Genomic DNA, 68,624 nt, shown 5'->3' with positions numbered 1-68,624 from the left:
ACCACCTGCTCCTATCAGTGCATCGCCACTTCAGAATTTTTGGGGTGGTCATTCAGGTCGTCAGGGCCAGCCATCTCAGCAGCCGAGGGCTTGTTACACTTGTGGTGATATGGGTCACATTGCCAGGTTTTTCCCTCGAGCACCGAGTAGCTCTCAACACCAGGGTTTTCGTGCTATGGTACAGGCACCAGGTGTTTCACAGCCCACCCATCTAGCTAGAGGTGGGGGTAGAGGTGCTAGGTGGAGGTAGAGGCACTAGAGGTGGAGCTCAGGCCACCAAGGGTGGAGGCCAGCCAGCAGCATACCATTCTAGAGAGGTAGTTCAGGGTGGTGGGGCCTAGCCCCAATGTTACGCCCTTCCAACTAGGCCCGAGGTTGAGGCTTCAGATACAGTCATTACAGGTACTATTCTGGTTTGTGATAAGGATGCTTCAGTGTTATTTGATCCAGGGTCTACCTATTCATATGTGTCATCTTATTTTGTACCGTATCTGGTCATGCCTAGTGATTCATTGAGTATTCCTGTTTATGTGTCTACACCAGTGGGTGATTCTATTGTGATAGATCGAGTCCATTGTTCTTGTATTGTGGTGATTGTGGGTCTTGAGACTCGTGTGGATTTGTTGCTTTTAGACATGGTCGATTTTGATGTTATATTAGGGATGGACTGGTTATCACCTTACCACGCTATCTTGGACTGTCATGCCAAGACTGTGACCTTAGCTTACCGAGTTTGCCTTGTTTAGAGTGGAGAGGGACTCCTGGTTATTCTACCCGCAATGTTATCTCGTATGTGAAGGCTCGACGTATGGTCGAGAAGGGGTGTTTGGCCTATTTGGCATATGTTCGTGATTCTAGTGTTGAGGTCCCTTCTATTGATTCTGTGCCCATTGTTCATGAGTTTCCTGATGTTTTCCCTTCAGACCTGTTGGGTATGCCACCCGATAGGGATATTGACTTTTGCATTGATTTGGATCCAGGTACTCAGCCCAATTCTATCCCGCCGTATCGTATGGCCCCAGTTGAAAGAGTTAAAGGAACAGTTGCAAAACTTGCTTGAGAAGGGTTTCATTAGACCTAGTGTTTCGTCGTGGGGTGCACCGGTGTTGTTTGTAAAGAAAAAGGATGGGTCGATGAGAATGTGTATTGATTACCGACAGTTGAACAATGTTACAATCAAGAATAAGTATCCATTGCTGAGGATTGATGATTTGTTCGATCAACTTTAGGGTGCTAAGTTATTTTCAAAGATTGATTTGAGATCTGGCTACCATCAGTTGAGGATTAGGGCATCCGATGTCCCAAAGATAGCATTCCGCACTCGGTACGAGCATTATGAGATCTTGGTTATGTCATTCGGGTTGACAAATTCCCCAGCATCTTTTATGGATTTGATGAACCGAGTGTTCAGGCCTTACTTGGATTCGTTCGTGATAGTCTTCATTGATGATATTTTGATATATTCCCGCAGTCGGGAGGAGCACGAGCAACATCACAGAGTGGTTCTTCAGACTTTGAGGGATAGTCAGTTGTATGCCAAATTTTTGAAGTGTGAGTTCTGGTTGAGTTCAGTTGCATTCTTGGGTCATGTCATATCAGCAGAGGGTATTCAGGTTGATCCAAAGAAGATTGAGGTAGTCAAGAACTGGCCTAGGCCAGCATCAACTACAAAGATTTGGAGTTTCTTGGGATTGGAAGGCTATTACCGTTGGTTCATGGATGGGTTCTCATCTATCGCAGCCCCGATGACCAGGTTGACCCAGAAGGGTGCCCAGTTCAGATGGTCGGATGAGTGTGAGGTGAGCTTTCAGAAGCTCAAGACAGCTTTGACTACGACACCAGTGTTGGTTTTGCCCACAGGTTCAGGGCCTTATACTATTTATTGTGATGCATCTCGTATTGGGCTTGGTACAGTGTTGATGCAGGATAGCAAGGTCATTGCCTATGCTTCGAGGCAGTTGAAGATTCATGAAAATAACTATCTGATTCATGATTTGGAGTTGGCAGCCATAGTTCACGCATTGAAGATTTGGAGGCATTATCTGTATGGCGTGGCATGTGAGGTATTCACTGATCACAAGAGTCTTCAGTATTTGTTCAAGCAAAAGGAGTTGAATTTGAGGCAGAGGAGGTGGTTGGAGTTGTTAAAAGATTATGATATCACTATCTTGTATCACCCGGGGAAGGCCAATGTGGTGGTCGATGCGTTGAGTAGGAAGTCAGCCAGTATGCGCAGTCTTGCTTATATCCTGATCGATGAGAGACCGCTTGCTTTGGATGTTCAGGATTTGGCTGATCGGTTTGTGAGGTTGGTTATTTCTGAGCCTAGTTGGGTATTAGCTTGCACGGTCGCTCGTTCTTCATTATTGGAGAGTATCAGTGATCAACAGTTTGATGATCCCCATTTGTGTGTCCTTAGAGACACGGTGTAGCGTGGAGTTTCCAAGTAGGTTACCTTAGATGATGATAGAGTTCTGAGGTCGCAGGGTCGGGTTTGTGTACCTAATGTGGATGGGCTCCAGGAGTTGATTTTAGAGAAGGCCTATAGTTCCCGGTACTCTATTCATCTGGGCGCTGCGAAGATGTATCAGGATTTGCGGCAGCATTATTGGTGGCATAGAATGAAGAAGGATATTGTTTCATATGTGGCTCGGTGTTTGAATTGTCAGTAGGTTAAGTATGAGCATCAGAGGCCTGGTGGTTTATTTCAGATGATTGAGCTTCCCAAGTGGAAGTGGGAGTGGATTACTATGGACTTCGTTATTGGACTCACGCAGACTCGGAAGAAGTTCGACGCAGTATGGGTCATTGTTGATAGGCTGACCAAGTCAGCACATTTCATTCCTGTGGCAGTCTCCTATTCATTCGAGAGGTTAGCTGAGATCTATATCCGGGAGATTGTTCCTCTACATGGTGTGCCTATGTCTATCATTTTGGACCGAGGTACGTAGTTTACCTCGCATTTTGGGAGAGCAGTTCAGCGAGAATTGGGCACTCAGGTTGAGTTGAGTACAACATTTCATCCTCAGACGGATGGGCAGTTCGAGCGGACTATTCAGATTTTGGAGGATATGCTCCGAGCTTGTGTCATTGACTTTGGAGGCTCGTGGGATCAGTTTTTGGCTTTAGCAGAGTTTGCCTACAACAACAGCTACCAGTCGAGGATCCAGATGGCTCCTTATGAGGCTTTATATGGTAGGTGGTGTCAATCTCCGATTGGATGGTTTGAGCCGGGAGAGGCTCGGTTGTTGGGTACGGATCTGGTTCAAGAGGCCTTGGACAAGGTCAGGATTATTCAGGATAGGCTTCGTACAACTCAGTCCAGGCAAAAGAGTTATGCAGATCGCAAGGTTCGAGATGTGGCTTTTATGGTCGGTGAGCGGGTATTGCTCCGAGTGTCACCTGTGAAGGGCGTGATGAGATTTGGGAAGAAGGGCAAGCTTAGCCATAGGTTCATTTGCCCGTTTGAAATTCTTGATCGAGTGGGAGAGATGGCTTATAGACTTGCATTGTCGCCGAGCTTATCAGCCGTGCATCCAGTGTTTCATGTGTCCATGCTTTGGAAGTATCACGACGATCCATCCCACGTGTTAAATTTCAGCACTGTCCAGTTGGACAACGATTATCTTATGAGGAGGAGCCGATGGCTATTCTAGACCGACAGGTTCGTCAGTTGAGGTCGAAGAGTTTTCCTTCTGTTTGTGTTCAGTGGAGAGGTCAGCCTCCTGAGGCATCGACCTGGGAGTCTGAGTCCGATATGCGGAGCCGTTATCCCTATCTTTTCCCTGACTAAGGTACTCCCTTCTTCTGTCCGTTCGAGGACGGACGGTTCTTTTAGAGGTGGAGAATGTGATGACCTTATCACTTTCTTTTAATTGAATTTTGTGTCGCCAAGGCCTTAAAAACCTCATTTAGAGTTGTCTCGATTTGCGTGCGCAGTCCGGGCGCTTAGCCGGTAAACTTAAATATGAAAATCTATGAAAAATGATAAAAATTTGGTTATAAAATGAGTAAATTTGACTTCAGGAAAATATGGTACTTGGGCATATGCCCGAAATCGAATTCCGAGATCCCGACCTCGAGAAATGAATTTTCAAAGAAAATTATTTTCTGAAATTGTTTAAGGAAATTTGAAATGAAATTTGATTAGAATATGTTAGTATCGGGCCGTATTTTGGTTCCGGCGCTCGGTAAAGGTCTTATATATGATTTGAGATGTTTTTGTGAAATGTTATGAAAAACGAATGTCATATGACGTGATTCGGACTTAAATTGCAAAGTTGATGTTTAAAGAAGTTTTTAGAAGATTTCATCGATCTCGAGATTTAATTTGATGTTTATGATGTTATTTGGACGATTTGATTACACGAATAAGTCCGTAGGATGTTTTTGAGGTTTGGTGTGTGCTTGGTTTGGAACCCCGATGGCTCGGGTGAGTTTCGGGTAGGTTCCGAGATGCTTTAGGCCTAAAAACACAGTTGTGGCAGGTTCAGAGAAGTTGCAGGTCTCTGAACCCGCCAGTGCGGTCCGCACAAAAGCGTGTGCGACCGCGGAAGGGGGGCCAGTGCGGTCCTTTGTCGGCTTTGTGCGGTGCGCGGTGGAGGCCTGTGCATCCGCAGTCCATTTCGTGCGGTCCGCACAGGGCACTGGACCGTAGTACCCTCAGGAAGGCCTGTGCGGCCGCAGTCCATTTTGTGCGGTTCGCACAGGGTGTCTAAGAGGGGTATAAATAAACGAGATTTTCAGTTATTTTTTTATTTTTCAAAACCCCAAAAACATAAGAGGTGATTTTTCAAACAACATTTCTTCTCCAAATCAATTGTAAGTCATTTTTAACTACTTTTCTTCAATTAGTAACATCTTTTAACATGATTTCAACTTCAAATCAATGATTTTCATGGGGGGAAATTGGGTGTTTTTGGTAGAACCTAGGTTTTTCAAAAATTGGGGATTTGGACCTCGATTTGAGGTCTGATTTCAAAACAAATTATATATTTGAGTTCGTGGGGGAATGGGTAATCGGGTTTTGGTTCGAACCTAAGGTTTTGACCACGTGGGCCCGGGGACGATTTATGACTTTTTGGGTAAAACTTTGGAAAACTCATTTTCATGCATTGGGGTTGATTAATTTAGCGTTTATTGATGTAATTAAGTAATTTGTGACTAGATACGAGCGAATTAGCTATGGAATCAAGGAGTAAAGCTATAATTGAACCTTGAGTTGTGTTCATGACATCGAGGTAAGTGTTTCGTCTAACCTTAGCTTGAGGGATTAGGAGTTGAGTCCTATTTGCTACGTGGTATTTGTTGAGTACGACATATAGGCATGGTGACGTGTATCTATGCGTTGGTGTCTAGCATGACTGTGAGTCTTTATATTGTGCATATTATGATTTTGTTTTATCTTCCATGCCTTGATGATGATTTCTATATGTTGTGAAAAGCTTGTGAAACGAATTGTGACTTTGAACATCGAAGAGCATTAGCTCAAGTTATATTACAAATTGTGAAAATATATAAGATGATTGAACCCTTTGGAGCATTGGCTCGAGTGGTAAAGTGAATTATGAAGTAAAAGTGAAAGAAAGAGAAAGATTTATTAAATTGTTCCCTTGCCGGGATGTTTGTTGCTTTATTGATTATCTCCCTTACTGGGATGCTAAGATTATTGATGTTGTTCCCTTGCCGGGATTTAATTGTTTAATTGTGTTCCCTTGCCGGGATTTCTGTTATTATTTGTTTACTCCCTTTCCCTTTGTTTGTAATTGTTGTTTGGGTGAGGAAGAGTGTTAAAGCACGAAGGGTGATGTCGTGCATTGTTTGCTATTGTAAGGAAAGAGTGTAAAGCACGAAGGGTGATGCCGTATCGTATGATGTACCATTCCGTACCGATTTTCATTGATTATATGGAGAGGAAAGAGAGTAAAAGCACGAAGGGTGATGTCGTGCATATTGTTATTATATGATTGATTTGGTGAGGACGAGAGTAAAAACACGAAGGGTGATGTCGTGCACACTCTTATTATAAAAATTGCTTTGGTAAGGAAGAGAGTAAAAGCACGAAGGGTGATGCCGTGCACACTTTTATTATAAAATTGCTTTGGTGAGGACGAGAGTAAAAGCACGAAGGGTGGTGCCGTGCAAATTACTGATTTCTGATTCTTGTAGATATTCTAGTTATGTTGTTTCTTTCCTTACTTGATGCTTTCTATTCGGAACTGTTATCTCCCCCTCAACATGTTTTCCCCTCCCACATTGACTGGTTATTTCCTGTATTTCTTTTCTGCTGTATATATATATTTGAACTGCACAGGTTTATTTGGTAGTCTGGTCCTAGCCCTGTCACTACTTCGCCGAGGTTAGGCTAGGCACTTACCAGCACATGGGGTAGGTTATGCTGATATTACACTCTGCACTGTGTGCAGATCCAGGAGCAGCTTTCGGACAATAGTTGGAGTGCTTCCTTTAATCCACCTGAAGACCCAAGGTAGCCCTGCAGGCGTCCGCTGACCCTGGCGTCTCCCTCTATCTCTATTCCTTGTTTAATTTTCTTTTGTTCAGAAACAGTGTATTGTATTTCTTCAGACCTTGTATGTAGTAACTCTTAGACAGTCTGTAACACTGTGACACCAGGTTTTGGGTATTGAGGTTTTTAAAAGTTGTAACGGACGTAGCCTTAAGATATATAATTGTTGACATCCGCTTATTTATTTAAAATTCTGCTATTATCTCACTATCACCTTGTTTAAGTTGGTACTTTGGTAGTATTGCGGCGCTTTCTTGTTAGATCGACTGCTGATATTCGAGCTTGCTTGGAGGCACATGGGAATTTGAGTATCTTTCTGGAATGATTGGGTATTTGAGGTGTGGTCTGTATTCCGGACGGCGGGATTTGGAATCAAGTATGGTGATTCGTGTGCTATATGGAGTTAGAGACGAGGAGTTCTCATGTTCAGGCTTTGTTATGGTTGTGGGTCTTATGTATCGGCACTGTTTAGTGACTATCAGGGTTTGGAGACCCAAGCAGATCTTTTGTGCTTGGTATGCTAGATTTTGGATGTGATATTGGGTTCAGACTGGTTGTCTCCGTGTTATGTCATTCTGGACTATTGCGCTAAGGCGGCGATGTCGTCCATGCCGGAAATGCCACGGATTGAGTGGCGATGTTCGACGGATTATGTCCTAGTGGAGTGGTTTTATATCTCGAAGACCCAGCGGACGGCTGGGAAGGATTGCCTTTCTTAGTTGGGGTTTCGTGATGGATGTCAAGGCAGAGGCTCCTCATATGGATTCAGTTCTGGTGGTGAGGGACTTTTTCGGATGTGTTTCCTGCTGTCGGGCATGTCGTCGGACAGAGTTGTTGACTTCAGTATTGATCTGGTACTGGGTACCGTATCGTATGGCACCGGCAGAGTTAAGGAGTTGAAGGAGCAGCTTCAGGTTTCCTTGATAAGGAGTTCGTTGGCAGGTCAATGTGGATGCGTGTTCTAACTGGAGTCGGCTTAGTTGGATCCGAATTGTATTGTTAAAGGATGTGTTGATTCGATTGTTATTGAGCTTATTAGTAATCCGGGGAGATCTATGAGCTACCTTTCTGTGTAGCGAGATGTATGACTTGTTGGTTATGGGCACATATGGTGCAGTTCTATTGGGGTTTTATAGTGGAAGTCGAGCGGGGAGAGTAATTAGGTGTTACTCGGTGAATGACGTATCAGTTATGTCCTATCGGGTTTGTGTGGTATATGTTATTTTTTTCATCGTGGGTGTAATGGTTTTCTTTGGTTCCAAACATCAAATTGTGCGTGGTTGTCGATTTCGAGCATAGTGACTTAAGGTGTTTCATGTGGAGCAGTGTTGGATAGGATCGCGCATTGTAGCGAAGCTATGTGGAGATATGACCTTGCTGGTCAGACTCGTGTGTTCTATTTCTATGATGTGAGACGGGTTCTCAGCCTTGTATGGTGGTGGTACTGATGAGCTTGAGGGACAACTCTTTCATTAGGGTCATTTTCATGATTTGAGTATGTTCGGACCGTTGCTTATTGGTGCACGTATTATTCAAGTTATGGCTTAGGCCTGTATTGATGTGTCATGTCATTGGAGTAGTGTGTTGGATTAGAGGAGATCGTTGGGATCATTAATGAATATGAACAGATTCGGTTTCAGCGTGTTGGGAGGATAATATCGAGGTTCGGCTCGGAAATTGCTATGGTAATTGCTAGGGAGAAGCGGCTTCATGAATGGTTGATGGAGAAATAGTTATGGCTTACTGCGTGTTTTAGTCATCATTGGCAGCATATAAAAGTGTTGGAATGAAACTTTAGTTCATAAGAGATTTTCTACCGGTATTCGGGGGTTGTGTGCAGCTGCTGGGAATGGAAGTTATCGCTACATGTGTTTGCGTTACGTGGTATATCATATAATTGCAACTGAGGTTGCAAGCATGGGTTATTACAGCTGGTTCGGTCAACGTTTTGGGTAAACGGACCCGGACCCGTGATTTGACGATCCCGGAGGGTCCGTAGGAAAATATGGGACTTGGGCGTACGCCCGGAATCGAATTCCGAGGTCCCGAGCCCGAGAAATGAATTTTCAAAGAAAATTATTTTCTGAAATTGTTTAAGGAAATTTGGAATGAAATTTGATTAGAACATGTTAGTATCGGGCCCATATTTTGGTTCCAGCGCCCGGTACAGGTCTTATATATGATTTAAGATGTTTCTGTGAAATTTTATGAAAAACGGATGTCATATGACGTGATTCGGACTTAAATCACAAAGTTGATGTTTAAAGAAGTTTTGAGAAAATTTCATTGATCTCGAGATTTAATTTGATGTTCATGATGTTATCTTGATGATTTGATTACACGAATAAGTCCGTAGGATGTTTTTAAGGTTTTGTGTGCACTTGGTTTGGAGTTCCGAGGGCTCGGGTGAGTTTTGGGTAGGATCCAGGATGTTTTAGGCTTAAAACCAGAAGTTGCAGGCCTCTGAACCCGGCAGTGCGGTCCGCGGTCGGCCTTGTGCAGTGCACGGTGTAGGGTTGTGCGGTGCGCGGTATAGGTCAGTGTGGCCGCAGTCGACTTTGTGCGATCCGCATAGGGGCGTTGTTGCGCGGCCGCAGTTCATTTTGTGCGGTTCGCACAAGGGGTCTGAGAGGGGTATAAATAGACGGGATTTCCAGTTATTTTCATTTTTTAAAACCCCCATAAACATAAGAGGCGATTTTTCAAACAACCTTTCTTCTCCAAATCAATTGTAAGTCGTTTTTAACTAGTTTTCTTCCATCATTAACATCTTTTAACATGATTTCAACTTCAAATCAATGATTTTCATGGGGGAAATTGGGTATTTTGGGTAGAACCTAGGTTTTTCAAAAATTGGAGATTTGGACCTCGATTTGAGGTCCGATTTCAAAATAAATTACATATTTGAGCTCGTGGGGGAATGGGTAATCGGGTTTTGGTTTGAACCTCAAGTTTTGACCACCTGGGCCCGAGGGCGATTTTGACTTTTTGGGTAAAACTTTGGAGAACTCATTTCGTGCATTCAAATTGATTCATTTAGCCTTTATTGATGTAATTAAGTAACTTGTGGATAGATACGAGCGAATTGGCGGAGGAATCAAGGGGTAAAGCTATAATTGAAACTTGAGTAGTGTTCGAGGCATCGAGGTAAGTGTTTGGTCTAACCTTAGCTTGAGGGATTAGGAGTTTTGTTCTATTTGCTATTTGTTTCTTGTTGAGTGCGATGTATAGGCATGGTAACGAGTATCTATACGTTGGTGTCAAGCATGACCGTGAGTCTTATATTGTGATTTTCATGATTTCGTTGTATTATTCATGCCTTGGTGAATATTTCTATTTGTTGTGTAAAGTTGTGGGAAGAATTGTGACCTATGAACATTGAGGAGCGTTGGCTCCAGTTGTATAACGAATTGTGAAAGTATAAGTGATAATCGAAACTCTAGAGCATTGGCTCGAGTTGTGAAGTGAATTGTGAAGTAAAAGTGAGAAAGAGAAGAGATCATTATGTTTCCCCCTTGTCGGGCTATTATTGAGTTGAGGTTCCCTTGCATTGTGTTCTTAATTGATATTAGGGATGATTAGGTTTATGATTCTTCGTGTTAGATGTTGATACTAGTTGAGTTATAGCTGAGGTGGTTAGGTGTCGGAACGAGGTTGGTTATAGCTGGGGTGGTTAGATGTCGTAACAAGTTTGGTTATAGATGTTTCTCCCTTGTCGGGATGTATTTACTTATGCTGTTGAATCCCTTATCGGGATAGTGTAGACCTTATTGATCCCTTGTCGGGACTCTCGTTATAATTGTAAATATTATATATGGATCAGGTTACACACCGCAACAATATTATATATAGATCGGGTTGAACGCCGCAACAATATTATGTATGGATCGGGTTGCACGCCGCAACAATATTATATACGGATCGGGTTGCACGCCACAATAATATTATATATAGATCGGGTTGCACGCTACAACAATATTATATGTGGATTGGGTTGCACACCGCAATAATATTATAAATGGGAGCGGGTGGTACGCCTACCACAAGAAATGATGAAATGGGAGCGGGTGGTACGCCTACCACAAGAAATGATGAAATGGGAGCGGGTGGTACGCCTACCACAAGATGTAACGAAATGAGAGTGGGTGGTACGCCTACCACAAGATGTGAAAAGAAAGTGAAATCTGTCTTTGTTTTCCTTACTCTTGTTAGTGGTTGGATTTTAATTCTTATAGTTCTTTTGATAATCTGTTCTTACCTGTTATTTCCCAAAGCATGTTTCCCCCTTCCATCTTTACTTGTTTATTTCTACTTTACTTTCTGTTGTATATCATATAACTGCACAGGTTTATTTGGTAGTCTGGTCCTAGCCTCGTCACTACTTCGCCGAGGTTAGGTTAGGCACTTATCAGCACATGGGGCCGGTTGTGCTGATACTACACTCTGCACTCTTTTGTGCAGACCCCAGTGTTGTGGATTTCGGACCACAGTGAGATTGCTGATTCTTGATAATCAGGCGACCCGCAATAGTCCTGCAGGCATCTGCAGGCCTTGGCGTCTCCTTCTATCTACTATTCCCATTTCTTTCTTGCATTTCTAGAGATAGTGTTGTATTTATTCCTTTCAGACCCTTTATTTGTAGTATTCTTAGACCGTCTGTGAAACTATGACACCGGTTCTGGGTAGTCGTGACTCAAACAGTTGTATTGGATATTCATGTTCAGATAGCTTATTGTTTCTTTCTTCCGATTGTGTTAAATTTCGCTGTTTAAATGTTATTATTTCAAAATTGTTAATGAATATAAAATGGGTAAAAAGGTAAATTGTGCAATTAATTGGCTTGCCTAGCTCGTACTAGTAGGTGCCATCACGACTCCCGAGGGTGGGAATCCGAGTCGTGACAAGGATAATATTAATTTAATTACTATTCGCAAGCTTATGAATTCTTTAAAGATTACCTCTTCATCTTGTAAAACCATCAGTTGATACTTTTTTGTTTTCTCTTTATTTTCTCTAGGTCAGCCTTTATCAACTACTTGAACCTTACAGGTCCATTATTCTGTTTCTGGAGTAATCGCATTGATGTTGAACCTTTCTGCCATCTAGATGTAATCTGCAAGTATAACACATCATAATATCATAATGAATATATGTAACATTGCCAGAATGACTATAATACAAAATGGAAGAATACAAAAAACGAACAAGTTGTACGTCAAACTTATTGTCAGGAATGATGGTCTAAGTTAAAGAAAGAGCTTTTTCAATAATTTCATCATAAACTATATTATATGTAGAATGATCATCATCATTGTCAATTTTAGTTGGTCTAATTAATACCTTTACACAGATAGAACTTTTAGCTCTTGATAAAGCAACGTATAACTGACCATGAGAAAATACAGGTTCTCGCAAATAAATGCCAATAAAATCTAATGTTTGGCCTTGAGCTTTATTTATAGTCATGGCGAAACATAACCGTATTGAAAATTGTGTTCTTTTAAATTGAAGGGGTAGTTTTTCGTCTTCTGATGTTAATAGTGGTATTCGCGGAATGAAAACATGTGTATTTTTAAAATCTCCATTGGATATTGTAGCACTAATAACATGAGGTTTGAAATCATTACATATTAATCGTGTCCCATTGCACAAACCTTTGCAAGGATTCAAATTTCTTAGTAATATAATTGGATAATTTTTCTTTAGATATAATTTTTAGGGAGGTAAACCAGGAGGACTTAAAATGTGCAAAAATCTTCATATTCACTTTGATCTTTTGGATCAATTGTTTCATCAGTAGCTAAATAGACGTTTTCATCAGTCGGGAATTGAGAAATTAGCATGTCATTTATTTCATCAACGAAGTCATTTTTTGTAATTAGAATTGCACGAGAAGCAATAAAGGAAATATTTGAATGAGTTAAATATAAATCAGGATAAGTAACTTTAAATAGATGATTCAAGGAATCTTTTTCAGTGGTGAAAGGTATGATCAGAGGACGGGGAATTTCTATTTTGCTCTTATCATTTTTTTCTTTCTTTTCCATTACCAATTCTCATTAAATATTCACAAAAAGCTCAGTTTGCTTTCGCACACATATTTTCAGATAATTGTATTTTTTCAAGTTGATGCCAAATTTCAGAACATAGTAAGCTTTTACGAACAAAATCTTCCCTTTGTCCACCACGAACAATGGGAAGAGTTTGTCTAAAATCGCCACTGAATACAACAACCTTTCCGTCGAATAACATAGTTGTTTCCGTTAAATCTCTAAGGAGCAAATCTAGTGCTTCAATCATTTCTTTTTTCGCCATTGAAATTTCGTCCCATACTATTAGTTTTGCATCTCGAATCAACGATGACAATGAACTTTGTTTGCTAATATTGCAACTAAAATTTCCATCAACATCAATAGGTATTTTAAATCGGGAATGAGCAGTTCGGCCTCCAGGAAGAAGTGAAGCAGCAACACCCGAACACGCAGTCGCTAATGCTATAAATCCTCTATGTATCACTGTAGCTAATAAGGCACGATATAAAAACTTTTTCCAGTTCCGCCCGGACAATCAATGAAGAATGCTCCGGGTTTATCTGAGAATATTGTATCAAGGATTATATTGTAAGATCTTTTTTGTTCAATATTTAGTTTATATGGTAATAGTAGATCTTGTTCATTAACTATAATATTCCTTTCAAAATGTACATCTTTAGCTTCTTTGGCTATTGCAGATGATTGAATTTTGTCCTGAGTTAGTTCAAATTCGTTGATATCACGGCCTATTGAATGAAGAATATCATTAATATGATTTAACACTTTGTAACGAATTTCTCTTGTATGTATGTTCGGGCAGTTTTTGAAATCTTCGGGCATTCAAATTGTTCCCACAACTCTCTTGGATTAACGGGATTGCAATAAACTAATAGTACAGCAAATGAGTTCCCTAAACTGTGTGGCATTTGGTAACTTACTGCTTCTAACATGCATTCTATTAAATTATTATCGCAAAGTAACAATCCTCTTTTTTCGGCGGCTTCTCTAAATGTGTCACAAGTTACTCCATTTACAGTTCGCAAATCTTTATACGATTTAGGTCCTCTTACGTTCATTAAGAGCAATCTAAGATAGTATCTTTCTCCTTCGGTTGGATGACATGTTACAACTCTACCAATAGCAAATCCTTGTTGGCAATGTGACCACATTTTATATGTTGTGGACCAAACAAAATGTTCTGGAAATTCTCGATATAATAAATTCAAATTCAAGGGCAGCATACTGTTGTGAAGCATTGCAAGAACCATCCTACAAATTATAACAGGAAAATACAACAAAAGTATATGAGACAAATCCTACACATAAACTCAAAATAACACAAAAATAAGTACTTATGCAGCAATTTGTCTCAAAACCATAAACAAAAAGATATTCCGGATGGAACTTGAGTACACCAATCTCTAGCCCAACCATTGTTATATAAATTACATGTATTAGCAACTTTCATCCACTCGTATTCAATGACTCTGAGAAGAGATCACAAAAGTGGAATCCGTTTGTTTGGATTTTATCATTAGTATGAGGAACGACTAATAAAATCTGTCAACTCGCAAAAAATCAGCTAGCCTGTTCTGGATTCAACCCCAAAGATTGAAATACATAACCAATCAATTGGCGAGGAACACAGTACGCAAAGGCTTGACTAAAATATTCGAAAATCATGCTAGAAAACTAAATTAATAGGAACCAAATACGTTAGCGACTTCCACATAAGATCACGTGCTCCCTTCTAATCTTTTCTAACATGCTTTTCATAACTCAAAGCAATGACTTCAAATAAAGATTTTCTAATTAGATCCGAACACCAACAAAAAATTTAAAAGCATATATGACTAATAATAAGACCAACATGGTGCATTAGAATATGAAAAATAGTCATATTTGGAGATGAGCTACTGATAGCTCAACTAAAACTAATGCACACAACCAGATAGTGTAAGGGATCTTCCACATTCAACCAGCAAGACTTCCTTCCAGCGATTTTTCAGCATAATCGATTAACCCATTCAAATAATTCAGTAAAAACTATTCCACCTTCAACTAATGATTTGTCTCCTTGACCAACAAATATACTTGCAATTGAAGTGTATCTTCAAACCGACCTTTGCAAACTCTAGGACACCCCAATAGTTTTTAGAACCAAGATATATTTTAATTGGATGCATGGAGTTTGCATGACCTCGATAATCAAGGTTGTGCAGGTAGAAGAAACCTTCAGCATCTTTCATTTTATGCACTACTGGAGAAGCAAACTTTAGAAGGAAAATCCAACATATACAAAAATGATATGATTTGTGATTACAATTCTGTCCCAATAAAATTTTATATATACTTTCAGATGTTATTGGAAGTATTAGTATCTTAAAAGACAATATAGAAAAGCAATTGGAACCTACTTTGAGCTTGACGTCACAGCGTTGTGAGAAGTTTATCTAGTCTCCTCTTGACAGATTTTGGTATCCAATTCCACTTCGCGGGTAGTGCATCATCTTCTATATCTGGTTCTTTTGGCAAAGAACTTGGAAATGACAGAAACTATGACAATTGTAATTTGTTGCTTGAACGATTACACAACTTATTAGATTCATTTACTTAGCAATGAAAAAGAAAGTACCTTTTGAATCTTAATAGGATAGTTAATGTGTAAAGTAACTAACATCATCATGGGCAACCAATCAGTAGACGACCACCACTATCCCATGTTCTATCAACAACAGAAACTACCCTTTTATTTATCCTCCATTTGCTACATCCCAGAGTATCAAGAGCCTAGATACGATAAGAAGAACAAATATCTCTATTTTCATGATGGGAACAAACAAAGCAAACACAATCTCTAGATTTAAGATTGAATTTAATCATTGATTCATGAACTTCAAAAACTGGTTGTAACCATTTTCTAGGGCCTTTTTTCACTGCTTTACGTTATTTTCTTTGCTCTCTGTGTCTGCAGCATATTGAAAGCAGATAGAGCTGTCCAACCTTGTTATGACAGAAAATAAAAAGAAAGGGTACCCATAACTATATGTAAGTAAAAGAAAGTGCATGATATTATTATATCTTGCGTCCTTGTCCATTTCAATGGAGGTACTAACATCACTATGTGTCTGGCCTGCTGGTGCCATAAAGGTGAACAAACCATTGAGGAATAGTTCTTAAATAAAGAAGTTCAATATTTCAAGCCTAGCTTGTCAACAAAAGAAGTTTTTAGATGAGTCATATAGCTCCTAAAGAAAAAACATTACTTACATTTTGTTGAACTCCGTTGAAAGTCAGTGCGACACCTTGGATAGTACCAAATCTTCTGCACGCACTTCCTGGAAAAAATCCTACGATTATCATCAACTCGTTGTCACAAAAAAAAAATGGCATGGACGAAAAGGAAATTAACCAGCACTTTATTTCTTTTGTTGAGTTCTAATGTTGTGTACAAAGATAGGTTGACTGTTAGATGGACAACATCACTTCAATCCACGTGTGTTTTAATGCAAAGGCCACAACATCACCTTCGAACTTACAGCAAAAAGCAGAGCTCCATCCTACCAGATCAAACCGCTCTGTTCTCCGTCCTAGCCTCTGCTCCTCGGTTAGTTTCTTCCCCTCGCTCTGAATTTTTTTATATCTTTCTTTCGATCTTCTTTCTATGTTCTCAGTTGGACTGTAAAACTACTTTGCCTTTTGTCAATTTTTATTGCACTTTACTGAGCTTTTGGTTTTTGCGCTTCTTTTTGTTTCTTATTTTTCACTACTTTTTGTCTGATGCGAATCATTTTTTCACCGGCTATTGACTTCATCTATTGTTACTCTGCTTGGTTGAGTTCTATTCTGATTTTTTTCTTTACTGTTACAAGATTCAGTATTTGCTAATTCAATGACATTCAGTAAATCCACAGTCCACAAAGACCCTTTACACACACAAGGAGAGAAGATAAAACTTGTAAAGAATCTGAAATGACACTTTGAAGAAAAATATGAATTGAATTTAAGAAAACTAATTGAAGAACCTAAAAAAGGATTCTGTCAAATAATAAGACTTGAACTTGCTTTTGGCTCAATTGGCTTCTTGATAACTTTATAAAATCTTAAAAGTTTTGAAAGTGAGATTCGGTATCTTTATGCTGATTCTCAATAATTAGACTGCTGAAAGCAAGAAATTTAACCATGTATTCGATAATTTCATGCTTTATGACATCACTTTTTGGTGCTGGTTTTTTAACATTAATAATACTTACATGTTCTCATATATATATATATATGTAAGCATATCTTGAACATGATAATCTTACATGTAATTGCCATAGAAAACATACCTGAAGCGGAATCCATTATCTTGAAGCGGAAGCGTTAGTTCAAAACTGGTTTCTCGCCCCTTGTCCTGGTTTCTCGCCCCTTGCCCTAACTTTATGTTACCGCCGCCTTTAGAGATGGAAGAGAGAATAAAAATACGGTAACCCTAATGGGTGGGGAGAGGACCAATTTATAGAGGTTCTCACTTAATCTGGTACGTCCATCAAGTAACCGATCGGACGGATGAGATTTGCTCATTAATTAAATATTAATTATGGGCTTAATCTTATTGGGCCACATACACGTAAGAAAATGGTTTACATTCTCCCACTTGGCCCAATAATCACATAATATTAATATTTAATATAGGAACATTAGTTGTGCATAAACAAATCTCTTCTATAATGTCCATCATAAATATCACAATACGATAAACTAGTAAATGTGAGTTATGGCGGTTATACATAATTTGTCTACATACTCCCTTCCATATACTACAACATTAGTAATTTATCATTTCAGGTTCATAAGCTATAAAATATTATGGTCCACAATAATGTCTCCTTGAGACTTATCCTGTAATATCTCAAAACAATAATGTGTACACCATTATGAGAAACATGAAATCATTAATGTATATCAGAAACATATAAATGAGCTCAGAGTGTCAAAACATCAGAAATACATCAATCATAAGTACAGCCAAGACCCATTCTATGTACATGTTCTTTAAATATCTTTGGCTGTAAACCTTTCGTTAACGGATCTGCAATCATGAGATCAGTTCTAATATGCTCAAGTGACACTCTTTGTTTCTGAACTTCCTCCTTGACGGTAAAGTATTTCAATTCCATATGTTTGGCACCTTTGGAGTACTTATCGTTCTTGGAGAAGAATACTGTTGCAGAATTATCACAGTAAATTTTCAGCGGCTTGGTAATGGTGTCGACAACCCCAAGTCCTGAAATAAAGTTTCGCATCCATAATGCATGAATTGTGGCTTCAAAACATGCCACAAATTCTGCTTCCATCGTGGATGTAGCAATAACAGACTGTTTGGCACTCTTCCACGAAATTGCTCCTTCAGCTAATTGGAACAAATAACCAAACGTGAATTTTCTAGTGTCAATACATCCAATGAAATTTGAATCCGAGTATCCAACAACTTCCAAATGCTTGGATCTCCTATACATGAGCATGTAATCCTTCGTTCCTTTCAGGTACCTCAAAACTTTCTTTGTAGCTTTCCAATGATCAATTCCTGGGTTACTCTGATATCTTCCTAGCATTCCGACCGCAAAACTAATATCCGGTCTTGTGCAAGTCTGAGCATACATCAGACTACCAACAATTGAAGAGTAAGGAATTGATTCCATTTTCCTTTCGTTCTACATCATTCTTAGGGCATTGCATGAGACTAAATTTGTCCCCTTTTTGAATTGGAACAATTCCTGCTGAACAATTATTCATGTTAAATCTCTCTAGAACTCTTTCGATATAGCCTTTCTGAGACAATCCCAATAATTCTTGTGATCTATCACGGAATATTTCTATTCCTATTACATAGGATGCCTCACTCATATCTTTCATTTCAAAATTCTTAGAGAGAAAATCTTTAGTCTCACGTAATATGCCTAAATCATTAACAGCAAGTAGAATATCATCAATATATAGGACTAAAAATATAAACTTGCTCCCACTGATCTTTTGGTATATACACCGATCAACGGTATTTTCCACAAATCCAAAAGATGTTATGGTATCATTAAACTTTATATACCATTGTCGTGAGGCTTGTTTAAGTCCATATATTGACTTCTTCAGTTTACACACCATTTGACCTTTTCCTTTAGTTTCGAAACCCTCTGGTTGGTCCATATAAATTTCTTCCTCGAGGTCTCCATTAAGAAAGGCAGTTTTCACATCCATTTGGTGTAACTCTAAATCATAATGAGTCACCAAAGCCATAATAATTCTTAACGAATCGTTCTTTGAGACCGGCGAAAAGGTCTCTTTATAATCAATGCCTCCTTTCTGAGTATAACCCTTGGCAACAAGTCTGGCTTTGTATCTCTCAATATTGCCATTTGAATCGCGTTTGGTCTTAAAGACCCATCTACACCCGATTCTTTTAGAACTTTTTGGTAATTCAACAAGATCCCAGACTTTATTGTATTCCATGGATTTTAACTCTTCCTTCATGGAATCAATCCATTTGTCAGACTCATTACTTTCTATGGCTTGTGAAAATGAAACCGGATCCTTATTAAGACCAATGTCAAAATCCGACTCTTGCAAATAAACCACGTAATCATCCGAAATAGCCGATTTTCTAACTCTTTGAGATTTTCTTAATGGCATTTCTTGTGGTTCATTTGTGTCAGATATTTGTGAGTTAGTTTCTTCATGAAGTATTTCATCCAAATGTTGCTCTGTGTTGTCAAAGCGTTCTTCAACAACTGGAACAATATTTGGTATTTGTGTGGAAGTAGGCACATTTCTGGGTAATAGAATATTGACCCTCACCTCTTTAATTTCCACACTTTGCTTTTCAACACTCCCACTAACTTCACCATTCTCAATGAATCTTGCATTACCGGTTTCAACAATTCTCGAACTATGGTTTGGACAGTAAAACACATACCCTTTAGATTTCTCTGGGTAACCAATAAAGTAACCACTTACTGTTCGAGAATCTAATTTCTTTTCTTGTGGATTATAAACTCTAGCTTCCGCTGGGCAACCCCAAACATGCAGGTGCCTTAAACTAGGTTTCCTTTCTGTCCACAGTTCAAAAGGGGTCTTTGGAACTGCCTTACTAGGAACCCTATTTAATAAATATACAGCGGTTTTAAGAGAATACATCCACAATGATTTGGGTAATGAGGAATTACTTATCATGCTCCTAACCATATCCATAAGTGTTCGATTACGCCTTTCTGCAACACCATTTTGTTGAGGTGTTCCTGGCATAGTATACTGTGCACATATGCCACGTTCCTCGAGGAACTTTGCAAATGGACCTGGACATTGTCCTGATTCATTATATTTTCCATATTATTCACCACCTCTATCTGACCTAATGATTTTCACCTTTTTATCTAATTGCCTTTCAACCTCATTAACAAACACTTTGAGAGCATCTACTTCTTGAGATTTTTCTTTCAGCAAATAGATGTATCCATAACGTGAAAAATCATCGATAAAAGTGATAAAATATTTCTCTCCACCAAAAGATGGAACATCAAAGGGTCCACAAATATCGGTGTGTATAATTTCAAGAAGCTGGGTGCTTCTTGTGGCACCTTTCTTACTATGCTTGGTTTGCTTTCCCTTAATGCAATCCAAACACATAGTAAGATCAGTAAAATTTAGATTCGGAAGAATCTCATTTTTTACTAATCTTTCTAACCTTTCTTTGGATATATGACCCAAACGTCTATGCCACAAGTAAGCAGAACTTTCATCTAGTGAACTACGTTTAATTCCAACATTATGTTGAACAGTAAGAAGGGATTCAGAAAAACCAATATCAAGTTTCAATTTATATAAACCATCACTGAGAAAGCCAGAACCATAAAAAATAGCATTCTTATATAAATTGAAACATCCATTTCCAAACTTTAAATCAAATCCAGAAACATCAAGTCTTGAAAGAGAAATCAAATTCCTAGAAACTGAAGGTACATAAAGAGTCTGTAATAGATCAAGGTGACGTCCAGTCTCCATGATCAAACGATAAGTCCTTATGCCTTCAATTGGAGCCTTCATGCGATTTCCCATGAACAAGAAATCCTTATTTGGATTTGTAGTTTGGATCGTAAGGAATCCCTGCAACGTAGTAGATACATGAGAAGTTGCACCAGAATCAAGCCACCAAGTATTATTAGGAACTTCTACTAAATTTGATTAGAAACATACAAAAGCACTAATTGTACCTTTCTTTTCGAACCAAGCTTTACGTTTCAGGCAATCTTTCTGATAGTGTCCTTCCTTGTTACAGAAACGACACGTATCTGCCTTATGTTCCTTGTTAGCATCTTGTTGAGCTTTAGCAGGTGCTTTCTTCTTCTTGAACTTGTTGGCCTTCACTTTAAGTCCTTTACCAGCTCCTTGACCCATGAGGTTAATTGAATGATTACCTTGTTTCTTAAGTCTCGACTCCTCCTAAGTAAGCATACTGGACAATTCACTAACATTTCACTTATCCTTAATAGTGTTATAGTTAATTTAAAAAGGTCCATACTCAGGAGGTAACGAGTTCAGAATAAACTGAACCAAGAAGGAGTCATCCACTTTCATCCCCAAGGTCTGAAGTCTTGCTGCAATGTTAGTCATCTCGATGATATGGTTTTGCATACTACGCGACCCATCAAACTTCATGGTCGTGAGTTCAGCCATTAGTGTACCAGCGAGAGACTTATCTGCAGAACGAAAACGTTCTTCCACAAACGTCAGGTATTCCATGGCACTTTCTGTTTGTGGAATAGTACTCTTAATGTTGTTGGCAATATTCATTCGCATAAACATAAGGCTTAGCCTGTTAGAACGTTCCCATGCTTTATAGAAAGACTTCTCATCCGCACTGCTCGAATCAGTAATGGCAGCGGGCTTATCATTCAGCAGAGCCAAGTCAAGATCCATCACACCTAAGTAGAACTGGACTTGTTCACGCCATTCAGAGAAGTTCAATCCATTGAACATAGTAACAGACGAAGCAAGCGAATGAAAAGGAATAGCTGCAAAATAGATAATACATGCTCACAAATCAATATGGATTCAACAAAACAGTTAGAGCATATCGCAATTCTCCTTTGGGTAGATACTACGACACACTATCATAATTTAAATGACATTTAGTCTTTAATAGGTAAGTAAATATTTTTAACCAAATATATATGCCATCTTTGGACAGACAATATATATTTGACTAAGAATATTAATTTACCTCATCATATTCACTATTCATAGAATAATTGATTCACCTTTGGGTAAATCCTTAAGTTCTAGCAATAGTGGAAATTAATTTATCCACTAATTTTTATTATAGGCATTTCATTAATTTCATGGATAAACTACAATTTTATGTATGCGTATTTTCATAAACAAACTAGTTTGGTCACTTTGGTGACTAACAAACTATATAACATAAGTGCACACACAAAATAGAGATCATAAGTTTTTATGCATGTGAATACTTTAAACAATCTAGTTTGGTCACTTTGATGACTAACAAACTATATACATATTGATCACATACATAAAATAAACAATAAATAGTTTCACCAACCTAATAGCCCAAAACAGATTACTATATTGTCCAAGAATTTTTTAAAAAAAGTTTCAAATCAATTTATGGTATTAAGGCATCATTAACGTTACTCCCGTATCATCAAATTCTTGCATATCAGTATAATCGTTATCTTCTAATATCATAACCTATACAATACAAAATCTATTCAAGTACAGAGAAACAATTTTGTTTCTCTCGGTCAATAAAGAAGATGCTGCCCAAGGTCTTTAATGCCTCAGGCGTTGAAGAATTATTTGTTACAGAGTTCACAAGGTTTAAGGCATTGAAGAATCACTTCACTGGTTGCGCCGATGATTTAAAGCGTGTTCATAATTACCGTAGGTATACATAATTTCAAAACAGCAACTCATTCGCAAAGGTTTATTATTTTTAATGAAGATTATCAATTCAAGTAATTCAGGCTCTGATACCACATGTAAGCATAAACTTTAATTCATACCAGAATCTTGAACATGATAATCTTACATGTAATTGCCATAGAAAACATACCTGAAGCAGAATCCATTATCTTGAAGCGGAAGCGTTAGTTCAAAACTGGTTTCTCGCCCCTTGCCCTAACTTTATGTTATCGCCGCCTTTAGAGATGGAAGAGAGAATAAAAATACGGTAACCCTAATGGGTGGGGAGATGACCAATTTATAGAGGTTCTCACTTAATCCGGTACGCCCATCAAGTAACCGATCGGACGGATGAGATTTGCTCATTAATTAAATATTAATTATGGGCCTAATCTTATTAGACCACATACACGTAAGAAAATAGTTTACAATATATATATATATATAACATCCCCTATATGTATACTTTTTTTTTAGATGGAGTATCATATTCAAGAGTAATAGTTACCTAGTGTAGGGATGTAGTTAATGGGAAGAAAAATATGCACAAGCCAGATGCGAAATCCGGGGAAATGGCATGATCAAGAGCCCACTGAAAAACATGCAAGTCATTTTTGCTAACAGCTAAATGTTGAAGTATGATTTTGTGTTTGAACAAGAAGCTTCTCAAATGTTTTAGTATCAATCCTTCCTTTTTCATAATAATTGGCTGCAATTTCATTTTAATTTATACTAATACTTATGCCACTCAAAACAAAATAAAGCATTTAAGCAAACAAATTTTAAATGTAGAGATTGGAGAAACAACCTTAAACTAAACATGAAGTGCTTAAGAGTTATTACTTCCCCATAAAGAGTGATTTTCCCAACTTGTTTTTACCAGCTTTTTAACTGAGATCAGAGAGCAAATAAAATCTGCGGATAAAGAATCAAAATTAATTTTCAGTACTTTCACAGCATATATAATATGTTGTCAAACTCGAGAAATGCAAATTAAATTCCTGTTGAATAAATGGTTCCTTGATGCTAGGTAGCTCAGGAAAAATATTCTACGAGACGCAAATCTAACCCAAGTGCCCGTTTGAATGGACTAATTAAAATAAATTTAAGGGAATATTTTAGCTCAGTTCTTAATGCTTAGATTGGAAAGGAAAACAGTTAGAAATTAAAATCCATTATTTGGATAATGAAAGAATTTTTTGAAATGGCTTGAATTTTACAACTTTCGTCCCATGAACTCAAATACATTAAAATTGAAGACCTGCAAGCTGAATTGAATTGCTGGCAAGCTTACTCTTCCTCTTTTTGAATCTGTTGTATACACGTCGCAACTTTTCCAACGATTAAGCACCTCAAGGACATCAACTTAATCATATAGTTAAAACTGTCCATACACATAAAAATATGAAAAGTGATAAGGCCGAGAAATGCATACCTTTTTCAGCATTTTATCAAATCTTGACTTTAGTTGAACTGAGAAGGATGAATTAATTAATGCATCGCCGGAATTTTGTGTGCTTGCTAGAAAATCTTTAATGCTATAGAGTCAACAGAAACTTTATTTTTTCTTTAAGAGAATAGCTCAAATTAGTGAATAGTCATCTAGAGCTATAACATTGCATATCTAATTACTCAAATAGGCAGAGAAAATATGCTCAATATTCTAGCAAAAACCAGCAGAGTTCTAACCTGACCAGAATTATATCTATTTTTTCATGAAAGTGAAATATTTAAGTAAGGTTTATTTTTCAAGTATGTTGATTCTTGGTGGAAATAGTGCTACAAAGTAAAATCAACATGGATAACCACAATAAAAATAATTTTTGGTACACCATGGGCATAATATGAAACTTTTCTTTATAAAATATGTTTAGAAGAGGACACAAGGATTTTATATGGCTCTAAAACTACTTAGTCCAACCACAATTGACTATTACAGAAACAATACCCAAAGTCTCAAATACATAGGGATAGTTTGTATTTTCAAGCATAACATAAAGCACATCCTAAACATCAGCATGAGCAACTTGCAACAATGCCCAACTTAGTAGCCAACCTCTGTCACTCCAGCCTTAAGAGAAGACTATATTGCTATTTATATATCTTACTAAAAAATAAACACCAACCAACTATGAAAATATATATGTACAAGTAAATATATAAAATTAATAAAATTACTCGAATATGACTTATTGCGGCATTTTGTTGGTATTTTCATCATACACCAGGATGTACACTTGCTTGATCCACTGTAGATTTCTTACTATGGGAGAATTTAACAGATAGTAATCCATATTTGCATTTACCCCCTTTAAAAGGGCTATCGAGTTCAAATTTTTTCTTCTCTCTTGTTGATCATTTTTTTTCCAGTCTCATATATTAGACCTGTGGTATAAGAGCATCCTTTTTATCAGCATCACTCTATATAATTCGTGTTGCCTAGTCGTTTTACCGGTAGTATTTTCCAAAGGTTTGATCCTTTTTATACTTACTCGACAACAATGAAGTACATTTTATTCGTTGAAAAATAAGGCTTCAATACTAAAATCGTTAGGAACATGAATTCTTATATCGCACAATCTAAGACAAAAAGAGATGATAACATCTTATATGTCTTGTAGCCTCCTATTTATAAGTGTAATGCACAACACACCCATAAATAAGACTTTACTAGACACGGTATGTAGACAACCCTAGGACAGAACTACTCTGATACCACTTTCGTCACGACCCAAACCGATGGGTCGCGACGGGTGCCCGAGTCCTACCTGTCAAATACCCTTAAGCATCCGTCTAAGATATAAACTTGAATAACCCCTGCTGAATTACGAGAATAATATACATAAAGGAAACCTTCCCAAAAAGGCATACGTACATATATGTGCAACATACGAAGGGCGAACCGACAAGGCTGCTATAGATAACTATGTACCTCAAAATTGGAAGTCGGCAAGGCCACATACTATCCAACTAAACATACTGTTTACAGACCTCTAATAGAAATATAACTGTACAAAGACGGGACTGAGCCACGTCATACCCATATATATATACAAACATATTGTACCAAAATCAAAAGCAGCTCCGGATCAAGTGGAGCACGCCAACACTCGCTGATCAAGAATCCTAAGAAGGGGGACCGTCAGCTTGCCTACCTGCACCTGCGGGCATGAAACGCATGCCCCGTGAAATAGGGCGTCAGTACGAAAAATATATTGAGTATGTAAGACATGAAAATCTATACGTAAAAAGCATAGATGAAACATGGAATAAAGAAATCCATCTGTAAATCAGAATAACTTTGTAAATTCTGAAACATTTATAATATTATGCATGTGCATATAAATGTGTCATGCATGGGTATGTGTACATAACAGCATCAAGCCACTGAGGACATCCCATCATATCATCTCGAACACTGTGGGCAACATCATCAACATATACCAACTGATCAGGTGGTGATGCGTATATAACGTTGTAACCTTTTTCCTATATCCCACATACATACACACACACACACACACACACACATATATATATATATATATATAATGTCATCTGGTCATGGGTCAATGTACATGTATAAATGAATGAAATGCATGAAAAATATGTAATAATCTCAATATTCCTTCCGGATAAACTTTTTCAGCTACGTATTATTCTGGGATCCATGAACAGAAGATATAATAATACGTCACATGGGGAATCAAGAACACAGAGACCACTAGTATTTCTATGAATAGAGTCGTTTATGAAAACTTGCATTTGCTCGTTTCTTCTGTATAACTTGGACCATGCCAAAAAGAAAGAAGGGATAGCCTTAACATATCTGGAGTAGGTAAAACTCCGTATAATATTCTTGGCGAAGATTGCACCGTACTCTTTTAGAACCGTAAAATTTAGATGGAATTAAGCTTCTGCTCATTGAAGTGTTTGAACGAATTTTTGAGCTTCTGCTCATTGAAGTGTTTGAACGAATTTTTGAGCTTCTGCTCATTGAAGTGTTTGAACGAATTTTTGAGCTTCTGCTCGTTGAAATGTTTGAATGAAATTTGAGCATCTATTTTTGAAATATTCAAACCAAGAAAGGATAGGTTCTTGCTTTAGGATTTTTGGTCATTTTTTGGTTTCTTTTCTCTAAATGAAATGGAATCAGATTGTGAATCAATCTTTTCCTATAAAGCTCTAAGGTAGCCACCTAATACTTAGAATGACTAAGAGTCATTTTATGCTACCACATTACTTTTCTTAGGGGGGTTTAGTCTTATCTTATAATTCATTAATTAACTAGGTAATGTTCCGTTATCCGGTAATTAACCAATTACCCGTATAACTAAGAATTGTCTCAAATTACCTAAAAGTACTACTTATTTTTAATATACTTTATACATCATACTATCACGGCCATATGGTACCTTGTATGGTACTAGTCCATAATTATTGGGTATTATCGCTCGACCCGTATTTTATCCCAAATTGACCACTTTCAGCAAAACTCGTTTTCTTTAATTCGTGTACCCTTTATTTTTTATGACACTTATCGCTTGTTATAAATAGCATACACTATTACAGAAACAATACCCAAAGCCTCAAATACATAGGGATAATTTGTATTTTCAAGCATAACATAAAGCACATCCTAAACATCAGCATGAGCAACTTGCAATAATGCCCAACTTAGTAGCCAACCTCTGTCACTCCAGCCTTAAGAGAAGACTTATATTGCTATTTATATATCTTACTAAAACAAATAAACATCAACCAACTATGAATATATATATGTACGAGTGAATATATAAAATTAATAAAATTACTCGAATATGACTGATTGCGGCATTTTGTTGGTATTTTCATCATACACCAGGATGTACACTTGCTCGATCCACTGCAGATTTCTCACTATGGGAGAATTTAACAGATAGTAATCCATATTTGCATTTACCCCCTTAAAAGGGCTATCGAGTTCAAATTTTTTCTTCTCTCTTGTTGATCATTTTTTTTTCCAGTCTCATATATTAGACCAGTGGTGTAAGAGCATCTTTTTTATCAGCATCACTCTATATAATTCGTGTTGCCTAGTCGTTTTACCGGTAGTATTTTTCAAAGGTTTGATCCTTTTTATACTTACTCGACAACAATGAAGTCCATTTTATTCGTTGAAAAATAAGGCTTCAAATATACTAAATTAAAATTGAATCTAGATATATAGTAATATAAGTTGTGTCTTATTGACATACATTACAAACAAAAAATAACTCTAATAAACAGATAATATATATAAATAAATAATCTACTAAGAAGTTAAGGAAAAAAATCAATAGAAAGTGCAGTGCTTACAAGATGATGCAGAGGAGACGAGTACCACAACCCAGAGTATAAATTGAAACAAAGAAGATGAAATAAAGATAAATTAACAACATCAGTAATAAAAAAAGTTGGAGAAAGGCCCAAAATAACATAAATGGATAAAACAAAGAAAGCAACAAAGAGAGAAGAAAAAATCAGCTGCCAAATCACACGTACCTAAAACACAAAGAGGAAAATTGCAAAAACCAACACATATCTTCGAAATCCCATCACCAAGAAACTTAGCAAAACTTACAGGTAAAACAAACCCCAGAATCAAAGAGAAAAGGGAGATATGCAAAAAGAAAAAGAAGCTAATTTTCAGAGAGATGAGGAAACTAAGTAGAAAATTAGAAACATTAGCAATGATCGAGCAAAATAGTTTTAGATCAAAATCAAATTTTAACTTCTAAAAGGGATTATTACCTGGGTTCTATTTGCTTTCTCGGTGCTACGGTTTGATTATGTGGGTTACAGTAGATTGTTGTTGTATTACTCTTATTTGAGTTCTCTCAAGTAAAATCGTAGCTTTTGTTAGGGATTGGACACAGTACTTCTGATCTCGTTGCTATTATTGAGGCAAAGACGAAAGAAATCAGCAATGATTTACAGCGAGAGTTTCTTCTTCTTAATTAGGCTTATCAACCAGATCTGCTCGACTGTCGGACTGAGATAGAGAAGCATTTAGGCTCTCTAGAGAAGATAAACAATGGGAATGGCGGAAGCTTCTAGTTGGGAATTGACGCGAAATTACTAATATACCCTCTAGTTTTTTAAAAATGATATGAAACACACACGTGAAAACTCTTTCTCTTTTATATAATAGAAAAGTAGAAATAAAATATAATAGACCTGGCATTGCTAATAATACTTTACCCTCTAAATCTTGTAATCGAGTAGCTCGAAGGTAATTACAGGTAAATTCCTATAATAATAATTAGTACAACAATAATAACAGACTCAATGTAATCTCACAAGTAGGATCTTAGAAAGATAAGATGTACGCAAACCTTACGTTTATGTAAGAGATGTTATTTCTGGTAGACCCTCGGCTCAGGAAGGGTATAACAATAATTAGTAACTTGAAAAAATATTACTTATTTTATTGTATAAAAATTATATCGTTTATGTAAAAAATATTTACTGTCAATAACAATAACAAACTCAGTATAGTCTCGTAAGTAAAGTTTGAAGAAGATTATATGTACACAAATCTTACCTAAATATTTACCGTACATCTATAGATAATTTAAATTTCCTTCGATCTTTTCAAAGGTCTTCTTCTAATTAACCGCATTTTGATGGGTCAATAACAATGTCTGATCGACCCATCACAAGTATTAAGTGAACATGTACCAAATTAAAACTAACCATTCAAATAATTGTAGGTGCCGACTTCACCTAAATAGTTAATTTGTCCGCCATGTATATGTCTACTTGAGAACTGTTAAGATGAAAGTCACAATAAAGAAATTAGAAAGTACTATAGTATTCAAGTTCAAACATACAGGGACAACATGCAGACACATGTGAGAAAAAGGTAACAAAAAATGGTACTAGTATAATTGACAGATGGCTTTTTCTTCTTTAATAATTAACTGAGTACTTAAATGAGATTTTCGAGATGCGGCCAACAGGTAGCCATAGCAGTTAGCACATGCATAAGAGTGACAGTGACATGCATATTTTTTTGGAGCATAAAAGCGGGTCGACTCAGTTTTTAAATACTACCGTCCTTACTACCGTCTTCATTTCAGTTTACGTGAATCTATTTCCTTTACTATCTTCATTCCAGTTTACGTGAATTTATTTCCTTTTTAGTCTGTTTCAAAAAGAAAGTCATTTTTTAAATTTTGAAATAATTTAACTTAAATTTTCAATTTTGCCCTTAATAAGAAGCTTTTATAACCACACAAATACTCTAGGCCTTTTTGACTTGTTTAGGATTATAAATTTTAAAAATTTTAATTTTTTTAAAATTTCGTGCCCCAGTTAATAAATTGGAAGGGAGGGGTAGTACTTTTTAGCTTTGGTGTTAGCTTCATTATTTTTTCTTATTTTCTTTTCTGGTACTAGTAGTTGTATTTGGAAAAGACCAACTTGTGACCTCGTACCCTAGAATGGTCAATCTGATGTTTTTATTCAACCTGGCGAGATTCTCTATTAATTTTATTCTCTATTAATTTTATCGTACCCTAGAAAGGTCAGTCTGAGGGAGTACCCTAAAAAATATTTGTTATTATAACCATGATTAGATGCCTATTTCTCTCATCCTAAATTCCTAATCATGGTTATAATAACAAATATTTTTTTTATTTGTTCTCAAACATTTTAATTCCACAATTCTAGTTAAAATATTATCTAATCCATATATATTTAAATAAAAATATCTCCTTTTCTTACTTTATTACGAATTTCTTCTTCTCTTTTTTTGTTTGATTATTTTGACAATTTTTCCTTGTAGTACAGGCACGAGTTCTTTATTTTTTTCCAATTCTTCTTACATTCCCATCAAAGATGAGAGAAATAGGCATCTAATGCTTAGTGAGAACAATAAGACAAAATAGAATTAACATATAACATTAAAAATAAAAAAATAAAAAAATAAAAAAATATTTGTAAATTTAAAGTTTAAAAAATTTGTAGGATGTTAAAAGTTTAAAAACATTTTAATTCCACAATTCTAGTTAAAATATTATCTAATCCATATATATTTAAATAAAAATCTCTCCTTTTCTTACTTTATTACAAATTTCTTCTTCTCTTTTTTTGTTTGATTATTTTGACAATTTTTCCTTTTAGTATAGGCACGAGTTCTTTATTTTTTTCCAATTCTTCTTACATTCCCATCAAAGATGAGAGAAATAGACAAAATAGAATTAACATATAACATTAAAAATAAAAAAATAAAAAATATTTGCAAATTTAAAGTTTAAAAAATTTGCCCGCAGATAAGCAAATGACAAGGTCATCATGCCCAATCCTTGCCACAACCGCACTACGCCCGATGTCAAAGAGCCAGGCCCTAATAAACCACTCACACCCTTTGAAATCGACGTCCTCGTCGAGCCAACTCAATTAATCAGCCCCAAGGGCCCCTGGTGCTCCATTCACATCTGCCACAATAGCATTTGCCTCCGCCACTTATTCCTGTTTTTTCGCAGCCAGCATAGCATTCACCCTAGCCTGCACCTGACGGTCCTTCTTTAAGTGCGGTCCACCACAAGTAAAACAGCCTTTGAACTTGCCGCTTCTTTCTTTGCCATTGTGAATCTCCTGTCTCACATTCTTGGCAAATCCCTCATCTTCGGTAGCTTGGCCTTTCCGACTTTTCTTCCATTCCTTTGCTTTGTCTTTCCTTCCGTCGGACTTTGAATGCGAAGTTTCAGCAGGGTCATCACCTATGTTTAAGTCAGCCAATGCATCTACCGCCACAATAACAGTAGGAGGCTTTGAACATTCTGCCTTCTCAGCTCCAATTGCGCCCAACCCTTCAATCCGCTCATGAAGTAACGCAGCTTGTCTTCCTCTACAATATTACTTACATTTAGCATCAAGGACGAGAATTCCTTGACATACTCCCTCACCCTGCCATTTTGTTTCAAGCGACACAGTCCATCTTTTGCAACCCATGACGAGTTAATTGGAAGGAATTGAGATTTTAATTCCTTCTTCAGCATCTTCTAAGTTTCAATCTTGGGTAGTCCAGCACTTTCCACTTCTACCACTCGTATATGCCACCACACTTCCGCATCATCAGTCAAATACATAGGTGTGACGGTCACCTTTTCATCATCCGACACACAAGCAGCCTGGAAATACTGCTCCATATCCTACAAGAAATTTTCCAGTTCTTTGTCACTTCTCGCACCACTATAAGCCTTTGGCTCCGGAATCCTCAACTTGGTGCGATCATCACTTCTAGGGGCAGTAGTTTGCAATGCCCTTCGAAGTTGAACCACCTCATCGCGCAGTTCTTCCTTTTCTTGGCGTACCAATGCCATTTCTGTAGTTTCATGTCTCGCCGCATAATCTGCCTCTAAACGTGCCATTTTCGCAAGAACAAAAGAATCAATACCTATTTCAAGAGTCTGCCCAACGAGTGCCCCCAACTTCTCCACTCTTTGATGTAGTTCAGCATTTGTGCCACTAGTCATGTTCTCAAATAGCACCACGAAATCTGCCACTGGTCGTCTTGTCACTGCCACGAACCTTGCTCCGCTCTGATACCAGTTGTCACGAGGGCATTTTTGGTCAATCCAACATCACACCCAAGCGACAGTCAAGTTGCACACTTGACTCAGCCTTTCCTAACGCTTAGCCAATTTTCAACAAGTTTGGCCTTAATCGAATTTTAGGCAGCAAATCAGAAAGAACACAAGCAAATACGAGAAAATCCAACCCTTGTATTAATTTCGAAAATATACAAAGGAACGCTCACTTTGCTATGAACACAAGTCGTTCACAGCCCACTCTATCTAGATAAGATCACAAGTCGATCTTGCATACTAAGACCTGCCCAATGCCCAGCCTTAGCTCCTATTTGAAACACTTAGAAATCCTCACGTTTATCTCTTGTTTCCCACTAAAACTTCACATGAATTTGCACACACAAATCTAACTAAGTCCAAAGGCACCTATTTATAGCACATAGGCAGCCTTTAGGACTTGACATCACGTGGACACTTGTTGTCTACAGCTTTTGCCACTTGTCGGGCTAAGATTAAATTTGTTCCTAACTTGTAGTTGACATCCCCAACTACTTAGGCTATGTTATGCACGAAATTATAATGGATACATGCATGAATCAGTCATGGGTACTAGAGGTTATGAAAAGGTAACCGCCAACTGCTTTGGCATGTGCACTACATGTGCCATTTGACTTGGTCAGCTGATTCATGCCCAAGGCTAGCATTGCACCTAGACTTGGCTGATTTTGACATTTCTCTGCACCAATGCTTTGCCCGCAATCTGACGCCCATGATTTTTCCGCACACGCCCGATGCCACTGCCACCCGCATATGCCTTGGCCGAGTTTCTGCCTTGCCCATGTCAACCCTTGTTTCACCCATACCATTGCTTGTATTTTCCTTCACATAGACTTGTCTTAGTTATCGAAAGCCTTTGCCATCATTTCGCACTGTTGCATTTTAGCTTAGTCCACATTTGTTGCTACCACAACTCGAAGTGCCCGTACCACTGACTTTGGCACGCATGCCATGCCGCCCCAACATTGCCCACATTGCCTTGTCAAGCCTTTTCCAAGCATGTCCTGCCTGCCCAAGACCTTGGTCAATACTTGCCCACAACAACCCTCATGATAATGTCTTGTCCGTTGCCCGCATGATCGTTTTTTTCGCACATAGGCCAATGACAGGGCCATCACGCCCAATCCTTGCCACAGCCGCGCCACACTCGATGTCAAAGAGTCAGGCCCTAACAGTTAAGACCTTGCTTTGGTAATTAAATCTCAACCTTCAATTTTAACTATAACATGTGGCTCTCATCCAAATAAGAACTTGGAGAAATGGAGAGGAGTCTCATCCGTAAAAGTTTAACCGTACGTGATCAACTATACCTTTTGATACTTGATCATAATTAATTAATACTATATTTTATCACCTCAATTTATCACCAAATTAAACTATGCTAAATTAATTTACATCGTTTGGTGTAAACATTAGCATGGGTTAATAGTTGTACGCTCACAGTTATAACTCAGAATTTGCAAGATAGTTACAGATTTGAGATACATCTGTGTGTGTGTGTGTGTGTATATATATATATATATATATATAGTAGTTTTATATTTGTGCATCTGGAAAAGATCAAAGACAGAGCTTTTCAGCGGGAGGATAAGTGAAAGATGGGGCTGGGTATCCATTCCTATACAGTGTTAATTTAGAAGTAACCTTGCAAATTAGTGGAGGCATTTATTTTTGTTCCAAGAGAGAAAATTCTGAGTTTACATTTTGATTGAGGTTACTTGTGATGTAATATTCTTCCTTATGATATATTATCATGCATGCTTTTTTTTCTTTGCATGTAACATTCATAGAATTTAAGGGTCCACCAAACTATATAGAGAACTAGGTTCTCTATTAGTTCCCACAGAAACCACGCACACTGCAGTAAGTAAATGACAAGAGAAATTTTACGTGGAAAACTTTCAGCTCAACAGAATTAAAAATTACGACCTACCCTTGTAGGATTTCAACTTCACTACTGAGAAACTTTAGATTACAACCTATGTAACCTAGGAATTAATTTTTTAATCCCTCACTAGCTTATAACACTCTATTACAAGCCACTTTGTAATACCTCTATTACAAAGACTTTACAACTCGACTAACTCTACCCAAGATACAAACACAAGGGTTTATGATTTACAAAGGGTTTCCTACGCAATGCTTATAAATAAGCTAAGTAGGAATTACAAGTAAAGAACTATTATAAAGCTAAGTAGGAATCCACAGCAATTGAGTACAACAAGAAGCAGCTGCTATATATTCCGCTTCTGCAGTTGAGAGTGCCACCGAGTTTTGCTTCCTTGTACCCCATGCGATTAGACAGGAACCTAGAAAATGTGCCATTCTAGACGTGTTTTTCCTGTCTACCAGATATCCTGCATAATTAGCATCAACATACCCAACAAGATCAGAGTTGTCATCTGAGGGATAGTAGAGAACCAGGTCATGTGTTCCTTTGAGATATCTCAATATTCTCTTGGCAGCCTTCAGATGAGATTCCTTTGGATTAGATTAAAACCTTGCACAAAGACCCATGTTGAATATAATGTCTGGTCTGCTTGTAGTGAGATACAAGAGTGACACTATGATCTCTCTATACATAGTCTGATTTACAGGGAAACCAGGTTCATCTATTTCTAGACGAGTAGCTGTGGCAATATGAGTGTCAATAACTTTTGATGCTTCCACGTCAAGCCTTTTTAGCCGCTCCTTGATGTACTTCTGCTGACTTATCAATGTTCCCTTTTGAGATCTTTACTTGAAGTCACAGGAAGAAATTTAATTCTCCCATCATACTCATCTTGAACTTACTTCCCATGAGTTTTGCAAACTCTTCACAAAGAGAGTCAGTTGTGGCTCCAAAAATGATATAATCAACATATACTTGAACAATGAGCAGGTTCCTCCCTCGTTTCTTCAGAAAAAGAGTATTGTCAATTTTCCCTCTTGTAAAGCCATTTTCTAGAAAGAACTTTGATAACCTTTCATACCAAGCCCGGGGAGCCTATTTTAGCCCATACAGTGCCTTGTCCAATTTGAACACATGCTCAGGATGCTCATGACTCTCAAATCTAGGAGGTCGCTCGATTCACCAAGGAATATTTTGGTTGCTTTTGGCGGATTGCTTACTACTAGGTTGGATCGTATGTCAACCTATGGAGGCACCCTTTGTTTAGGAAGCCATTCAGAAATGTACTTTTGACATCCATTTGGAATAGTGTGAATTTCATATGTGATGCAAAGGCAATAAAGATTTTGATAGCTTCCATTCGAGCAATTGGAGCAAAAGTTTCATCATAATCAATCCTTTCTTCCTGATTGTAGCCTTGAACTACAAGCCTTGCCTTATTTCTTGTTGTGTTTCCAAACTCATCAAGTTTGTTCCTGAATACCTACCTGCTTCCTATAACGGTTCGATCTGCAGGTCGAGGAACCAGGTGCCATACTTTGTTCCTTTCAAATTGATGCAGCTCTTCTTGTATGACATTGATTCAGTCTGCATCTTTCAAAGCTTCTTTGATTTTTTGGGCTCTATTTGAGAAATAAAGGCTGAGAAGACAAGTGAATTTCTAGTTTTTGACCTGATTTGAACTCCTGAGTCGAGAGGAGTGATTATGTTGTCAAGGGGGTGTGAACTTCTGTGTTTCCAATTTGGTACCTGAATCTCATTAGTAGAAGACCTAGGTGCCTGACTAAGGTTCTTGGCCGCTTCCTGTTTCAGCAAGTGGAGTACCTTGGACTGCATCAAAAACTCTATTTTCAGCTGCAGTTGTTGTGATCGTGGGACCAGGTTCCTCTCCAATGAATGGAGATGTATTTTGCATCATCTTCACTGGATTCCTTGACATGACTCATCATGTCTGTCTTTACATTTGCCATGCCAATAACTTCACCTGGAATAGATAAAGGTACTCCATCTTGGTCAATATGTCTATTCTTCTCACAGGAGAGGTGAGATTCATCTAAGATCACATGTATACTCTCTTAAACACATTGAGTCCTTTTGTTGTATACTTTGTAAGCTTTGTTTGAGATGAGTATCACAGAAAGATTCCTTCATCACTTTTGGTATTTAATTTTTCAAGATCTTCCTTTCCATTGTTGAGGACAAAACATTTACACCTAAAAGTCCTTAGATGTGTCAGCTTGGGCTTCCTTCCATTCAGCAGTTCATATGGAGTCTTGTTCAGAAGGGACCTGATCATGCACCTGTTCACCAAGTAGCAGGCAGTATTGACAGCTTCTGCCCGTAAATTTTTTGCAATCCCACGGTCAATCAACATTGTCCTTGCCATGTATTCAAGAGTTCTATTCTTCCTCTCCACAATAACATTTTGTTGAGGTGTTCTTGGATCTGAAAAATTGCGAGTGATACCATTTTCAGTACAGAACTCATCAAACTTGACATTGTCGAACTTTGTCCCATGATCAGACCTGATGCAAGCTACATTATTACCCATCTTCACTTGAATCTTTTTTATGAAGGCAACAAACACTTCAAAAGTTTCATCCTTGGTTTTGAAAAATAGAGACCAGGTGAATCTGGAGTAATCGTCAACTATAACGAAGATATATTTCTTTCCTCCCATGCTTGCCACCCTCATAGGTCCACATAGATCCATGTGAAGAAGATCAAGTGGCCTTGAGGTACTAACTTCCTTTTTGGGCTTGAATGAGGATCTGACTTGCTTGCTTTTTACACATGCATCACACACTTTGTGATTCTTGAAGCTTGACTTGGGCAGACCACGAACCAGGTCCTTCTTGACTAATTTGTTCAGCAATGTGAAGCTTGCATGACCCAGCCTCCTATGCCATAATTCAACATCGTCATCAACAACACTTAGACAGTTGAGATCACCATTCTGCAGAGACTCAAATCAGCAACATAAATATTTTTCTATCTTTTTGCTACTAGCACCACCTCACCAGTTACTAGGTTTGTGACTGTACATATTTTTGAATAAATTCCACCTTGTTTCCCTTGTCACAAATCACGGAAACACTTAGCAAGTTGTACTTCAACCCGTTCACGTAGTACATATTTTCGGTTGAGTGTGAGAGAGACTTCCCAATCCTTCCAACTCCCAGAATGTATCCTTTCTTGTCATTTCCAAAGGATACCCTCCCTCCTTGCAGGGCCTTAAGTGAAAGAAAATCATTTGTACTTCCAGTCATATGCTTTGAGCAGCTGCTATCTATGTACCATTATAGGCTGCTCCCTTTCACTTTTCCTACACAAGAAAATCAGGAGTTAAACTTAGGAACCCAAACAAGTTTGAGTCCCTTGTAATGAGGAAAGGCGTGAATAAGGGATCTTGTGGTCCAAGCAGGCATCATGCATTTTTTATATGAAGGACCACGTTCTCTACTAGTAGTTACTTTTTCAGTACAAAATTTGTTTTGTGTTGTGACTGAAATCTGGCCTTACAGTTTTCTTTAAAGTGCCCAGTATTGCCACAGTGAGTGCAAAACCAATTATCGAGTACAGTAACGTACTTGCTATGAGGGTTGTAGGGAGTCTTTTCCCTTTGGAACCTAATTCATTGTCTGTTTCCCCCATTGTTGGTGTACATGGCAGTGATAGCATCAGAGGACCAAGTCCACTTGAGTGATTTTTCAAGATCACTTTTCACTCTTCCTAGTTCTTCCTGAAGTTGTTTGTTTTCCTCAAGCTCAGCACACAGACTGGACTTCACTGAATTTAACTCACTTTCAAGCTTAATGTGTGACTCACTTGCAACTTCCTTTCCCCTTTGAGAATTTTCAGGCCTACTCTCCATTTTAAGTTCCCCAATTGTTTCCTTTAGGTCCACTACCACTACTAATAGGTCATCTCTCTCATGCTCAATATTAGAAACTCTCTCAGTTAATACTTCTTTTTTCTTTCTTACACACTCAATGGTCTCTTTTAGGTCTACCACAACTACCATTAGATCATCTCTTTCATGTTCCACATTTGCAATTTTTTCTTCTAAGACATCATTCTGTTTCTTCAGGTTCTTAATTGTTTCCTTTAAATCAACCACAACGACTACTAGGTCATCTCTAGATTGTTCTGCTTCTCCTAATTCCACATTTAAAGCATCTTTATCATTAATAAGACTGTGATAAGCATCAATTAACACATTTGCCAAAGACATGAGTTTTTTAGGAGAATAAGATTTCAGATTTCTCTGAACATCTAGAAAATTTACCTCATCATCGTTGTCATCTTCATCATCATCAGACTAAGCCATCAAGGCAAAGATTAAGTGATACTCAGTTGCTTCACTTTCTATTACCATCATGGAACTATCACCATGATCATTTTCCTCTTCAGATTCGGTGGAGGAGTCTCCCCATGCAGCAAGAGCTTGCTTCACAACATTATCAGCGACATTCTTTCTCTTGAAGCGTTTATCAGGAACAAGATTCCTCTTGGCTACTTTGTCAAAGTTTTTTTGTACTGATCTTGCTTTAGGAGAGGGCAATCCTTGATAAAGTGTCCTAGCTTGCCACATTTACGACAGAGGTCATAATTTTTTGGCTTGCTAGAACTACCCCTTTTAGAATGTCTCCATTCCTGCTCACCATCTTCTGGAATCTTATTGTCAGGTAAGTCATATCACCATCCTCACCACTTGAATCATTGCTATCTGTCTTGAGGACCAGGTTCTTCTCCTTTTGGTCTCTCTTCTTTCATTATCCGTCTTCTTCTTCTTTCATATGTTTTCAGATTACTGACAAGCTCATCAATGGTTAGCTCCTGCAAGTCCTTCGCCTCTGTGATAGTGTTCACTTTGTTTTCCTAGGAGTTGGGCAGGATACTTAGAATTTTCCTGAAAAACTTATTTCTTGGAATGATTTCCCCAAGAGAGTGAAGCTCGTCGTTGATAATAGAGGTAAAACGAGTATGCATATCTTGAATGGATTCATCGTCCTTCATCTTGAAGAGCTCGTATTCAGTTGTAAGCATGTCAATCTTTGATTGCTTAACTTGTGTGTTCCTCCGTGAGCTGTTTGGAGGGCTTCCCACATTTCTTTAGCTGATTGGCATGTTGATATCGTGTTATATTCATCAAGACCAATGCCACAAACAAGAATTTTCTTTCCACGAAAATTCTTTTATATGGCCTTTCGGTCAACGTCGTAGAATTCCTTTCTTGTTTTGGGAACAGTTACAGTTGCAGTTAGGTCACCAACGATCTTGGTAGGAATGAAAGGTCCATCACAGATGACATCCCAAAGCCCGGAGTCTTCAGCCATGATGAAGTAGTGCATCATAGTCTTCCACCATCCATAATATTGGCCATTGAACATTGGTGGCCTGTACGTAGACTGACCTTCTTTAAAGTTTGGAGGAGCATCCATGAGGATCTTTTCTAGGTGTTAGCCTAATAGAAAGAACCTGCTCTAATACCAATTGATAGAATTTAAGGGTCCACCAAACTATATAGAGAATCAGGTTCTCTATTAGTTCTCACAGAAACCACGTTCATTGCAGTAAGTAAATGACAAGAGAAATTTTACGTAGAAAACTCCCAGCTCAATGGGATTAAAAACCATGACCTACCCTTGTAGGATTTCAACTTCACTACTAAGCAACTTTACATTACAACCTATGTAACCTAGGAATTAACCTCGTAATCTCTCACTAACTTGTAACACTCTATTACAAGCTACTTTGTAATAACTCTATTACAAAGACTTTACAACTCGACTAACTCTAGCCAAGACACAAACACAAGGGTTTATGATTTACAAAGGGTTTCCTACGCAGTGCTTCTAAATAAGCTAAGTAGGAATTACAAAGAACTATTACAAAGTTATAACTCAACTAAGGACATACAATGTAATACCCTATATTTTTAATAAGGGTGTATTGGTCATTAGCATCATCATCATCATCATCATCATCATCATAATAATAATAATAATAATAATAATAATAATAATAATAATAATAATAATAATAATAATAATAATAATAATAATAATAATAATAATAAGGAACTATCTATAAAAAAATAAAATAAGAACTAACTAAATAAAAAAAGGAAAAATCAAGGAATTTAAAACAAGGGCCGAAGCCCATTAGAAAACATTGAAAAGGGTTAAAACAAAGCTTTAGACCCCTTTTTGAAGCAAAAGAAACAGAAAGCAAACGGCACCAAGGAAAAAGAGACGAGCAGAGAAAAGAAAAAGGGGGAAAAGAGAGGAAAAGAAGAAGAAAGCTTTGGGCAAAGGCCTTAATAAGAATTGGGAGTTGAAATTGAAAGTATTAAAGCTCTCCTTCGACTTAAGAGGTTAAGCTTCTTCCCCTCATCTGTTGAATTATTTCACCGCATATATACAATTTTATGTAGTACAAAAGAATTCAATATCAACTTTCTCTTATAAAAGAAATATACAATTACTATGGAGATAATAAGGCTATAAAGGTTTGATTTAAGCACTGATAGGTCTAATTTTAGAGGAATAAATTATACTAAATAGTTTGAAATTGATAGAATTATGGACTAGTTCTAAGATTAAATGTAAATCCACAAACTAAGACTCAAAAATGAACCCCGATGATTGGGTATTCTAAATTAGTGATGGATTTAGCCTAAATGAGGCAATTAACATGAGATCGATATTATGTAATTATAGATTGATTGGAGGAATTTGTACGAATTGCTCGAGGTGAAGCATTAGGTATTTTGGCACGAGTACTATGAATAGTAATCTTACCGCAATTTGTGTTTTCATAACTTGCATGATTTACACATGATTTTTAATATGAATATGTTACCGATTATTTTGAGTTGCATGTGGGATAAGTCATTTACTCGATATGATACCGAAATAGTTATTTGAGATGATTTCCGTGGTTTTAAATATTTTCGTTTTCACTAGATATGTTTTACCATTACTTGAATTTACCGTTATCAAAATGAAATTATATGATTTGATAAGAATCGAAATGCCCTATATTGTTTTATAAGATTTTCTACGAGTATATATGGATTATAGAGACAAGTATAAATGGGATGAAGGATCCCGTAGCTAACGGCGGGTTCGTTAGACTTGGTGCACCTTGTAATTACCGTTACAGCCCTCGCTAGTGGTAATTACCATGATCCTCCGAAATCAATAACACAAGCACGCAACATATCCTCCAATATCTGAGTAGTACGCTCGGACTGCCCGTCTGTCTGAGGATGAAAAGTTGTGCTCAACTCCACTTGAGTACCCAACTCTCTCTGCACGGCTCTCCAAAACTGCGAAGTAAACTGAGTACCTCTATCTGAAATGATGGAAATTGGAATACCATGCAAACGAACAATCTCCCGGATATAAATCCCTGCCAACCACTCTGAAGAATAGGTAGTACACACAGGAATGAAGTGCGCGGACTAGGTCAGCCGATCCACAATCACCCAAATAGCATCAAACTTATTCAAAGTCCGTGGAAGTCCAACAACAAAGTCCATAGTGATCCTCTACCACTTCCACTCAGGAATAACCATCTGCTGAAGCAAGCCACCCGGTCTCTGATGCTCATATTTCACCTGCTGACAATTCAGACACCGAGCTACAAATCCCACAATATCTTTCTTCATTCTTCTCCACCAATAGTGTTGCCTCAAATCCTGATACATCTTCGCGGAACCCGGATGGATGGAATACCGCGAGCTATGGGCCTCCTCCAGAATCAACTCCCGAAGCCCATCCACATTGGGCACACAAATCCAGCCCTGCATCCTCAACACACCATCATCACCGATGGTCACATCTCTGGCATCATCATGCTAAACTCTGTCCCTAAGGACAAGTAAATGCGGATCATCATACCGGCGCCCTCTGATGTGATCATATAAGGAAGACCGAGAAACTACACAAGCCAACACCCGACTAGGCTCCGAAATATCCAACCTCACAAACCGTTTGGCCAAGGCCTGAACATCAACTGCAAAAGGTCTCTCCCCAACTGGAATATATGCCAAACTCCCCATACTCACTGCCTTTCGGCTCAAAGCATTGGCCACCACATTGGCCTTTTCCGGATGGTACAATATAGTGATATCATAATCCTTAAGCAACTCCAACCATCTTCGCTGCCTCAAATTAAGATCCTTTTGCTTAAACAAATGCTGAAGACTACGATGATCAGTGAACACCTCACAAGATACACCATACAAGTAATGCCTCCAAATCTCAATGCATGAACTATGGCAGCCAACTCCAAATCATGAACGAGGTAGTTCTTCTCATGGGGCTTCAACTGACGAGAAGCATAAGCAATAACTCTACCCTCTTGCATCAATACACGACCAATCCTAACTCTCGAAGCATCACAATACACGGTATTTGAACCTGAAGCTGATGGCAAAACCAATATTGGAGCTGTGGTCAAAGCTGTCTTGAGCTTCTGAAAGTTCTCCTCACACTCATCCGACCATACAAATGAAACACCCTTCTGAGTCAACTTGGTCAAGGGCGATGCGATGGATGAGAATCCCTGAACAAACCGGCAATAATAGCCTGCCAAACCAAGTAAACTACAAATCTCTGAGGTTGAGGACGGTTTAGGTCAACTCTGAACTGCCTTTATCTTCTTCGGATCAACCTCGCTGAACACCGCGTGCCCCAAGAAAGCCACTTAACTGAGCCAAAACTCACACTTGGAGAACTTTGCATAAAGCTTCTCCTCCCTCAATCTCTGCAACACAACTCTCAAATGCTCTATGTGCTCTTCCTGACTATGCGAGTACACCAGAATATCATCAATGAAGACGATCACAAACGAATCAAGATAAGACCGGAACACGCTGTTCATCAGATGCATGAACCCTGCTGGGGCATTGGTTAGCCCGAAAGATTTCACAAGGAACTCATAATGACCATATCTGGTCCTGAAGGCTGTCTTAAGAATATCCGAATCTCTGATCTTCAACTGGTGATAACCCGAACAGAGATCAATCTTGGAGAACACTCTCGCTTCCTGAAGCTGGTCAAATAAATCATCAATGCGAGGTAAAAGATACTTGTTCTTAATTGTTACCTTGTTCAATTGCCTATAATCAATGCACATTCTCATTGTGCCATCCTTCTTCTTCACAAACAGAACCGGCGCACCCCAAGGTGACACACTAGGTCGAATGAACCCCTTATATAGGAGTTCTTGAAGTTGTTCCTTCAATTCCTTCAACTCCGTTGGTGCCATACGATATGGCGGAATAGAAATGGGCTGAGTGCCCGACACCAAGTTAATACCAAAATCAATATCCCTGTCCGGTGGCATGTCTGGCAGGTCTATAGGAAACACATCGGGAAAATCCTTCACAACTCGGACAGAATCAATACTAGGAGTTTCAGCTTCGACATCCCCCACAGACGCTAGATATAAAAGGCAACCCTTCCCAACCATACGCTGGGCCATCAAGAAAGAGATCACTCTACTAGGAACATAATCAGTCACACCACGCCACTCGATCCGCGGCACACCCGGCATAGCCAAAATGACTGTCTTAGCATGACAGTCCAGAAATAGCACAACACGGAGATAACCAGTCCATGCCCAAAATGACATCAACATCCACCATGCTCAATAGTAATAGATCCACTTGGGTCTCCAAACCCCCAATAGTCACCACACATGACCGGTACATATGGTCTACAACAACAGTATCGCCCACCGGCGTAGATACATGAACAGGTAAAACAAGAAACTCCCGGGGCATACCCAAATAATGAGCAAAATATGATGACACATAAGAAAAGATGGAACCGGGATCAAATAATATAGAGGCATCTCTGTGGCAGACTGAAACAATACTTGTAATGACAGCATCTGAAGCAATAGTATCTGGCCTGCCTGGGATAGCATAGAAACGAGCTTGGCCACCGCCTGATCGACCTCCCCCTCTGGGGCGACCCCTGGCTGCCTGACCTCCACCCCTAGCTAGCTGGGCGGGTGGTGATGAAGAGACTGGTGCTGAAGCCAATGACTGGCCCCTCTACTGGGATGAACTAGCAACCCGACGAGGACACTGCCTCCATATGTGGCCCATCTCTCCACACTCATAACAACTCCCGGGTGCTGGAGAAGGGAATTAAAGGGAACATCTCGCACCAGAGTGACTAGAAGATGCACTCAACATAGAAGAACCCTGAACCGATGGAGCACGAGATGAACTCTGGGCTAGAAGGGCGCTGAGTGATGACTGGCCCTGCTGATATCCATGATAACCATGACCCGAAGATGCCCCACGATAACCTGGGCGGGCGAACTGAGCAGGCCTAAATGAATGGCCTCTATCATGTTAAAACTACCCCTCGAAGAAGCACCACCATAACTGCTCGATCCTCGAGGACTCTTGGCCTCCCTCTCCTCTCGCTCCTGACGGCAAACAGTCTCAATCTCCTGAGAAATATCAACAACCTCCTCAAAGGTAGCACCCATCACTCTCTCTCTCGTCATAAGAATACGGAGCTGATAAGTAAGACCATCAACAAACCTCATGATCCTCTCTCGATCTGTCGGAACCAACCAGATGGCATGACGAGCCAACTCAGAAAACCTCCTCTTATATTGGGACACAGTCATCTCCCCCTGACGCAGCCACTCAAATTGCCTAAGCAGCTCCTCTCTTCGAGACTGCGGTACATACTTCTCCAGGAAGAGAACAGAGAACTGCTGGCAAGTAAGGGGTGTTGCACCAACATGCCTACACCTCTCAAAATCCTCCCACCAAGTGAAGGCGGCCCCCGAGAACTAAAATGTGGTAAATGTCATACCACTAGACTCAAGAATCCCTGCTATATGAAGCATCCGCTGGCACTTATCCAAGAAACCCTGGGCATCCTCGCCCTCTACTTCACTGAAAGTTGGAGGCTGGAGTCTACCAAACCTCTCAAGTTGATGCTGCTCATCATCAGCATAACTGGTACTACAAACTCCTGAGCTGGTGCAACTAGCTGGGCTGGAGGTGCCCTCGGCATCTGAAGTCCCTGCACTACCTACTCAGGCGTACGAGCAGCGGGGGTCTGATTGCCCCCCCCCCGTCCTGTGAAGAAGCTACTGCTGTAGTGGATGAAACTGCATGAGCCAGGCCTGTGCAAACTAATAAGATCTGTGCCAAGGCCTCCTGAAGACCCGGAATCACGATGGGCACAGTTGGTGCCTGAACTGGTGTTGCTGGAGCATCCATAGCTGGAGCCTGATCCTAAGCTAGGGCAGCTGGTGAGTCTACAGGTGCTTCCCTCGCTGCTCTACCTCTGCCACGACCACGACCACGTCCACGACCTCTGGTGACCTCCGCTGGTGGCATTGGTGGTCGTCCACCCCGTCCGGTAGCGCTTGTCCTCACCATTTGTGAGAGAATAGAATAACAAAAGTTCAGTACTCGGATCAACAAGTTCGCACGATACGAATTTCAAGAATATGAAGTTTTTCCTAAAGGTTCCGTAGCCTCTCGAGGATAAATACAGACGTCTCCGTACCGATCCGTGAGACTCTACTAAACCGGCTCATGACTCGCGAGCCCTATGTAACCTAGGCTCTGATACCAACTTGTCACAACCCCAAATATCGGTCGTGATGACGCCTATCACATTACTAGGCAAGCCGAACCAACTATCAAACCACAACCCATTTTCATTCTTAATAAATCATTTGCTAACATAGTTTAATTACCAATTATCATGATAAGTATGTAAATCAGCAAGTTAGATATGTGAAAGTCAACAAGACATAAAAACTACATAGCCCACACTGATCTGGTGTCACAAGTCTAGAGCCTGTAATACAAGTCTGAACAACCTACTACATAGATAGTCTACGAATGCAGAAAAGTAATAGGTTAGAAGGGAGAAATCAGGGTTGCGGACGCCATGCAGCTACCTCGAAATCCTTGGCAAAATGCTGAACGACTGAAAAGCTCTCACTCGGCCTCTGGGGTACCTGGATCTGCACGCAAGGTGCAGGGAGTAATGTGAGTACTCTGACCCAGTGAGTAATAAAGATAAATAATGACTAAAAGTAAGAAAACACATATACGCAAGGTATTCTATAATGAAGCAATTAAATAGGTAATTTGTAAGTAGTAAACCAATGAACTGTAAAATAAAGTACTTCTACAACAAATAAATAGGAAATTGACAGACAATTAAGATAAAGTAAATACATAGAAGTTCACCCCTCAGGCACAGTATCAACGATTTCCGCCCCTAGGGCTCAATCTCACATTACAATGGGTACCCGCGATCACTGGGGGTATGCAGACTCCGGGAGAGGCCCCTTACGGCCCAAGCGCAATAACAAGCCATCACGTGGCATCAAATCTAGGCCCTCGGCCTCACATCAATCAAGTTACCTTATGGCGTATATATGTATCTCAGGCCCTCGGCCTCATATCAGTATCAGTGTTCCTCACAATATAGGCCCTCAGCCTTACTCAGTCCAAAAATCATCACAAGCCCCACGGGCAATAGTAAAATAGTGTTTTCAGTCCAAATATCATTTAAAATATCATTTAAGTCTTGAAAACTGAGAAAGAATGGCTGAATAGTAAAAATATTGGGAAAATATCATGACTGAGTTCAAGTAACAAGTCAAAATAGTGAGGAAATATCAATAAATAGCCCCGAAGGGTTCAAATAGTTGGAACTAGGCCCAAATATGGCATTCAACCCAAAGAATGATGACAACACACAGTTTACAATCAAATACGCGGTAAAATCATCAATCGGGACGGACCAAGTCACAATCCCCAATAGTATACAACCCCATACTCATCATCAAGCGCGTGTCTCACCTCAATATAGCACTACGATGTGCAAATTCGGGGTTTCAAACCCTCAGGACATCATTTACAATCATTACTCACCTCGAACCGGCTAATTCTCTAGCTCTCGACGCCTTTGCCCCTCGAATCGGCCTCCACACATGTCGAATCTATCCAAATTCAGAACGAATACGTCATAATATGCTAAGGGAACAAAGCCCAAGCGAAAACAATAGAAAAATACCAAAAATCCCGAAATTAGCAAAACCCGAGCTCCGGGCCCACTTCTCAAAACTCAGAAATTTTCACATCATTAGATTCCTCGTCTCCCCACGAGTTCATACATATCAAAAACACAAGAATCAGTGACCCCCCAAATCCTCAATTTAAGCCCTCTTAAACTCAAGCCCTAAACCTCTATTTTTAGTCCTTTAATTCCTTAAATTTCAGTCCCAATCCATGAAATATTACCATAGAAGTGTGTTTTAAGTCCAAAATCCTTACCTCAATGAAGTCTCTTCGATTTCTCTCTTCAAAATCGCCCAAAGCTCCAAATTCCGAGTTCAAAAATGGTTAAACCCTTCAAAAATCACGAAGGATGAAATATATACCTTCTGCCCATGCTTTTCCGCATCTGTGGTCCAAACCCCACTTCTGCAGTACCGCTTCTGTAGTCTAACTATCCGCTTCTACGGAATTTCATTTAACCATCCAAACCGCATCTGCGATTCACTCGCCGCATCTGCGACTCCGCAGGTGCTGTTCCCCTACCGCATCTGCAGTTACTGACCAAACCTCTCGAATCCGCTTCTGCAGCTCCCTTTCTGCACGTGCGGCACCACACATATGGTCCCCAAACCGCAGGTACAAAACACCAAAAGCAGCAATATCATCTACTGCAACCAAGTTCCAAATTCTCCGATAACCACCCAAAATGATCCCGAGGCCCCCGGGACCTCAACCAAAAGCACAAACATAACCCGATACCTTATTTAATCTTGTTCCAATCATTAAAACACCTCAAACAACATCAAATTTACCAAATCATATCGAATTCAAGCCTAAGTTTCTAAAATCTTCCAAAATACGCTTTTGATCAAATACCCGACCAAACCACGTCCGAATGACCTGAAATTTTGCACACACATCCAAAATGACATAACAAAGCTACTACAACTCTTGGAATTCCATTCCGACCCCTATATCAAAATCTCGCCTATCAACCGGAAATCGCCAAAATATCAACTTCGCGAATTCAATCCTAAATCTACTACGGACCTCCAAAATCCATTCCGATCAAGCTCCTAAGTCAAAAATTACCTCCCGAAGCTAATCGAACCATCCGAACTCATATCCAAGCCCTCTAACACATAAGTCAACATCCATTTAACTTTTCCAACTCAAACTTTCTTAAAAGAGACTAAGTGTCTCATTTCTTATCAAATCCTCTCCGAACTCAAACTGATCAACTCGATCACATAAAACACGGATAATGAAGCATAAAGAAGCAAAAATGGGGGAAAATGGAGTGGTAACTCAGGAGACGACTGACTGGGTCGTCACATCTCTTCTTATTACTCTGCTAATATTTATGCATATCCTTTTTTTGTGAAAACTTCAACATGACATTCTTTAGCTTTTAGTTCTCCTTGCTTCATTCATCGGCTCTTCGGGTTGCTAAACGTCCTCGCTCTACTAGGGACGAGAGTCACACTAAGGTAATATTTATCTCATCCAGGCTTTCAGTGCATATCTTCTGAATGCTAGTATTCACATCTAATCGTAATATTCTAGAGTGCACTATCTCAGTGTCTCACAAGAATATCTATTGGCACATTTGTAATACCCTTCGAAAATGTCAACTAACACAAATAATCCATTCACCATTTTGGGTTATTCTAACCCCAGCTGGATCTTGATGTTCCGTCCTTTTCTTAAACTACACCCGTTAGCTCCCATAGGGCGTAATTGAGATAGGTACGGCCAATTATACATACCTTTGTTATTGTTGAATATAACTCAAAAAGCTTATATCCCTCTGCCTGAATTATAAACACTGTTAATGTAACGACCCGACCGGTCGTTTTGAGCTTTTGCACTTTGCTCGTCAGTTCTCGGGCAGGACTTGCCCCGTGTGATGTTTTGCGACTCATGGAAATCATTGGTTTTGGTTTTCAGGATAATCGGAATGAATTTGGAAGAACCGTTCCCAATTTGAAGCTTGAAATTTGAAAGGTTTGACCAATATTTGACTTGCTTGTATATGATCATGAATTGGAATTTTTATGATTTGGTTAGCTCTATGAGATGATTTGGGACTTAGGAGCATGATCAGAATGCTTTTTGGAAGCCCGTGGAAGGTTTAGGCTTGAATTGAGATTTTGGCATTTTCCGGTTGATAGGTGAGATTTTCATATAGAGGTCAGAATAAAATTCCGGAAGTGGTAGTAGTTCTTTTGTGTCATTTGGGATGTGTGTGCAAATTTTCAGGTCATTCGGACATGGTTTGATTGAGTTTTTGATCGAAAGCGTATTTCGAAAGATTTCTTGAAACTTAGGCTTGAATCTGATGTGTTTCGGGTAATTTGATGTTGTTTGAGGTGTTTTGATGATTGGAACAAGTTTGAATAAAGTATTGGGTCATGTTTGTGCTTTTGTTTGAGGTCCCGAGGGCCTCGGGGTGATTTCGGATGGTTAGCGGAGAAATTGGAATTTGCATTGCAGCTTCAGATTTGTTGCTTCTGGTATTTTCACATCTGCGGTTATCGCAGATGCGGCGCTGTTTCATCTTAGAAGCGAAAATGGGTCAGGTGAGCTGGACCGCAAAAGCAGCTAAAGGGAATCGCATTTGCGGAAGCGCAGATGCGGAAGAGGTTCGCAGATGCGGCTTAGGTCAGTTTAATGAACTCTGCAGAAACGGATGTGTTGACTGCATATGCGGTACCGCAAAAGAGGATTTTGGACCGCAGATGCGGTTATGTCTGGGAAGAATGTTTTTAAGTTGCCTTGTCCGCAATTTTGGGTCTATTTTCATCCATGGCTGCTCGTTTTTTGAGATTTTTGAAGGAAATTAAAGAGGTATTCAAGAGGAATCGACTTGAGGTAAGAATCTTGGTCTTAAAACTCAATTATATTGTGAAATCCACCTAGAAATTTCATGGAAAACTAAGCCTAAAATTAAATAACTAGGGCTTAAGAAATTGGACTTTTGATTTGGGATTTGAAGGACCATTTGGGGCCGGATTTAAGAACTTTTGACATGTATGAACTCGTGAGGAGATGAGGAATCCAATGATGTGAAAATTTCTGAGTTTCGAGAAGCGGGCCCGGGGCTCGGGTTTTGCTAATTTCGGGATTTTCGATATTTTTCGATTGTTTTCGCTTGGGTTTTGTTCCCTTAGAATATTGTGACGTATTCATTCTAGTTTTGGTCAGATTCGACGCACGAGGAGGCCAATTTGAGAGGCAAAGGCATCGCGAGCTAGAGATTTAGCCGGTTTGAGGTGGGTAATGAATGTAAATGATGTTCTGAGGGTTTGAAACCCCGGATTTGCACGTCGTAGTGCTATATTGAGGTGAGACACGCGCTTAATAATGAGCGTGGGGTATTTACTATTGGGGATTGTGACTTGGTCCGTCCCGATTGATGATTTTACCGCGTATTTGATTGAAACTTATTTGTTATCATCATTATTTGGACTGATTGTCATATTTGGACTTCGTGCCAACTATTTGAACCCTTCGAGGATTTTTATCACTATTTCCTCACTGTGTTGACTTACTACTTGAACTCAGTCGTACTGTTTTCCACTATTTTACAACTCAGTCACTTTTTACTCGGTTTTGGAACTAAAATGATATTTTAAATGATATTTTGGGCTGAGGACTACTGTTTTACTAATGCCCGAGGGGCCTATGTGATTTCTGAACTGAGTATGGCCGAGGGCCAGATGTGAGGATACAATGATACTAATATGAGGCCGAGGGCCTGAGATACATACATATGCCACGAGGTGGCTGATATTAATATAAGACTGAGGGCCTAGATTTGATGCCACGAGATGGATGCCTATTGCGCTTGGGCCGTAAGGGACCCCTCCCGGGGACTTCACACCCCCAGTGAGTGCGGGTCCCCATTGTGATCACAGAGTGAGCCCGAGGGGCTGAGAGTGTTCTAAGAGTGAACCCGAGGGGCTGGTACTATTCTATGTGTTTACTTTATTTTCATTTGTCTGCCATTACCTGTTGATTGTGTTACTTTATGTGTTATTTTCCTGATTGCCTGGCATTACCTGTTAAATTGAGTGTTGAGCCTGAGGGGCTGATTTCTATGCTTATCTGCACTAATTGTTTTGCACCTCGTGTGCAGATGCAGGTATTTATTCACCCGTAGCGGGTGTTGAGCTGATTGGAGGCTGAGTCATTAGAGTTTAGCAAGGTGGCTGCCAGCGTTTGCAGCACCGCTCTTCTCCCTTCTCTTTTATCAGTCCTGTTTTGTACATTCAGACCTTGTAGTCGTATTTATACTCTAATAGTTGCTCGTGACTTGTGACACCCCGGTTTGGGCTGTGTTGGGATGGTTTCTACTGTTGTTATCATTATTTTTCGCAAATTATGGTTATTATATCATGTTTTAGAACTAATTATGGTATTTAACTGTTTAAGTGAGGTGTTCTATTTTGGACTTGCTGGCCTTGTCTTCACGAGAGGCGCCATCACGACCGGATTTGGGTTAGGGTCATGACAAGTTGGTATCAGAGCCTAGGTTACATAGGTCTCGCGAGTCATGAGCCGGTTTAGTAGAGTCTCACGGATCGGTACAGAGACGTTTGTATTTATCCTCGAGAGGCTACAGAACCTTTAGAAAAGAAAAAAATTTCGCATTCTTGAATTCTTATCATGCGTCCTTGATTCAGCTTGAAAAGTTACTCTTGAAAAATTCCTTCCACGCGTTTGCATGCGCGCATGAGCACTCAGTATCAGATGTGCCTCGATGGCTTGTGATCCCCCGATCGAGGGGCAAGATGTGATCTCTGTGAGTTTGATGTGGGGCCAGTCTGGAGGACTTGAGGCCGGATCTTTGCCTATGGCTTGAGCACCGAGGTGCTGGTTGTGTGAGCAAGAGTTTTGAACTTATATGTTTGGTATTGTCCCTATTAGTGGGAGTGACGGTTGGGTATCTATGTGATGAGTATGTTAGCACTGTGAGATGTATCTATATGACTTGGAAGTGACGAGGAAAGTTTGTTAGATGATAGAAGAACTATTAGGTGCTTTAATTCCATCGCGATTCGAAGTATAGCCCCGAGTTATGGGCGTGTGAAGGATCCGTTCATGTTTTCGAGTTGAGAGAGTAAAGTAAATTTTATGTTGCGGTACGAGTTCCGACTTAGGAAGACTAAGTGACTGCGTACAGTTTATGACAGTGGAAGGTATGCAAAATTATTAACTGAAGGCAGAGCAGGTGGGTTATCTCATGCGGAGAGTTCTGGGGGTGGTGTGACCCTTATGTGATTGTTAGAAGATCTCATGTGCAAGTGAAATGTAAGTGTTGAAATTTGAATTTTGGGTCGCTTGAGAGAGTGGTCTTAGCTGCTACGAGAATGAGTGCGAAAGTTGCAGAAGATTAAACTACTAGATGATCTGTGTTTTCACAAGCTTACAAAAGGATTTGAGTTTAATCTCATCATGGTATTGTGGCATTAATATAGTATAAGTGTTATGAGTTGTTGAGAGTATTTTGATCTATGGCTCCGAGCAAAGTGGGGGAGTCCGCTGTGAGTAGTTGATTGCACGGTTAGGTGCTATGTTGGTTCCAGTTGGAGGCGTGCGGGCGAATCAGTTATGCTTGCGGAAATAGAGACCGAGGATGGCTCTAGTAAAGGAAATTTTTTGACAAAGGTTATATTACGCTTCATAGGGTATGAGAATCACGGGATGTCTGAAGTGGTGGTTGGTAAAGAATGCTCGGTGCATAGAGCAGGAAGTTGCTTGGTTGTGTTGGGATGAGGATTTCACTCTGCGTTGTCGGAGTGCCAATGAGGCACGGGTGGTTCTGTTCGTTGGGTCAGGTAAATTGCAGTTTGAATAAGAGTAAATGACTTGCAAGAATGATTCTAATGTGTTCAAAGAGTCTGCATACATCAATTGAGTATTCTAAAGTTGCATATGTGGTTAGAAACTGTATTTTCATTGGAAGACGTCAAGACTTGTGGTATTTGTATGTTAATTATGGGATTCTATGTATCAGTATCAAGAAGGTAAAAGTAACGGATTTAGATTCGCAGGAAGTTCTGCAGAGGAAAGTATTCTGGAATGTGGTGTTTCTAGGAATATTTGAGAGAGTATTCAGCGGCTTATGGGTCTTAGACAGTGTGGTTTTATGCTCGGATCTCATGTGGTAAACCTGGGTTGAGGAATTGTGGTGCTACAGCAAGAGGGAATGTCAAGTTGAAGATGAATCAGAAGGGAATTTAGATAGATGGAGTAGCTTGATAGTAGACCGAATCGGTATGGTAAAGATATGATTAATTCCTTGTGTGTGTTCGAGGTAATAAGTTCTTTCAGGTATTTTGCGCGATGCTCTTAGGTTTTGCTGGCTTGCTTAGCTTGATCGAGTTAGAAGGATTCAGTCCTGACATGTCTGATTTGTGCAAAGGGAACTCGGAGAGTTCTTGATAGTTTTTACCGAGGTTTGGAGATGTATATCTTCTATGGGCATGCGATGTATAGTGATTTTTCTTCTAGACAGGACCAATGGAAAGTTTTGACTAGTGGAGTGCGTAGTTGTCTGTAGATCAGAAGGGAGATGAAGTTATCATGTTATCCTAGGACGGTATATTATATGCGGTATGTTGTGAGGATCGAGTTTTGCATGTGTAAAGTTACGATCAGTTCTGAAAGGAAGTTCATGAAACTCTTAAGCAGCGGGTAGCCTCTGATGATTAAGGAAATGGTACTGCTAATTGGAACTAATTTGACGAGGGTAGATGTTTCCAAAAAAGGGCAATGTGATTTAAGTTGATGGCACTTCAGTAGTATTGCGGCACTTTCTCGTTGGATGGACTGCTGACATTCGAGTTTGCTTGGGGCACAGAGGAATATTTGAATACCTCCCGTGGAGTGATTTGGTATTTCAGGTGTGGTATGTGTTCGCACGGCGGAATTGGGATTAGGTATGATGATTTGTGTGCTATATGGAGTTGGAGACTGGGAGTCCTCATGTTCAGGCTATGCTGCGGTTGTGAGTCGCGTGTGTCGGCACTGTGCAGTGACTATCGAGGTTTTGAGACCTGAGCGGATCTTTTGTTGCTTGGTATGTTAGCGTTGGAAGTGATATTAGGTTCAGACTGGTTGTCTCCGTGTTGTGTCATTCGGGACTAGTGCGCTAAGGCGGCACTGTTGGCTATGCCGGAAAATGCTACGGACTAAGTGGCGATATTCATCGGATTATGTCCCATTGGAAGAATTTTACATGCCGAAGACCCAGCGGACGGCTGGGAAGGATTTGTCTTTCTTACTGGGGCTCTTGTGACGAGTGTCAGTGCTGAGGCTCCTTATGTTGATTCAGTTTCGGTGGTGAGGGACTCTTCGGATGTGTTTCTTACGGCCGAGCATCGTATCGTATGGCACCGGCATGAGTTATAGTGGTGGAAGGAAAAGCTTCAGGATTTCCTTGATAAAGAGTTCGTTGGTAGGCCGATGTTGATGCGTGTTCTAACTTGAGTCGGCTTGGTTGGTTTCGAATTGCATTGTTGAGGGATGTGTCGATTCGACTGTTATTGAGTCTATTGGTGATCGGGGGAGATCTATGAGTTGCCTTTCTGTGTTGTGAGATGTTATGATTTGTTGGTTATGGGCACATATGGTGCGCTCCTATTGGGGTTCATAGTAGAAGTCGAGCGGGAAGAGTAATTGGGTGTTGCTCGATGAACGGTGTATTGGTTATGTCCTATCGGGTTTGCGTGGTATATGTTACTTGTTTCACTGTGGGTGTAATGATTTGCTTTGGTTCCAGAAATCAAATTGTGCGTGGTTGTCAATTTCGAGCATAGTGACTTGAGGTGTCTCATGTGGAGCAGTGCTTGGATAGGATCGCACATTACAACGTAGCTATGTGGGATGTGACCTTGCAGGTTAGATTCATGTGTTCTATTCTATGATGTGAGACAGGCTCTCAGCCTTGTGTTGTGGTGGTACTGGTGAGCTTGAGGTACAACTATTTCATTTGAGTCATTTTCATGATTTGATTATGTTTGGACCGTTACTTATTGGTGCGCGTATTATGCTAGTTGTGGCTTAGGCCTCTATTGATGTGTCATGTCACCAGAGTGGTGTGTTGGATTAGAGGAGATCGTTGGGATCATTAATGAATACGAACGGATTCGATTTCATCATGTTAGAAGGTTAATATCGAGGTTCGGCTCGGAAATTTGTGATGGTATTTGCCAAAGGAGAAGTGGCTTCATGACTGGGTGATCTGAGAAAATGGTTATGGTTTACTGCATATTTCATTTATCGTTGGCAGTATATGACAGTGTTGGAATGAAACTTTGGCTGATAAGAGGATTTCTACCAGTATTCGGTTGTTGTGGACAACTGTTGTGAATAGAAGTTATCGCCACGAGTGTTTGAGTTATGTGGTATATCATGGGATTGCTCCCGAGGTTGCAGGCATGGGTTATTACAGCTGGTTTGGGTCTATTCAGAGTATAGGTGTGAGGTTTTGATTGTATTGATGGTTTCAGAAGTGGAAATGTGGTTCTACGGCTTAAGGGCCAGACTGGATTGTGTAATTTCAGTTGCAATGTGTTATCGGACCTATATGAGATAGGGTGACATGGGATCATCCCCGGGCATATGCATGGTAAAGTTATTCAGTTATTGGTTGGCTTCTAGAACAACTCTGGGTACGTTCGAGGACAAATGTGTGTTTAAGCGGGGGAGGATGTAACGACCCGACCAGTCGTTTTGAGCTTTTGCACTTTGCTCGTCAGTTCTCGGGCAGGACTTGCCTCGTGTGATGTTTTGCGACTCATGTAAATAATTGGTTTGGTTTTCAGGATAATAGGAATGAATTTGGAAGAACCGTTCCCAGTTTGAAGCTTGAAATTTGAAAGGTTTAACCAATATTTGACTTGCTTGTATATGATCGTGGATTGGAATTTTTATGATTTGGTTAGCTCCTTGAGGTGATTTGGGACTTAGGAGCGTGATCAGAATGCTTTTTGGAAGTCCGTGGAAGGTTTAGGCTTGAATTGGCGAAATTGAGATTTTGGCGTTTTTCGGTTGATAGGTGAGATTTTGATATAGAGGTCAGAATGAAATTCCAGAAGTGGCATAGTTCCATTGTGTCATTTGGGATGTGTGTGCAAATTTTTAGGACATTCGGACATGGTTTGGTTGGGTTTTTGATCAAAAGCGTATTTCGGAAGATTTCTTGAAACTTAGGCTTGAATCTGATGTGTTTCGGGTAATGTTTGTGCTTTTGGTTGAGGTTCCGGGGGCCTCGGGGTGATTTCGGATGGTTAGCGGAGAAATTGGAATTTGTGTTGCAACTTCAGATTTGCTGCTTCTGGTATTTTCGCATCTGCAGTTTGTGGACCGTAGATGCGGCACCGCAAATGCGGGTGTTTCATCGCAGAAGCAAAAATGGGTCAGGTGAGCTGGACCATAGAAGCGGCTAAAGGAATCGCATCTGCGGAAGCGCAGATGCGGAAGAGGTTCGCAGATGCGGCTTAGGTCGATTTAATGAACTCCGCAGAAGCGAATGTGTTGACCGCATATGCGGTACCGCAAAAGTGGATTTTGGACAGCAGATGCAGTTATGTCTGGGCAGAATGTTTTTAAGTCGCCTTGTCCGCGATTTTGGGTCTATTTTCACCCATGGATGCTCGTTTTTGGAGATTTATAAAGGAAATTAAAGAGGGATTCAAGAGGAATCGACTTGAGGTAAGAATCTTGGTCTTAACTCGATTATATTGTGAAATCCACCTAGAAATTTCATGGAAAACTAAGCCTAAAATTGAAGAACTAGGGCTTGAGAAATTGGACTTTTGATTTGGGATTTGAATGACCATTTGGGGTCGGATTTAAGAACTTTTGATATGTATGAACTCGTGAGGAGATGAGAAATCTAATGATGTAAAAATTTCTGAGTTTCGAGAAGTGGGCCCGGGGCTCGGGTTTTGCTAATTTCGGGATTTTCGATATTTTTCGATTGTTTTCGCTTGGGTTTTGTTCCCTTAACATATTGTGACGTATTCATTCTGGTTTTGGTCAGATTCGATGCGCGAGAAGGCCAATTTGAGAGGCAAAGGCGCCGTGAGCTAGAGATTTAGCAGGTTTGAGGTGAGTAATGAATGTAAATAATGTCCTGAGGGTTTGAAACCCCGGATTTGCACATCGTAGTGATATATTGAGGTGAGACACGCGCTTAATTTTGAGCGTGGGGTCGTTTACTATTACGGATTGTGACTTGGTCCGTCCCGATTGATGATTTTACCGCGTATTTGATTGAAATTTATTTGTTATCATCATTATTTGGACTTATTATCATATTTGGGCTTCGTCCCAACTATTTGAACCCTCCGGGGATTTTTATCACTATTTCCTCACTGTGTTGACTTACTACTTGAACTCAGTCGTACTGTTTTCCACTATTTTACAACTCAACCACTTTTTACTCGGTTTTGGAACTAAAATGATATTTTAAATGATTTTTTGGGATGATGACTACTGTTTTACTAATGCCCGAGGGGCTTATGTGATTTTTGGACTAAGTATGGCCGAGGGCCAGATGTGAGGATACAATGATACTGATATGAGGCCGAGGGCCTGAGATACATACATACCCCACGAGGTGGCTGATATTGATATGAGGCCGAGGGCCTAGATTTGATGCCACAAGATGGCTTGATATTGCGCTTGGGCCGTAAGGGGCCCCTCCCGGAGTCTGCACACCCCCAGTGAGCGCGGGTACCCATTGTGATCACAGAGTGAGCCGAAGGGGCTGAGAGTGTTCTGAGAATGAACCCGAGGGGTTTGTACTGTTCTATGTGTTTACTTTATTTCCATTTGTCTGCCATTACCTGTTGATTGTGTTACTTTATGTGTGATTTTCCTGATTGCCTGACATTATCTGTTAAATTGGGTGTTGAGCCCGAGGGGCGGATTTCTGTGCTTATCTGCATTAATTGTTTTGCATTCATTTGCATAACTTTTGAAAAAGCCATTTTCAAAAGAGGTTTAAATTGAGCTAAGATATTTCTAAAGATTTCACAGCTTCACTGTTTTTCTCAAGGGTTTTTACACCGCTTCTATACAACATGTTGGTTTGCTTTACGTGATTTCTTACTGCTCAGTTGTTATTTACCTTTATTACTCACTAAGTTGGAGTACTCACTTTACTTCATGCACCTCGTGTGCAGATGCAGGTATTTATTCACCCGGTAGCGGGTGTTGAGCTGATCGGAGGCTGAGTCATCAGAGTTTAGCAAGGTGGCTGCTAGCGTTCGCAGCATCGCTCTTCTCCCTTCTCTTTCATCAGTCCTGTTTTGTACATTCAGACCTTGTAGTCGTATTTATACTCTAATAGATGCTTGTGACACCCCGGTTTGGGCTGTGTTGGGATGGTTTCTACTATTGTTATCGTTATTTTCTACAAATTATGGTTATTATATCATGTTTTAGAACTAATTATGGTATTTAACTGTTTAAGTGAGGTATTCTGTTTTGGACTGGCTGGCCTTGTCTTCACGAGAGGCGCCATCACGACCGGGTTCGGGGTTAGGGTCATGACAGTTAACCTTCATTAATTGGGCGCCTCGTACTCTTTTTCATCTTGCTTCTTTTTCTTGTTGAAACTTGTATTTATCTTCTGAATCTCTCATTATCTTTCACCATTAAGGTGGATAGGTATTCTTGCCTTAAGGCTTCTTCTCAGGAAGCTTACACCTTTCAGTACACCCATGATCTGCCAAAGACCTCACATTTACTTATTGTAGGCATCATACAAAAATCCAATTCCTCTAACTCAGCTCTTCCACAACTATCTCTCTTTCCAACCTTCTTTCTAGATGTAGAATTTTGGAATTTGAATTCTTATAAGTGAGCTCTACCACACGATCTAGAATAAGAAGAAAGAGTGACAGTCCTAAATGCCCTGTAGTCTCCTGCTTATAAGTGTGGTGCACGACACACCCATAAAAAGACTCTACTAGACACGGCTTATAGACTCCCTAGGACAGAACTGCTCTGATACCACTTTTGTCATGACCCAAACCGATGGGCCGCGACGGGCACTATGTACCTTACTCAACCGAGTACCAACATAACGTATCTTTTCATGTTATACTACCATAAATAACTTAGCCGGAGAGGCTGCCGTGAAATAGGTAAGATACAACACATAATGCCAACTTATACATAAGACATATGGGCCTCTATGACAAAAATAACCACTTGAACACTAAACATAGGCCGACAAGGTCATACAATCTTTTACGTACATGACATCTGTATACAAGCCTCTAAGAATACATAATTTCATAAAGGTGGGGACAGAGTCCCGCCACAGCAAACAATACACATCTAACTCATACTAACCAAACAAGCAACTTCGAAGCAAATGGAGCGCACCAACATCTTCTGCTGAGCTGATAGCTTACTTGGAGGGCTCTCGACCTGTCTATCGGGACTACAGGCATAAAGCGCAGCGTCCCCAGGCAAAAAGGGATGTCGGTACGAATAATATACTGAGTATGTAAGGCACATAAATAAGTACATAACAGACATATAGGAAATATAGAGTAAATGATTCCACCTGTAAGTCTGGATAACTTTGTAAATCATGAAATAATTATAGTGTCATGCATATACGTATGAATGTCATGTCATGCATAGGTACATGGTTCATAACATCATCAGCCTCTGAGGGCGTCCCATCATATCATCTCGGCCACTATGGGCTAAATCATCAACGTATACCAGCTGATCAGGTGGTGGTGCGTATATAATGCCATAACCTTTTTCATACCCCATATACATATATATACATACATGCGTGTATATAACTGTTACAACCCATATCCACATGTGTTAGTTCATGCCATATATTAGTTAACATAAATCCAAGAAGGAATTATCTTTGAGATGATAAGAAGTCAATCCTATTGGTCTTAAGTGATACAAGAGTGTATAAGGGTGATTAACCAATATTAGAAGTTAAACGAATCAAGGATGTTGTAACTCGTATTTTCAGGTAATCTAGCGGTGCTTAATACACTCAAGTGGTCATTTATTAAGGTATTTTAATCATATAATATCCGTATCATAAGTCTTGAAGTCAAACGAGTTATGAAACAAAAGTCGACAAAAGTTGTCGCAACTTAGGTTCATAATTTTACTTAAACATTAGGTCAAATGTTTCTAATCTTTTCTCATAATTTACAAGGAATTACGGGGTGATCTACCCACCAAATTAAAGATCTATGAGTCTAGTTTCCAACGCATTAAACCGTTCATCGATACGATCTCGGAGTAGAGAGATATTCGCGTTTTCGCGAGACTGCGCCAAGCACCTCTCTATGGGGCCCACTAAGTCGGTTTAAGATATTTGGACCTATATAGGATGACTACAACCCGTTTTTAGTCATTTCTTTTCACTATTTTCAGACCTTAGAACCCTAGGAACATCCTCTCAAGGTTCTCTCAAGATTCAAGACCCAAAAAAGGGCAAACAACACAAATCAAGTGTCGGGAATTCCGTGGCGCTAGTAAGTCTCTTGTTCTTCTTGTTGTTGCTCATTTTTGTGTCGTTCCAGCTCATGTGGGAGGTTGTTTTAAAGGGTATATGTTCTGTAAATACTCCCTAATGTTCTTAATATCAATCCTAGGTGATTTCAAGCCTTCTAAAGTGATTCTAGTGCCGAAAAACACTAATTGATCGCTAGTTTCATTTTTTTGTTGTTGTGGCAGCATTGGAGGGATATTTCTTGGAAATTTAAGGTCAAATTGGAGTTGTTCTTTCTGTATAAAGGTAAGGAACCTCTTACTCTATATGTATTTAAGATTATCCAAGTTGCGGCTAAGCCATTGAAGCTAGAACTTGTGAGATATATATCGAAAGGTTTGGTAGTAGTGTTATTGTTTTGTGGACTGTTTTGCGTTGTTGTTGGGCTGCGTATTTTACTACTATCTTGTGGAGTTTTGGAGGAGGAAGGGTGTGGAGAAACACCATATATATGTAGGTTTATGGGCTGATAGTTATTCGTAACATTTCCAGGTTGTTTGACACGACTACGGTGGTCGTCGTATGTATGGAGTGATTAGGCTGTGTGTGGACTATTTTGGGAGGCTCAATATGTTTATTATTGATGATGTTTGGGCTGTTTGGTGATTGTTTTGAATGGTGTGAGGTCATATATATAGGGGAGGTGCTGTCCGTTTCATCGTAAAATAGGTTGTGGTCGATACATAATAGTTATGACGCTTAAATGATAACGATAGTATCGTTTCTCTTATTGTAGACTAAGGAGTTTTGACAATTGCATAGCTTGAGATTGGGGCAGTATATACAAGGTATGTGAGGCTATCCCTTTCCTTCTTTTGCACGACTCCGATTGTACATAATGTAATGAACGAGCTTCCAAGATACTCTACTCTTAGAAGCTAGCAGTACTTACATTGTTTTCCCTCTTATGGAACGATTGATGTTAATGTTGCTTCTCTTATTCTTATGTTATCAATGTTGTTCGTACTTCCTAAATCTTATAAGGTTCATAGTGAAGAGTTAGTCCTAATAACGCGTACAGAGGATACCGACCTTACGTCACTCCGAAAGGTTTAGAATGTGATTCCATGAGTCGAGCATGCATTATATATATGTATCTATTTTACTCTACCGAGCCACGCTATAGTTGGCCGGGTACGGCACCTATTGTGCAACCACTGATCAGTTGGGTTTTACCGAGCTCCACGTGGCCGGGTACGATTCTACCGAGCCTATTATGGCCGGGTACGATATGATGATGATGATGCCCACAGAGGCGAATGCTTTAAAGGTTTATGTATTTATACATATGTATCATGCATTTCATGTAAGTAGCCCTCAGAGGTACTAAGATGTTACAGGTTGTATATTCTCTATCCTTGCTTACATTACTGATCGTATTTATGGTTCCTTGCCTTACATACTCAGTACTTTATTCGTACTGACGTCCTTTTATTTGTGGACGCTGCATGTCGTGCTGCAGGTCCTGATAGACAGGTAGGTGCAGCTCCCCCACCACAGTAGACTGTCCAGTTCAGCGGTGATTGGCGAGATCCCTTCTCCGGACTTGCCTTGGTCTTGGTATGCAATTTTTGTTATAGACATTATGGGTATGTCGGGGCCCTGTTCCGGCTATGTTGCAACACTTATGTTCTTTTAGAGGCTCATAGACAGGTGTCGGCTCATGTATAGTTTGGTATGCCTTGTAGGCTAGTTTTTGTTGTATAGTCTTTCATAGTAGCGTGGTAGCTCATACCTTATATGTAGTTTCTTGATTGTCTGGTCATCCCCTGCTATGTATATTCATGCCATCATATTTTATTGCTGGTTGTCCATGATCTAGGTCTACCATTTATATTGATCTCTTTAGCCTTAAAAGATAATAATGAAGGTTAGATGAAATGTACGTTGGTGCTCGGCAAGTGTGGTCGGGTGCTAGTCATGGCCCTTCAGTTTGGGTCGTGACAAACTTGGTATCAGAGCAAGTCTGTACTAGGGGTTGTCTATGAGCCGTGTCTAGTAGAGTCTTGATTATGGATGTGTAGCACGCCACATTTATAATCAGGAGGCTACATGACATCTAGGGTTGTTACCTTCTTCCTGAATCTAGATCGTGCGTAGAGTTGAGTCGTAAGTGTTTGTCTCTAATATTCACCTTGTTTTTTTCAGTGATGCCTTCGACTAGGAAGCAAACGATTAGTAGACGGCTTGATACAGCAGCGGGAGAGGGTACCAGTCAGGTGCCCCAAGTCAGAGCAGGACAAAGTGAGGCTCAAAGTGAGATGCCCTCTCATACCTCATCTACTCCATCTCCTCCAGAGGATATTAGAAGGCACCCAGCGCCTCCAGTTCCTCCGTCTGGCACTCCAGACCAGGATATGCGGAGTGCTTTGCAGTTATTGACTAGCTTGGTAGCTGCTCAGGCTCAGAGGCAGAATACAGGTGCTGCTGAGAAACCAGTTAGTACAAGAGTTCGTGATTTTATTAATTTAGACCCTCCAGTGTTTACCGGATCAGACCCCAAGGAGGACCCACAGACTTTTATTGACCAGGTTCATCGTACACTTCGGGTTATGCATGTTAGTGATACAGAGGCAGTAGATTTGGCTTCTTATCGGCTACGGGATTTAGCGGTTCTCTGGTATGATAGTTGGGAGAGATCCAGGGGTCCGAACCCTCCTCCAGCTGTGTGGAAGGAATTTTCTGAGGCCTTTCTTCGTCACTACTTGCCAGTTGAGATACGACGAGCTAGAGCTGATAAGTTCTTGAACCTTAGACAAGGTAATATGAGTGTGCGAGAGTACAGTATGCAGTTTGATTCTTTGGCAAGGTATGCTCCCCATATGGTGGCCGAGATGAGTGATAGGGTGCATATGTTCGTGAATGGGTTGGGACCACATCTGATAAATGAGTGTACGACAGCCTCCTTGGTGGAGGGCATGGATATTTCCCGTATTCAAGCTTATGCCCAGACCCTAGAGGATCGTAAGCGCCAGCAGAGGGCAGTTAGGGAGCAGGATAGAGGCCAGCATAAGAGGGCGAGATTTGCAGGGTATTCTGATGACTTCAGAGGCCGCATCAGGCCACAGTTTTCGAGGAGTTCGGCGCCACCTGTAGCTAGTGCTCCTCCACAGTTTCAGAGGCCTCGATATGATCGATCCTATTCTGGTCCAGGTCAGAGTTCGCGGGCATCTGGCTCGCAACATCCCAGGGATACTAGTCAGATGAGACCCCCAACACCACATTGTGATCAGTGCGGCAAGGCCCACTTTGGACTGTGTCGTCGAGGTTCTGATGCATGCTATTCGTGCGGGCAGCCTGGCCATATGATGCGGGATTGTCCTAATAGAGGAGGTGATGGTATGGCTCAGCCGACTGGATCTGTGTCTGGTTCTTCCTCATCAGTTCGACCTCCAGCACGGGGTTTTCAGCAGTCGACAGGTCGTGGTAGGGGTAGAGGTGCAGTGCCGAGTTCGAGTGGTGCTCAAAATCGAACCTATGCTCTAGTAGGTCGACAGGATCTCGAGTCGTCTCCAGATGTTGTTACAGGTATTATATCTGTGTTTTCTTATGATGTATATGCGTTGATTGATCCGGGATCTACATTATCATATGTTACACCCTTTGTGGCTAATAAGTTTGGCATTGAACCTGAATTGATAAGTAAACCCCTCGCGGTATCTACTCCGATAGGAGATTCTGTGATTGCTAGAAGGGTATATAGAGGTTGCACTGTGATGATTTGTAGTCGTCAAACCTCGGCAAATTTATTTGAGTTAGAAATGGTTGATTTTGATGTGATAATGGGAATGGACTGGTTGGCCTCATGCTATGCAAATGTTGACTGTCGTACGAAGATGGTTAGGTTCCAATTTCCGGGTGAACCCGTCATTGAATGGAAAGGGAACATTGCTACACCGAAAGGTAGGTTTATTTCCTATCTTAAGGCAAGGAAAATGATCTCAAAAGGTTACATTTATCATCTCGTTCGCGTTAGGGATGCGGAGGCGAAACCGCCTACTTTACAATCAATCCCTGTGGTTAACGAATTCCCAGATGTTTTCCCAGATGAACTCCCGGGCCTTCCTCCTGAAAGGGAGATTGAGTTTAGCATTGATGTGTTGCCTGACACTCAACCGATCTCTATTCCTCCATACAGAATGGCCCCGGCAGAGTTGCGAGAGTTGAAGGTGCAGTTGAAGGACTTGCTGGATAAGGGCTTTATTAGGCCTAGCACTTCACCTTGGGGTGCACCAGTCCTATTCGTGCGGAAGAAAGACGGGTCGTTACGGATGTGTATCGACTATCGACAGTTGAATAAGTCTACTATAAAGAACAAGTATCCACTTCCAAGAATTGATGACCTGTTTGACCAACTCCAGGGTGCCAAGTATTTCTCTAAGATTGATTTACGTTCAGGGTATCATCAAGTGAGGGTTAGGGAGAAGGATATTCCAAAGACGGCCTTCCGGACAAGATATGGGCACTTTGAGTTCTTGGTGATGTCGTTCGGGCTAACAAATGCCCCAGCAGCTTTTATGGATCTCATGAATACTATATTTAGGCCCTATCTTGATGTGTTCGTGATTGTATTCATTGATGACATTCTAGTGTATTCTCGTTCGGAGGTGGAACATACGGGCCACTTGCGGATAGTATTACAGACGCTTCAGGATCGTAAGTTATATGCTAAGCTCTCCAAATGTGAATTCTGGCTGAACTCAGTAGCATTCCTTGGCCATGTGATATCTGATGAGGGTATTAGTGTCGACACTCAGAAGATCGATGCAGTAAAGAATTGGCCGAGACCTACAACACCATCAGAAGTCCGCAGCTTCCTAGGGCTAGCAGGATATTATAGGCGGTTTGTAGAAGGATTTTCCTCTATATCATCACCATTGACTAAGTTAACACAAAAAGCTACCAAATTCCAGTGGTCTGACACTTGTGAACGTAGTTTTCAGGAGCTGAAGAATCGATTGACATCTGCACCAGTGCTCACTCTTCCTGAAGGAACAGAAGGTTATGTGGTATATTGTGATGCCTCAGGTATAGGTTTAGGGTGCGTATTGATGCAGCGTGGGAATGTGATTGCTTATGCATCAAGACAATTGAAGAAGCATGAAAAGAATTATCCAACCCATGATTTGGAATTGGCTGCAGTAATATATGCTTTGAAGATATGGCGGCACTACTTATACGGCGTCCATGTTGACATCTACACAGATCACAAGAGTTTACAATACATCTTCAAGCAGAAAGAGTTGAATTTGAGGCAGCGTAGGTGGCTTGAATTATTGAAAGACTACGACGTTGAGATATTGTATCATCCCGGTAAAGCCAATGTTGTGGCAGATGCTCTCAGCCGTAAATCAATGGGAAGCTTAGTACATATTGAGGCAGGTAGATGGGGGTTGATTAAAGAGCTTCATCAGCTAGCCAATATGAGAATCAGATTGTTAGACTCTGATGACGGAGGTGTTACTGTACAGAATACATCAGAATCATCTTTGGTAGCCGAGGTAAAAGCACGACAATATGAAGATCCTATCTTAGTACGATTAAGAGAAAGCATTCAACAGTGTAAAAGTATGGCTTTTAGGATCGGAAAAGATGGGGCACTGAGATACCAGAAGCCGATTGTGTGTGCCTAATGTGGCAGGGTTGCGAGAGAAGATTATGAATGAGATTCATCAATCCCGATATTCCATCCATCCCGGCTCGACAAAGATGTATCATGATGTCAAGGAGCAGTATTGGTGGGATAATATGAAGAAGTCTATTGCTGAATTTGTAGCCCAGTGTCCCAATTGTCAACAAGTAAAGATAGAACATCAGAAACCCGGTGGATTGCTTCAAAATATAGAGATTCCGACCTGGAAGTGGGAGGTGATTAATATGGACTTCATTATTGGATTACCTCGCTCTTATCATAAGTTTGACTCCATCTGGGTGATAATTGATCGACTTACAAAATGTGCCCATTTTCTGCCAGTGAAGACAACTTACACGGCTGAAGATTATGCAAAGTTGTATATCAAGGAGATTGTTAGGCTTCATGGTGTGCCCATATCTATTATATCAGATCGAGGAGCTCAATTTACGGCTAACTTTTGGAGGTCTTTCCAGAAGGGTTTAGGCACACAGGTAAATCTCAGCACTGCATTTCATCCGCAGACTGACGGACAGGCTGAACGTACCATTCAGACACTGGAAGATATGCTACGAGCATGTGTTCTAGATTTTAAGGGGAATTGGGATGATCATCTTCCACTCATAGAATTCGCCTATAACAATAGCTACCATTCCAGTATTAAAATGGCCCCATACGAGGCACTATACGGGAGGAGATGTAGATCACCAGTTGGATGGTTCGAAGTCGGTGAAACAGAATTATATGGGCCAGATTTGATTCACCAAGCTATTGAGAAGGTGAAAGTGATACAGGAGCGATTGAGGACGGCACAAAGCAGGCAAAAATCTTATTCTGATGTCCGACGTCGTGATCTAGAGTTTGAGGTTGGTGATTGGGTTTTCCTGAGGATCTCACCAATGAAGGGTATTATGCGTTTTGGGAAGAAAGGTAAGCTGAGTCCAAGGTATATCGGGCCGTATAAAATTCTTCGACGGATTGGACAGGTTGCTTATGAGTTAGAATTGCCATCCGAATTGGAATTTGTCCACCCGGTATTCCATGTATCTATGTTGAGAAAATGTATTGGAGACCCTTCTCGAGTCATCCCTATCAAAGATGTACAAGTTACAGAGGACCTATCATATGAAGAAGTGCCAGTGGCGATATTAGATCGGCAAGTCCGCAAGCTGAGAACAAAAGATGTAGCTTCCGTCAAAGTATTGTGGAGGAACAAAAATATGGAAGAAATGACATGGGAAGTAGAAGAGGAGATGAAGTCTAAATACCCTTACTTATTCCAGAATGAAGATAACAAGGATGCTGGTGGAAGACAGGATACATTGGAAGAAGAAACGGCTTTATGAGGTAAGCAATAATTTGAGAATACTCCTCCTTAATACAAAATGGTGATATGTAGATAATGTAAATACGCATAATGCTTTGTGTAGCCTTGTGAAGCCATATGTTGGGCTTAATTACATGCAAGTTTTGCTAGTGACCATTTTATAGGGGAAAATTGATCGGAAATTTCCATTGGAATCCACGGTGATTTAAACTCCCCATAAACCCTTACATTCGAGGACGAATGTTCCTAAGGGGGGGGGTGTTACAACCCATATCCACATGTGTTAGTTCATGCCATATATTAGTTAACATAAATCCAAGAAGGAATTATCTTTGAGATGATAAGAAGTCAATCCTATTGGTCTTAAGTGATACAAGAGTGTATAAGGGTGATTAACCAATATTAGAAGTTAAACGAATCAAGGATGTTGTAACTCGTATTTTCAGGTAATCTAGCGGTGCTTAATACACTCAAGAGGTCATTTATTAAGGTATTTTAATCATATAATATCCGTATCATAAGTCTTGAAGTCAAACGAGTTATGAAACAAAAGTCGACAAAAGTTGTCGCAACTTAGGTTCATAATTTTACTTAAACATTAGGTCAAATGTTTCTAATCTTTTCTCATAATTTACAAGGAATTACGGGGTGATCTACCCACCAAATTAAAGATCTATGAGTCTAGTTTCCAACGCATTAAACCGTTCATCGATACGATCTCGGAGTAGAGAGATATTCGCGTTTTCGCGAGACTGCGCCAAGCACCTCTCTATGGGGCCCACTAAGTCGGTTTAAGATATTTGGACCTATATAGGATGACTACAACCCGTTTTTAGTCATTTCTTTTCACTATTTTCAGACCTTAGAACCCTAGGAACATCCTCTCAAGGTTCTCTCAAGATTCAAGACCCAAAAAAGGGCAAACAACACAAATCAAGTGTCGGGAATTCCGTGGCGCTAGTAAGTCTCTTGTTCTTCTTGTTGTTGCTCATTTTTGTGTCGTTCC

At 39.8% G+C, this 68,624-nt stretch overlaps 1 protein-coding gene and 1 long non-coding RNA gene across 2 annotated transcripts; both read right to left on the bottom strand.

The window, feature by feature from the left end:
* Window positions 1–21,096: 21,096 nt before the first annotated feature.
* Window positions 21,097–22,685, bottom strand: LOC138873021 (uncharacterized). Its single transcript, XM_070151451.1, has 2 exons — window positions 22,670–22,685; window positions 21,097–21,605 (listed from the first exon to the last, which is right to left on the bottom strand). The coding sequence occupies exons 1-2, from the start codon at window positions 22,683–22,685 to the stop codon at window positions 21,097–21,099; spliced, it is 525 nt and encodes a 174-aa protein (XP_070007552.1).
* A 2,634-nt stretch (window positions 22,686–25,319) lies between these two features.
* On the bottom strand, window positions 25,320–28,594 carry LOC138874186 (uncharacterized). The gene is made up of 2 exons (XR_011401221.1): window positions 28,291–28,594; window positions 25,320–25,679 (listed from the first exon to the last, which is right to left on the bottom strand). It is a non-coding gene; the product is annotated as an uncharacterized lncRNA (long non-coding RNA).
* Window positions 28,595–68,624: the final 40,030 nt, after the last annotated feature.

Source organism: Nicotiana sylvestris, chromosome 7, assembly GCF_000393655.2.
Source record: "Nicotiana sylvestris chromosome 7, ASM39365v2, whole genome shotgun sequence".
NCBI classification, from domain to species: Eukaryota; Viridiplantae; Streptophyta; class Magnoliopsida; order Solanales; family Solanaceae; genus Nicotiana; species Nicotiana sylvestris.
Note: the sequence above shows the minus strand (reverse complement) of the source record. Positions and strands in the feature narration are given on the sequence as shown.